General features: G+C 39.8%; 2 protein-coding genes across 3 annotated transcripts; both read left to right on the top strand.

The window, feature by feature from the left end:
- The first annotated feature begins 27,801 nt into the window (after positions 1–27,801).
- Positions 27,802–31,028, top strand: LOC133710077 (pentatricopeptide repeat-containing protein At2g18940, chloroplastic). The gene has a single exon (XM_062136054.1). The coding sequence runs from the start codon at positions 28,102–28,104 to the stop codon at positions 30,640–30,642; it is 2,541 nt and encodes an 846-aa protein (XP_061992038.1). The 5' UTR covers positions 27,802–28,101; the 3' UTR covers positions 30,643–31,028.
- A 31,186-nt stretch (positions 31,029–62,214) lies between these two features.
- LOC133713004 (adagio protein 1) lies at positions 62,215–68,144 on the top strand. Of its 2 annotated transcripts, XR_009847704.1 has the most exons (3): positions 62,215–62,703; positions 65,555–67,465; positions 67,662–68,144. XR_009847704.1 is itself a non-coding variant. In XM_062139130.1 (2 exons), exons 1-2 carry the CDS (start codon positions 62,450–62,452, stop codon positions 67,164–67,166), a joined length of 1,866 nt encoding a protein of 621 aa, XP_061995114.1. In that variant the 5' UTR covers positions 62,215–62,449; the 3' UTR covers positions 67,167–67,627. The 2 variants fall into 2 exon arrangements, 1 of the variants encoding a protein (XP_061995114.1); XM_062139130.1 differs by lacking the exon at positions 67,662–68,144 and having other exon boundaries at positions 65,555–67,627.
- The last annotated feature ends 3,945 nt before the right edge of the window (positions 68,145–72,089 follow it).

Below are 72,089 nucleotides of genomic sequence, written 5' to 3'. Positions count from 1 at the left end.
TACAAGTAAATGGGAGGTATTATTAATTAATTCGAAAATATATCTCATATTCTTTAGAGTATTTCTGTTTAGGTAGAATGATAATCTTTTCATTCTAAATTTTTTTTTTCTCTAGATGTATTGCTTTACATCTTTATAATGCAATTTTGAACCATGTATATATGTGTAAAAATTAAATAAATTCAATGCTTCATAATCAAATCCAAAATTTATTAATAAGCCAACGATAATCAAATCAAGGTCTTTGTTCAGAAATCTAATTCATCAAACCATTATTTAAATAAACTTTAAGACCAAGCAATAGTCTAATTAAAAAAATGAGGCATTATGCCTTCACAACTGTCTTTGGAAAATAAATAAAACAAATCAGTCAAAATCTAGAGCATCCATTGATTAAGCAAGTTCCTCGTTGCCATTGAAGTCTGCAATTGTGAGGTTGACGTCTGGGTCATGGCTTCCTTCTTCCATATAGTGAGTCTCTTGTTCTTTAGACTCCCTATACCTCTTGTAAGTGGCTGCTACTCTGTTGCTTGCTTTGCAGTTCTTGTACCAATGCCCAATAATTCCACACCTATAGCATGGTTCATTGCCAACTCCTTCCTTTTTGATTGGAGGGTTCTTAGGTGCCTTTTGCACCTTGTTTCCATGACCCCCACGACCATCTCTGCGCCATACATTGGGAGGGCCTCCAAGGCCCATACCACGACCCCCACGTCCCTTTCGACGTGGTGCATTATTGCCACTTGGGTAGGGATCAGCATGTCCAACCCCTTTTGCATTAGGGTTCTTATACCTTTCACTTTGCCATAATTAGCCTTGGGAATTTTCTTTGTCCCAACGGGCCTGACATTGTTGCTTAAAAGAACCTCATTATGCCTCTCAGCCACTTACAGTAGGTTGATCAGCTTACAGTGATTCTTTTGTTGTCATACTCCAGCCTATACTGGTTCGCTAGTATAAGTGCTGAAGTAGGAAAAGTGGAAAGAGTATTCTCGATCATATCATTTTCTATGAGTTCCCTTCCACAGAAATTGAGACGTGCCTTTAGACGCAACATGTCCTTGTTCATTGACCCTTTTGTAGTCAAGCAAGCGGATTTCTTTTCACTGAACGGTCAGTTCTGGGAGCAAAGTGTCATGCATTTTCCAAAATGCCCCTTAAGGGCATCCCATAGTTCTTTGCGTGTCATCAACTGAAGGTACTCCCAGCGTAGGCTAGGATCAATATGTCGCCTTAGAAACATTAAAGCACTTGCTTTCACCTTGTTAGACGGTCCATCGTCTTTGGGGTCGGTGGGAGTTACGATGGTGGCAGTGTAGTCTTTCGCCACAAAGGCGGTTTCCACATCAGAAATCCAATGATGGTACTCGAGTCCTTCTGAGTCCAAAATGTCAAATTCAGGTCGAGTTGGATTAGCCATCTACATAAACAAGAGAGAAGATATATATAAATTTACGCAGTCATTATAAAGACACCCACGTGAATTTTTTTCCAAGGATATGAATTAGGAATAATTATATAGGCATGCATAGGAATAATTATATAAGCGTAAATAAAATTCACGAAACATGCCCAAAAATTTCATAATAAAAAACATAAACAATAAATTATAGGGGCCGTGACCACTTACCCAATTTTAGTCTAAAAATTGCCCACCTGCTCCACTAAGAGTTTTTTAACCTCATTTACCCAATCTAATATCTATTGACAGTATTGCCCTCATACTCTCTCTCTCTCTCTCTCTCTCTGAACCACCTTCTGCCGGTCCTTCTCGTCCTCCACCATCGACTCGCGCCGCTCACGATTCCACGACTCCGGGGAGGGGCTGCGGTGGTGGTGGCGGCTGTGGATGTGGTCAGTGTCGGGGTTGGACCGACTGCGTTCTCTTCACATGATTCGGATCGGGTCGTGGCTGCGTCGTCTTCTCCAGCCATCGGTGGTTCCTCTTCTTCTCCGATCTGTGGTTGCGTGTTCTCTTCTTCCGATACGGCTTGGATAGTTGCTGTGTCAGATTCGGTTCGGAATGCGTTTTCTTCTCCGGATTCGGGTCGGATCAGGGATGTGTCCTCCTCTTCTTCTTCCCTCGGTGGTTGCACGGTTGTTGCCTCCTGTTCTTCTTCCATCTGTGGTGGTGTCGTTGCGGCGGTCTTGTCTTTTGCCATTGATGGTTTGCAGGGGGTTGGTTGGCGAAACTGGCCAAAGAATGAGAGAAAAAGGGGAATTGAATTTAGGGTTTTGAAATGGTGGGAAGTAGTCCTCTTTAAGTTACGTATAGGCGACAACGCACTTAGAGAGATGTATTTTTTTGGCTTTGGGTGGTTTATGCAATTCACTTGAGGGCAATAATATTATTATTAGAGGGTAATACTATGATTATTGGGGGCAATAATATAATTATGGGGAGGCAATAATATAATTATAGGGAAGGCAATAATATGATTATTGGGGGGCAATAATATGATTACTGGGTATTATTATGGGGCAATAAATTCAGACGCCGGAATCTGGTCACCAGTTCGGTAGCCGGATTCGAGATTCCGGTAACCAGTCGCCGGATTCGAGATTCCGGTAACTGGTCGCCGGATTCCGGTCACCAGTCACCGGAGCCGGCCACTGGTCACCGGAGTCCGGCAAGGTCTCCGATGACTTCTCTCTCTAAGTGAGAAAGAAGGAGAGGGCAAAAAAGTCTCAAAAATAAATAAAAAAGAATAAAAAAATAATTAATTGGGTATTAGGGAAATAATCTCTTAGACTATTTGGGTAAGTGGGCAATCTCTTAGAGTGTTTGGGCAAGTGGGGTAAATTAACTCCAAAATTGAGTAAATGATCATTTCCCCAAAAATATAAAGCATGCTTAAAGATAGTAAAAATAAATAAAATTCACATGCTTTATATAAAATAAAATTCAAGGCAGCCAAACAAAAAAAGATATATAATGAAAAAAAACATACTTGAGGTGAGGTGCAGCAAAAGAGCATGCCGGTGTTGGGTAGCGAGGAGCAGGGCATGCAAGCGGATGGGCTACGCAGCGACCGGTGGAGGCGGGATCTCTCGGTGCTCCATGGTGCAGGGCACGCTAGACTACTCTGGGCGAGTAAGCTGCGCTGCAGGTGAGCAAACTGCTGGGCAGGGGCGTTGGGCAGTGGTGCGTGCAGGCGGGGAGTGTGTTGCTGCAGCGCGCTGGGCGAGGGAGCGTGTTGCAGGTGGGTTGGGCAGGGGAGGAGGCTGCACAGGGGAGGAGACGGGGTGAGGCCCTTGTGGGCAGGCGGGGTGAGGTTCATGTGGGCTGGCGACATAAAGAAGAAAAAGTTTTTTTTTCTTCTAGGGTTTTGGGTTTTTTTTTTCTTTGTTTTTTTTTTCAAAGCTAGGGATATAGACTCGTCTTGATAACGTGTAAAAGTAAATGAGAATTGGTCTACTCATTTCATTTGATTGTCCCTTTATATAGGGAGAGAATTACAATGGAAATATCAATTACAATAATGACAGTAAATGCTGATTGAGCTGTAATCGCTAATTCCTTAATTCCCTCTTCATCAGTTACTTTGACGAAGGCACATAATGTGTTTTTCCTTTAACAGTTTTAATCATAGTTAGTAATTTTTCATATTATACGCGAATAAAGCACGTTTTAACGTTTTTTTTATTATAAAATAGAGTAATTCAACGAACTATTTGATAAAATGTCCGAATAATACAAGTATGTATTTTTTCGCATACTATAAACGTCTTGTTTATTACTAACTATGGTTTTAATCAACTATATCATGTATCTAATCGAAAAACTATATCATGTATCTAATCGAAAAAATCATATCAGTAATGTATTCAAATATCTTAATCTGTAGACTATTAAAAGAAAGTGAGTGTAGCCCATTTTTAAGGAAGTCCATTGAAAGAAAGTTCGCACACAATAGTCCACCACCTTAATTTGGGCGTAAATAACTGGGCAATTGTAAAACAAATCCTCCACAAGATATTGATTAATTCTTGATCAGAAAATGTTGACCGAGACACTTGACAATAATACAATTTTTATTTTTACAATTAAGCTTCTTATCACACTCTCGTTCCTCTATTTTTTCCGTATATACCTTCCTCAGCAAGTGCGGGACCGTTTTGGCTTTTATAAATGTAGCCGAGAGGCTTTATAGTCTTCACAAGCATTTCAAGTTCTTTCATTATTCTCAACTGTGCTGAAAGGTGAGCACTCCAATTTTCTCCAAATTTGGTTGGAAATAAATGATATAGATAAGTGTTTGTTGGTTCACTTGGTTGGTTGCTGTTACGTCTACATTAAAAAGGAATATGACGTAATACCAAAACCCCGTAAATGAAAATGAACAAGTACAAGAAAAAGAATATAAAAGCTACTACAATGTGGTTCGATCTAGCTGGTTGAACTGTTTCCATTTAGTATCATACAATACTGCTCCCAAATACATGAATTCTGGAAATGATTTTGGTACTTCATCATATTGGTATTGTATGTGTGTTGATCTCTTTCCACATGCAATCCATATATTGAATATTGTGAAATTACTTAATATGGTGTTTCATTTTATGAAGCATACGACATTTGAGACGAAGCAAAAAACGAATTATGTTGTTGTTGGAGCATTCAACTTCGTAGCAGATAAAAGCAAAAAGGTTTTTTGTTGTATTCAATTTTTTTTTCTTTTGGACGTGTTATATTCGACTTGATTGTCAAAAAAAAAAAAAAATCAAAATTTCATATTTCTTCATGAAAGTATGAAGTAAAAAAATCATTGTTGGTGACATACAAATTTCACAGAAATTTAAGAGAAATTTTTGACAAATTTTTGGTGTAAATTTTTAAATATATTTTTTATGTGTAGATATTTCAGAAATTAAGAATTTCGCGGAAATGTACGGAAAATTTCAGAAAATTTCGGGAAACTCCTGACAGAAATGATATAGCATATGGCGAGGATTCAAATTTCGGTTTCGGTACTTCAAATTTAAGGAAATTTCGGAGAAAGCTTCGATTTCGGTGGAAATTTCGGTTAAAAATAAAGAAATCACATTAATAGCATTTATAAAATAATATTTTTGAATGAAACTTTTCCATAGACTAAACTAACCTATAATAAACCTATTTACAATGTAGCCTTTTTAAAAATACACATTTATAATAAATATCACAATTTTAATATGGACAAGTAATTAACTAGTACTGTAGTAGGTTGCTAAACTAATGTTTTTATCTATGTGTAATTATAAATGTACTGTATATTGATAATGTGAATATGATTTACTTTTTTTTTTAATGGTTGGAACCCAGTGGGAGGCTTCGCCATCGCCCGTTTTCACCAATAATTAGAAAATTACACATAATACCAAAATCTCGTGAATGAAAATGAATAAGTACAACAAAAGGAACATAAAAGCTACTACGATGTGGTTCGATCTAGCTGGTTGAACTGCTTCCATTTAGTTTCATACAATATTGCTCCCAAGTACATGATGACAGGACCGGCCCCAGATTTCACCCTGAAATCCGGAGTAGTCCTGTAGGGCCCACCTTAGGCGAAATTTTATCGAAAATTCAGTAAAATTTCGTCTAAAAATGGACTACCTAACCCTGCAGAAGCAACTGAACACTATTAATTACATAAAATAATTCTCAACCCCTGGAGCCTACCTGCTCTTCTTAACCTCAACCACCCACCCACTCATATGTAACAGGGTCATAGCCCATCAGATCTCAATCATACATATACGTATCACAACGCACATCAATAATATAAAATCAAATTATCGAAACAACAATCACATCATCAACAGTGACCACCAGTACATCCCCTCTCTTCTGGTGCCATAACTTCAACAATGGCCACCAGTACATCCCTTCTCTTCTAGTGCCATAACAATAAATATGCCCACCAGTACATCCCCTCTCTCCTGGTGCCAAAAGTCAAGGCCACTAGTTCATCCCTTCTCTTCTAGTGTCTCTGCAACAACATAAATCTCCATTTCAATCAATCAAAAATATCAAGCATTTAATCCAATCATCATCCAACTCAAATAAAATATTCATCGGAAAAGCATATATTATAATTTAATACAATTCCAAGATATTAATCAAATATTCACAAAATCACTCCCATCAAAATATGTTAACAATGAATTAAGGGGGCAAATTACTATTCACACCCTGTACTTTGGGCGCGTCGACAGTTTAGTCCCTAACATTTTAATTTCAACAAGTAACTCCCCAAACATTCGAATTTCAACAATTTGGTCCACAATGACCATTTTACCCCTCACTTTCTCTTTTTTTTTTTTTTTTTTTTTAATTCTTCTCTTTTTTCCTTTTTTTTTTTGTTATTTTTTCTACTTCTCTCTCTCTCACTCTCGGCTCAGCAGTGCGATCCAAAACCCACCGCAGCCTCTCCCACCTCATCTGCATCTTCCCTCAGGACACCGCCCTCGCCGGACCCTACCTCTTCGACCTCGCCCTCGCCGGACCCTACCTCTTCGACCTCGCCACCTTGCCTGGTGCCTCAGCGACAGAGCCGGCAGCGGTGCCTCATTTTTTTCCTCTTTCTTTCCCTTTGGCCGCACTATTTTATCTCTCTCTTCCCGACCTCTCTTCTCTCCTCTTTCCTCTTTTACTGCCGGAAACACCACATTCGGCCACTACCTCACGTCACCATCACTATCAACCAAATCAAGATGGAAATCCGATCCAAGCCCAAGCTCCTCGCTGCCAAACCACGATCGGCAGCCTCCGCGTGAGGTCCTCCAGCCCACGACGCCACCTCCATTACCTTTCTCTGCTTTCAGGCCTCCATCTCGCCTCATCGTCACCGTCACTCGACTCAACAACCATCAATCAGCCAAACCCCGAAGTCGTTACACCAGCCGACGCCGAGCGATGTCGCGCACACACCGTCGCCGAAACCGAGCTTCTGCTGAGATTGATTCACCGTTCTCCGGCCAAGTCTGAGCTTAAGGATCTCCGGCCGGAACCCGAGGTCCTAGTTTGTTGTTTGCCCGTGAGGTCAAAACTCGAAACTTGATTTTTTTTTTTTCCCTTTTTTCTTTTTGGCAAGGGTTGTTGATGATATTCATCATGAAATTGAATTTCAGAACGATAATTCTAGGGTTTCATAGTGATTGATAGTCGGATTGTTTTTTAGATTGGTTTCATTTGGTTGCAGATAAGGGATTGTTGGTTCAGTGAAGAAGAAGACGCCATTGTTGGTTCAGTGAAGGTTCTGGTGTGGTTGTTGAGAGAGAGAGAGAGAGAGAAGCAGAAAAAATAACAAAAAAAAGAAAAAAAGAGAAGAATTGAAAGAAAAAAAAAAGAAGGAAAGTGAGGGGTAAAATGGTCATTTGGAACCAAATTGTGTGAGATTTGAATGTCTGGGGAGTTATTTGTTAAAATTAGGATGTTAGGGACTAAAATGTCGACGCACCCAAAGTACAGGGGGGGCCCAGTAATTTCCCCATGAATTAATTATGAAATAAAACTCCGAAACCCTAATTTAACGACTCATCGTAAACCCTTAAAATCCGAAATCACATCGGAATCGACTCAAAATTCAAGGGTTTCATAAACTCGATATTTCTAACATGCTGACGAAAAATCATAACAATCCAACGGTCAGAATGAAAATGAACAAGTACAACAAAAGGAATATAAAAGCTACTACGATGTGGTTCAATCTAGCTGGTTGAACTGCTTCCATTTAGTAGCATACAATATTGCTCCCAAGTACATGATTACAGGACCGGCCCCAGATTTTCGGGGTAGTCCTGTGGGGCCCACCTTAGGCGAAATTCTACCAAAAATTCAGCAGCATTTTCCCTAAAAATGGACTACCCAACCCTGCAGAAGCAACTGAACACTACTAATTACATAAAATAATTCTCAACCCCTGTAACCTACCTACTCTTCCTAACCTCAACCACCCACCCACTCATATGTAACAGGGGTCATCGCCCATCAGATCTCAATCATACATATATGTATCACAACGCACATCAATAATATAAAATCAAATTATCGAAACAACAATCACATCATCAACAGTGACCACCAGTACATCCCCTCTCTTCTGGTGCCATAACATCAACAATGGCCACCAGTACATCCCTTCTCTTCTGGTGCCATAACAATAACTATGCCCACCAGTACATCCCTTCTCTCCTGGTGCCAAAAGTCAAGACCACTAGTTCATCCCCTCTCTTCTAGTGTCTCTGCAACAACATAAATCTCCATTTCAATCAATCAAAAATATCAAGCATTTAATCCAATCACCATCCAACTCAAATACAAAATATTCATCGAAAAAGCATATATTATAATTTAATACAATTCCAAGATATTAATCAAATATTCAAAAAATCACTCCCATCAAAATATGTTAACAGTTAATTAATTATGAAATCAAATAAAACTACGAAACCCTAATTTAACGACTCGTCGTAGTCCCTGAAAATCCGAAATCACATCGGAATCGACTCAAAATTCAAGGGTTTCATAAACTCGATATTTCTAACATGCTCACGAAAAATCATAACAATCCAACGGTCGGATCGTTGCGAATTCATACCCAAATTTCTGAAACTTCGGAAATTCCAATCGCTCTTGAAGTTCGACGTACTCCTACCAAACTATGTCCACATGATCGTGACATCATGCTCTACATACCGGAATAAAATGGAAGGCCATAAGTGGTGGCACGTACCCCCATGGGCAGCCACTAGCAGCGGCGCGTGGAGCCCACACGCTGCCATTCCGACCACCAAATTTTGCTGCAAGGCTTATGTCCAAACGTTCACTACAACATGCACAACAACTTATTCAACTACACCTAAGATCAATTTCAAGCGAGGGGATCGATTTTTACCTCAAAAGAGTCGAAGCATTTTAGCTTGATTCTGGCGGCTTCCGGCCGAGTTAGGAGGCGAGCCCGGTGGCGCTGGGTTCGCAAGGGAAAGGGCTTTCAAGCCCAAGCGGTGGCACATCCCATAAGTGGCCGAAGTTCAGAGATCGATTCCGGCCACCACGATCGACATTGCCGGCTAAAACTCTTCGATTCTCCATCCTTCGCGCCACATGGTCCAAACGACCACTGAGAAACCAAAGAGGAGGAGGAGACAGTCATTTTCTGACCGGTAGCGAGTCCGGAGGTGACCGGACGGCGGAGAACTGACCAGATAAGGAAAACGAGTTGGCCTTGAATTTTTCAAGCTTCGATTCGTCGAAACAAGCTCGATTTGAAGTAAACCACAACTGGAAAGCGAAAGAGGAAGAGGAGGCGCCCCAGATGGCACCGGTGCGCCGGCCTGGAACAACCGGACGGTGGAGGAACCTGGTGGGTTTCCGATTCGGGTCGGGTCGACCCGGAAAACTGGTTTCTCTCTTTCTTAGAGTATACGGCCGAAGAAAAAAAGGGGTTCCCCCCTACAATTAAGGGGCACCCCAATATATATAAGATGGCTGGAAAATATCTATTTTACCCCTGAAACTCCGACGAAATTCTTCAAGTTCTACAGACTGTATCTTACTCATATGAACTCCGATTATAGCGTGCCACGTGTCCACAAATTCGGTTTGATGTCCTCTACAACTTCTGTGAAGAAATTTTTTTCAAATAACAAACAAAATAAAGAGTCAACTTTTTATGCCCCTAAAAGTACCAAAACAAAATTAAAATGAAAGTAAATTTTCGTTTACCGTCCGAATGATTGGTAAAAGGGTAAATTGAGGTACGGGACGTAACACATGAATTTTGGAAATGATTTTGGTACTTCATCACATGATTTTGGCAATCCATATATCGGATATTGTGGAATTACCCAATATGGTGTTTCATTGTATGAAGCATATGGCATTTGAGACGAAGAAAAAAGGGAATCATGTTGTGGTTGGAGCATTCAACTTTGTAGCAGATAAAATAAAAAAGTTTTTACTTGTATTCAACTTGATTGAAAAAAAAAAAATCAAAATTTCATATTTTCTCTATGAAAGAGTGAAATAAAAAATTCATTGTCGGTGAAATACAAATTTCACAGAAATTTCAGAGAAATTTCGGACAAAATTTCGGTGTGAATTTTTAAATATATTTTGTGTGTCTAGATATTTCGGAAATTAAGAATTTCGCGGAAATGTACGGAAAATTTCAGAAAATTTCGGGAAACTTCTGACGGAAATGATATAACATATGAATTTCGTTTCAGTACTTCAAAATTACGGAAATTTCGGCAGTTTCGGAGAAATTTGCAATCTTGATTACATGACAATTCACTCTTAACGGATTATGTTAATATTGAACTCAACCTCAACGGTTTACATCAATATTGAGTCATAGCTTAAGCTACGCTAAAATAACCTAGATGAAAGTCACTATAATATTAAGCTCCAAGCATCAATTAATGTGACAATACTAGAATTAAAACGTAAATAAAACCTACCAAAGCAAGTAGAAACCCTAATTTATTCAAGAACCCTATAAACTATCTATATAGAGAGGATAGTCCCCGTGTCAACCTAAAAAGCTACCATAGCTTCCAAATTTTCTAGCTACAACACTCTTATCTCCAACTTTTATTGGGCTTTGAGAACCGCTTCTTTCGAACTTTTTCTTAGCAGTAGAATTAGGTTTAACGTTCGAGGGCCTAACATCTTCAAATTTGGATTGTTTCGAGCCCCAACTGGACTGCCCACCTTTCTCTTCTTTGGGAGACACCAAAAAAGTCTGCTTGTCATGGGGAAGTTCTAGTTGCGGTTCAAAAGTCATGAGCAACAGGAATTGTGGGAGCAACCACCTATTTGGTCATCTTACTTGTGCGTTACCAGAGGTAGGGAGCACTGCATTTCACTCTTGAGATGTTGTTCACCACCGCCTCAGCTGGAATAATCTCATGTCTGGTCTTCTCAGGGGTTGGGACAATTGGATTGAGAAATCGATCAAGTTGAGCAGCCAAAGCATGTGTTGAGAGTCCAAGCTTAGAGAATAAGAGAGATGAGAGCTTCACAGCAAAAGAATTGGGACTTGCGTTTGCGCTATAAGTTTTTGCAACTGCACATTGTTGATGATAGAGCCTTGGAGGTAATAGCACTAAATCCACGTCCTAGCCTGAAATTTTATCGATAGTTAAAAGATTACAAAAGGTCGGCAGACCAAACCAAATCAAGCTTGAGAGAATAAAAACAAGCACAAGAACTTAATGATCCATCTAGAAAAATTCATCCATAACTCAAAAATAGAAGCAATTGCCCTAAGATATGACAATTCCAAGAACTCAAAAATAGGCATCAAAGAAGAAGCAAAAGCCAACCCCGTAGATTCTTTAAGTTTTACCACAAAAAGTGTCTGAAATTTAGCATAGAAAAATGACCTCCCTCATGTAACCTCTTATTCATTTCCTTCTATAAACACCACAAAAGGTTTCATGCAATAATACGCCATAATAATCTAGAAGAACCAAATGAAAAGTTGGAGCTAAGCACCAAACTCCTTTTTTCGCTAAACTCCTTTATACTAAAAAATGTGATCAATGTGAAACAGAGCAAGGTGATATTAGTTTTTTTGATAAAACAATTAGTTTTCTACTAAATCATACTAACTCGTGGTGACGGATTGATCCACATCTCCTTGTAAGGAGATTAAGAACTTAAAGGCATATTGCAATTTAAATAGAGGCAACAAAGAGAGAATAAGTTAACTAAGCGAGTGATATTAGGGTTATTTCCTCACCTCGAATGTGAAACGTCCGGAGAAAACTTATCGTACTGATCGTGGCCTTGTGGGTACATTACTTTATCCCACTCAAATGTAAAACGAAACCAGAGCATCCTATGAATTTTATCATAGCACACACAGCCAACTATAAATATTTACATTCTCATAAAGAGAATCCCACAATTTTTTCACACTTCTCAATTATCAACTCCTCCTCCTCCTCCTCCTTCTCATGGCTTCCCTTCCCATTGTTACCATCTCTTTCTCTGCTTTGTCTTGCAAAAGACCTCCAACCCCTAATTCCTTTTCCCCATTTCTCTCTAGTACACGCTTGGTAAAGGCTCCCAGCTACTCCGCTTCTTCTCTCCGCCAAAAACAGCGCGCACTTCCTATTCTCAGCCAAAAACCAGAGGATGATGTCGCTCTGAGTCGGAGCCACCGAGCGAGGCAGAGGGTGACTCGGAGGCTGGTAAGGATGTCAACAAGGCCGAGACGATCAAGGGAGAAGGTGACTCGGAGGTGAGCAAGGACGTTAACTAGACCGAGAAGAAACCGATCGACTCAAAGCCTCCAAGCAAGGCAGAGAATGACTTGGAGGTGAGCAAGGACGTCAACAAGGCCGAGACGAAAAAGGAAGAAAGTGACTCGAAGGTGAGCAAGGACGTCAATCAGGCCGAGAAGAAACTAGTCGACTCAAATCCGCCAAGCAAGGTAGAGGGTAACTCGGAGTAGAGTAAGGATGTCAACAAGACCAAGACGACCAAGGGAGAAGGTGACTCGGAGATGAGCAAGGAGGTCAACCAGGCCAAGAAGAAACTGGTAGATTCAAAGTCGTCGAGCAATACAGAAGTTGAGTCGGAGGACATTTCTGGCAGTTGCTCCTATTTTTGAATTCTTGGGATGTCTATGTACTTCTTCTATGCAGGCCAAGCACCAAAATCACGCCCAAAAGCTGGAGCTAAGAACTAAGGAAGATCATCCCAAGCTTGTCAACCTTCATGTGAAGCATCAAAATTAGCCAAGACATGAGCTGGAGCATTACCTTCTCTATATATGTGGGAACTTGAATCTATAAATTTTTGGCCACCATCATACCATTTAACCATTTAGTGTGCAATCTCTAGGGCACAAACTTTGAATTTCTAAAGTAGCATAGTACCATTGCAGAATCTGTCTTATTCTAAACCTGGTGCAAATCCCTCAACTGAGAAATATGTATAACCTCAAGAAAGGCTAGAATTTCAGCATCAAGGGCAAAAGGAACTCTTATAATGAACTTAGGAGCAATTACCTTAAGATATGACAATCCCAAGAACTCAAAAATAGGCATCAAACTAGAAGCAGAAGAAGAGGCTGTTTTTGTGAGAGAATACGAGAACTAAGTATGGAGCATGATGGAGAGAGATATATAGTGACACAAACATGTATAGTGGTTCACCTTGCCCATGAGGCAAGGCTACGTCTACTTAGAGATTCCACTAAGAGTGAGGCCAAGTGACCTTTGTAGTGATACAAGTGTGGGGATCATGGATCCCCTTTCTCTAAGAAGAGGAAGACTTCCCTTTATAGCTAAAGGAAGTCTCCTTCTATTTCATATTTCTAATGTAGGACATAATACACATATTTGCTTCTCTTGAAGCCTTTTGGAGAGTATTGGAGGGTGGCCTCCCGGCAAGATACCGGCCGACCTCCACCACAGCGGGGTAGCTCGGGTGTCGGTCTACCGGATGCATGTCGTAGGCGGGACTAACCATGTCTTGGGGCCCATCTATGAGGTCGTTGCTTATGCTTTGCGGTATGTAATATAAGTGGTATGAACAAATCCCCCAAGTCCCCGAGTAAGAGGCGCTTCTTGGTTGGAGAGTTTAAATATGATGCTGCCAAGTATGAGTGACGACCTCGTTGAACACCATACCCATAGTAGTCCCCCAACTCTGTAAGCAAGAAGGGACTCTTAGGGTCTTGTAAAGTGTTCCATGGAAGTTTGGTGCCACGGGGGGCTCATCATCGAGCTAATACCTGCGAATAAGACAAGAATGTACAAAGAGCATATGGATTGCACTAGGGCAACCTAAGTGACGATTGAGTCAAATGCATCGAGGTGCATAAATGGTTATATGAAATTCATGTTACACATTGTGTGGATGCTGGTATTGTCAGGTGTTAATATGACGTATGAGTGTGAAATGTATGTGGTTGTGATAGCATACAAAGTGCATATGATGCAAAGATGTGTGATGAGCACGATGACACTTACATAATGATACGTATATGTTGTATGCATATGATGCACATTTGTTAGGATCGGGAGTGTTATTACTCGCCGAGTCCCCCAAGTCATGTAGGTAGTAAAACGGAAGTTTGGACTTGGGTTACGCTCGAGGACGCCGATGAGGCTAAACATAGAGCTCCGGTATCGAACTACCTATTAGCCATACTAGCGAGACTATGGCGCAGCCATGATAGTCTCTTAAGCATAGGTTAGAAGAAGGAACTTTAATTTACTTAACCCGAACGTATAAGCCATAACTCGATTGTTTGGCTCATGTGTTACGGGAATGTAAGAGTTGAGTTCGCTCATGTCGAGCGGGTGATAGGTTGTGTGAGTTTTGTCCTATGGTCTTATTAATGGGATTAAATAAAAATTTAATTGTTGCGATCAACAATAGGTGAAAATTTCAATATTTTCATTAATAAACCAGAACACGAAACTCACACGTACCGTTAAGGCACAAGCGTGATGTTTGGAGTTGCCCGGAAAGCATGAGCGTGAAGCTCAATGATAGTCCCGTTCGGGTGCTACCTCCACTTGTGATAAGTGGTATGTATAAGTCCCCCAAGTGAAAAGAACGCTCGGGAGTTGAGATGACTCAAAAGCAAGGGATTGGACCTTGGCTTATATAAGGGAGCTACCCTTTAATTATCTTCTTGGGATATCTCGTTCGAGTAGAGGATTTATGAGGGCTTTGAGCCTCATTGACCCGGTGGGGTCAAAATGAGGGCTTAAGCCTCGTGAACCCAATGGGTAGAACGAGAGGTTGAGCCTTGTGTACCCGGTGAGGTAGGATGAGGGATTGAGCCTCGTGTACTCGATGGGGTAGAATGAGGGCTTAAGCCTCGTGTACCCAATGGGTTACATGAGGGCTTGAGCCTCATGTACCCGATGGGGTAGGATGAGGGATTGAGGCTCGTGTACCCAATGGGGTAGAACGAGGGCTTTAGCCTCGTAAGCCTCGCGTACCCGGTGTGGTAGGTTGAAGTTATGAGCCTCGTGTACCCGGTGGGGCAGGATGAGGGATTAATCCTCGTGTACTCGGTAGGGTAGGTTGAGGGCTTGAGCCTCGCGTACCCGATGAGATCGAATACAAGCATGTAGGCCTCCTTTACCCTGTGGCATGGCCCTGGGTAGAATGAGGGCTTGAGCCTCCTAACCCCGTTGGGGTACTCGCTCAGTTGGAGGGGGTTTATGAGATGCATGTTGCATTATTTAGTTTCACATGTATATATGTAGCGATTTTAATTGATGGGCAACTAAATAAAGCATGATATTAATACATATGCATAATTGATATGATATCGAAATTATCAAATGTCGTAGGCATACTTAGATTATAGAGTCGTTATTTGAGGCATGTAAAGCATTGCATTAGCACAAATTTAAAAGTGTAAATGAGAACTTATCTTTTGCCTATTGGAGAAGTTGAAAATTGGGATTGACTCGAATACCAAACCATGCTGGAGTTGTCCAAGCATAACGCTCCATGTAATCGACTAGTGTTCGATAGTTTGCTCGGCCTTGTATGTGCAAGAAGATGCCCGATTTAGAGTGATTTTGCTTCCTCCAAAGGCAAAACAAAATAATTGATTAGCAACTTGTTCATATGCTTTAATTGTCTATTTAAACACAATTTGATTGTGTACAGATTAATATGAGAGCATAAGTCATTAAGAGAGATAAGCTCAAATTCAATTGGATGTGTTGATAATATTTATGAATATGGTAGTATGTGGAATCAGACGTGCCCGCCATTTATCCTTTTTACTTAATAATCCAAAATTGTGCAAGTGAGGTGTCCAGTAGTCCAATTGAGAGCTTGTACATATATATGTCATATAATTAATTAGATGGGCATATGTAACCAAATGATAGATGTAGAGAGTGGCACAGAGGTACCTAAGTGAATACTCAGCAACTATGTAATTAGATAAGCATGTGGTCCCCAAGAGTCCAAGACCCACCAAATATATCTATTAATGTGAGCATGCTTATACGTGTATGACCTAGTGACAGTCCTGATCACCTGGTCAGCAACTGACCAGGGATCATTTGCTCAATCACCGTCCGATTGAAATCGGACGGTTCACAACTCTCTTCTCCTCTCTCATCACTTAGCTGTGAACCGTCCGATTGAAATCGGACGGTGATTGAGCAAAAATTCCATGGTCAGCAGCTGACCATTGGAACGGGATCGGACCTAGTGAAATGGGTTGAGCGTGTATCATGTGATCTAAGAGTCTAGTGGTATGCAGAGCTGGTATTGAGAGGAAGTAGCTAATGTGTCTAGTAAAGAGTATTGTGTCGGTGGGCACATGGGATCAAAAGACTTAACAGACTAAGAGAGTGTGCACAACAACAATTTAATCAATTATGCAATTTGTACATGACACATGCGAACACATATAAGAATCCCCAGAGACATGGTGATTATGCCTTTCTGATACATATTACATAGCCATATGTATATGTATTTAATAGGGTATAAGGACTTAGGCACTTAGCTTTGCATATGTGATAAAAGGCTTGGCCTTTTCTGCAGCGGTACCGTGTTGCAGGTCCGACATTAAAAGCAACTCGCCATCATGAGTCCATGATTAGAGGTTATCACTGAGTGCCGGAACGAGTCATAGAGAGGAGGTGCAACATTGCTGTTGCCGGGAGAAGATGATATTATAGGAGAAGTCCCCGAGAGATAGAGTCGCTGCCGGGAGATGAGTCACAGGGAGGGTGGGTCACCGAGATGGCGGTGATGATCACCGGTGGGTTGGGTGTCAAAACCTTCCCGGGTGCCCAGAGCATAACCATTCTATTCTTTTCGCCTTTTTTTTTTTTTTGATGTCCCGGAGGAGAAAGAGCCAAGGAGGTCTCCGAAGGATATGCAGGTACCCAAAGCCCGGTACGGGTCGATCTCAAACTCACCGGGATGTGAGGTTCATCAAAATGAAGAAGTCACAAGGAGTTGAATAGGTGACCAGATTTTTTTTTTGAATTGAGATGAATTGAGAGGCTTGGCTACTTGCAGCGGTGACTGAGATGTTGATAATCACCCGGAGGATTAGAAATCAAAGGTCTCAGATCGTTCTGCGAGTATCCAAGGTGTCAGACAGATTGTTCCTTGACCGGGGTAGTGATGTGTCACTCGGACGAGTCTGTAGGTGGATCCGGGGAGTCGCCGAGAGTTTGAAGATGATGTTGGTGAGGCTAGCGGGTGCTGATGAGTATCACTGAAGGTGATGATGTTGCCGGATTCCGGGTTGCGTCACCTAGACATGATGAAGCCTCCAATGTGCCGAGTGAGGAGGGCGTGCATGGGTACCGGTTGGACTCTGGTGAGCAGCCTTAGTGCATGAAGAGAGTATGGTTGATGAGTGGGTACCGGGGTAGGCTGTTGGTTACCGGGTAGTGCCGAAGATTGAGTTTGTCGGTGATGACAATCTGGGAGGAGGCACAGGTGCCTAGATAGGTTTCGGGTACCAGGCTCCCAATCATGACATGTACGAGAGCGAGAGAGAGGTAAGTCTGTTACCAGGGCTTTGTGGGACAGATGCTCAGTGTTTGACACGATGATGACCGGGCTTTGTGAATCCAGGAAGGTGAATGCCACTGAGATCCTTGGTAAGTTGCTGAGCGGGGAGGCCTGGTCCACTGATCCGGGCGGGTTGTGCAGTGGTACCCGTTTGTGACTCGTTGAAGGATCAGCCTGGCGGAGATAAGGTGGTGTGCCAGACTTGCTACCCGGGTATGTATAGGTGCAAGTGGACCTTGATTCCTAAGCAGGTAGTGATCGATGTATTGCATGGCAGCGTGATGCATGCATGGACGAGCAAGAGTTGTTGTTGGTGTCATGGTACCGCGGAGTGAGTTTACCAAAATGGGTACTGGTCAATGAGTGGAGCTGTAGGGATGTGATGCATAGAGTAGTATACATGTACCTTGGTGGGCTGATTGGTGGTACCAGTACATGACTCTTGCTCAAGGTGCGGGGTGTCCTGCCCGTACCCACTGACTCGTAGTACCCGTTGACTCATAGTACCTGCTGACTCCTCGGAGAAGAGTGAGGCTTGGGTGTAGAGTTGAGGGTTAGGGGTATGCGCATACCCGCTGGCTCATGTACCCGCTGGCTCGGACCCGAGGTTGGAGGTTCATACCCATACTCCTAGGGCCCCTCCTTCTACCGCCAATGTTTCTGTGAGAGAATACGGGAACTAAGTATGGAGCATGATGGAGAGAGAGATATAGTGACACAAGCATGTATAGTGGTTCACCTTGCCCATGAGGCAAGGCTACGTCCACTTAGAGATTCCACTAAGAGTGAGGCCAAGTGACCTTTGTAGTGATACATGTGTAGGGATCATGGATCCCCTTTGTCTAAGAAAGGGAGGACTTCCCTTTATAGCTAAAGGAAGTCTCCTTCTATTTCATATTTCCGATATGGGACATAATACACATATTTGCTTCTCTTGAAGCCTTTTGGAGAGTATGGGAGGGTGGCCTCCCGGCGAGATATTGGCCGACCTCCACCACAGCGGGGTAGCTTGGGTGTCGGTCTACTGGATGCATGTCGTAGGCGGGACTAATCATGTCGCAGGGCCCATCTATGAGGTTGTTGCTTATGCTTGGCGGTATGTGATATAAGTGGTATCAACAGAGGCAAAAGCCAACCCCGCAGATTCTTTAAGTTTTATCACAAAAAAGTGCCTGAAATTTAGCATAGAAAAACAACCCCCCTCATGCAATCTCTTATTCATTTCCTTCCATAAACACAACAAAAGGTTACATGCAATAATAAGTAGGGGTGGGCGCAGGTAAGCTCGGCTCGATTTTGGACCCAATCCGAGTCTGACTCGGACTTATCGGTTGGGCCAAAATCTGGACCGAGAACCAAAGGAGAATGGGCTGGGGCGAAAACTTCGGGTTACCGAATTTTCAGTTCAGCTCGGTTTAGAGTCAGTTTTAGATGCGCTTTTTTTTTTCAGATTTTAATGGGCTTTTTTTTTTTTTTTTTTTGCAATTGAATGTTTTTATGGGCCTTTAATTACTCTCATCTTTTTAATTCATATTCTTAACCAATTGATACAATTTATTGTTTAGCAACTAAAGCAATATATCTTATGAACATAAAACCCATTTTCTGGGCTTCAAGTTTCAAGATCAAAGCTTGAAACGCATGAAGAAGCAGCTGTAAATTTTTTTTTCCATGGCTGATATAATTATACATACTGTTAACCAAAGAAACAACACAAAAATAAATATATAATCTCAGCAAACAATCCAAAATCAAACTCTGAAGCTTAGTACTAATCTTAGCAAACATACTGATCTGGATTTGCTATAATCAAGAGTGCCAAAGTTCATAAAACAAAAAATTAATACCAACAAGAAAAATATCAAAGCTTTAAACACAGCTTCTCAATTCCCAGATTGCATCGAAAAAGAAAAAATTCAGGCTTCATCTCATCCCCTCCAGATCTATGATTTCATATCCTGCAATACATAATTCAAAAATCATAAACCATAATCATAATCATATCTTATATAAACCCAATCTGATCTCAACCTAAAATGAGAATAAAATTGAACTATTAGTCTAACACCCTACCCAAATCGAATCCAAATCGAATAGAATATTACATACAATGAAGAAGAACACCTGATGATGGAGAACACTGAGAACGGCGACCTTGCTTAGGGAACGGAGTCCGTTGATTAGCCGAGGTGGACGGATTTGATAAAGGACATAGACCGCCTCATCTATTCTCGAAGGACATGGCTTAATTTTGTTGCGGCCTAATTTGTTGCGGAAGATGTTGAGATTTAAGACAAAGAATGAGAGATGGTGAGAGAGATAAGAGTGAGGCTGTGGAGAATGAGGCTGCTATCGTTAGGGTTATAAAAATTTGTACGAGGTGATTACAATTGTGTGTGGTAAGGTGCAACATAAACAAAACTCATCTAATAAGAAAGAGACAACACTTATATATATATATATATATATAAAAATTCAGTCAATTCGGTTGATCCCGATCGGTTTGAAGTGCTAAATCGGTCCTGAACAGGAAAGATCCAGTCCGGTTCGACTGATGAGCTTTTCAGTGCTTTTTCTATCCGGTTCGGTTACTGAGCCATTTTTCCAGCCCGATTCGGCCGATTTTCGAATCCTGGTTCGGTTTATGCCCACCTCTAATAATACGCCATAATAATCTAGAAGAAGAACCAAATAAAAAGAGAAAATCAGTAGAGAAGAGTTGGTGTATGGAAACTTGTGAAGGGGGTATGACTTTGCACATTTAAAAGCACCACATCCAAACCTCATGAGCTACTACACAATCCCAAAAGGTGAAGCTAAGATTCTCTCCCAACACCACAGATGCGACATTTTAAGCAAAGTGAGACCCTCTATGTTAGAGCACATCATTAGTTAGAACTCGCCCATGCAACACCTTCCAAGAACAAAGACTCTTCCTTGGTTGGATAACCTGGTGCCAGATAAGATTCCCCCAATCCACCAAGGAAGGGAGAGGAGGAATGGACTTATAGGCAATCTTCGAGGTTAGCTCACCACATGTAGCTTCACTCTAAACCACCTGAGCACTGGTAGACACTACTAGTAGAGTATGAGTAGTTAAAGAATACGCAATGCTAGAGAAGATTTGAACAAAACTTTTCGGCAAGTCCTACTTACCACCAACAATGAAATCATTATTTTGTTTTCTAAGTGCTCCAATCCGGAATGCTTGGGAAGATTTGAACAAAACTTTCTAGCAAGTCCCACTTACCACCAACAATGAAATCATTGATTTTGTTATCTAAGTGCTCCAAGGAATAGGGGTCAATATTGAAAGCCACTCCCATAATTTTCTCCATCTAATTATCCTTCCATAACCGTATTGTCTTCTCATCGCCAATCACCCACTGCAACTTAAAAAGAAGTATACCCCAAACTTGCCTCAAGCCAAGCCATATAGAAGATATTTTTTAGTAAGTGCAAGGTTGGAGCCCAATATTAAGAAATATGCCATGAAGAAAAGCGGTAGAAGGAGAGGACTTAGAGACAACCTCTCAATCCTTCTTGAAAAGCAAAGCCTGGTTAAGAACAATAAGATTTTAAAGTTCAATTCCCCCCTCTCTTGGTAGGCAAACCTTATCCCAAGCCACTAGAGCAGCACCTTTCTTTAGAAGATCACCACTCAAAAATAATAATAATAATGAATCCAACTCTGTACTTGTTTCAGCAAAGACAGAGGTCAAGAGTAAATCTGGAAACTATAGATTAACATGCTATGTATAACATAATCAATCAATTGGAATCAATCAAGGTACCTATATATACTTGTTGGAATGATTGATATATGGTGGTGAATTATTTGATATTAGAGAATTGTGCGATGAAGCACAAAAAATGAGAGGTTGGAATATGAGTGTTTGGTAATCTGTATCTGGGTTAATAACCATGCTATACATCTGGGTAATAACCCATGGTTGTATATGGAAAACAACAAAAATCAAGAACAAGTAAAACCAAAATAATTTAGAAGAAATATTTAATAAATAAACACTTTGAGAACATATCCATGGTCAAACCATAAATTTCAATCTAGATGTTGGGGTTGAAAGAAGAAAAGGAAGAGAAAGGGGTCCAAAACTGGTAAGACGATTTCTTGAAATTTCTAGAATCAAAGACAACCTCTTAAAATTTCTAACAGAGGGGAGATTGATGAGTGTTCTACAATAAGGAGGGATGAAGATGAGAGATAAGAGATAGAACAAATGAGGACAACATGGTGTCATTATATAAATCAATAAGGATAATTTTGCTAAATTAAAATATTCATTAAACCTTTATGCATTTATGTGTTGCTTCCTTTCATAGCAACTTATAAAAGTATGTCTTAGTCTACTTATGCTTTTGGCTCTAAAAGAGCTCCAACTTATAAAAGAAGCAGCAATTTTTGAATTTACCAAACACATGGAAAGCCATTGCTTCATAATTGAGCTCCTTAAAAAAAATGTTAAGCCTTCCTAAATGCACTTTATATCTCTTTCTATTTGTTGTCATATTTAGACAAAATATTTAGTACGTATAATGGAAATGCATATTTAGTGAAATTTGACAATTCAAGTATATGTGATCCTAGCTTGTAGTTATGTGATAGGGGTGGTGCTAACACAAGAAACAATGTTCATTCTTTCATGGTTAGCCACCTGCATATAATGTTTAATCGATTAATTGACGACGAATCTCATTGGCAAAAAATCTCATTTAAAAATGTGCAACTTTGCTAATAATTCTCTCTCTCTCTGTACTCATGTTCGTCTTCCAGTTCTTTCTTTCTTCAATTAAGTAAGTGACAGAAAAACGTTACTACACTATGTTAGAGCAACTTGAACGGAAGAATGTCGATTGCGAAAGCCCAAGATCAATGCAAAAAGCGTTGGATAATGCAAACGAGGTGGCATGGTGAGCAATCTTGTCAGCCATATTGTTTGAGATGTGTTGTTGAATATAGAGGTGAATATCAAAATCTCCAAGAAAGCCCTAGCAAAGAGTAGCTAGGTCAGGAAACATCATAACAGCCAAAGAACCTAACATCCCTTTGTCCTTAAAAACACCAACAAGAAAAAGAAAAAAAAATTATAAAAAAAAGACAACAACTATAACAGAAAAATTGGCTTGAAAAATCATCTATAATAAAACAAGGACTAAAGTGTGTGTATCTCGCAGGTGGCCGGACTTATTTGAAATATATATAGTCAAGTTAAACTTTAATGAAAAAGCGATATCTTTGTTTGTATAAAATATTCAACTAGGTTATAATACAATATTTTAAATGATATATTCACTAGCAAAGTACCCTAACCTTTATAGTCTTAAGTTCAATATAGGCAGTGTGGTTTCACGTAGAGAATAAAAATGGAAGATGAAGCATTGGACTCGGTGTTGAACACTAGGTATCATTGTAGCATAGCTCTAATCGATGGGTCTAAGATGTATTCAATGGTGAAGGAGTCCCCAAACGTTGTCGAGGCTTTGACACTTGATCACATGAAGAAAGTGATGTTTTACTTGCAACATACATATCCTTGTAAACCCGAGGATATCTGCTTCACTACCCTTGTAAGGAAATTGAAAAAGATGATGCTACATGCTAAAACTATAGTTGGTCAGGCTCTACTGGCTTGTAGAGCTCGTCTTGACCATGGTGAGAAATATTTTGGTTATCTTTTGTCACTTGATGGAATGCTTCTTATTGTTGTGTGCACTTATCTAGAGGACTTTGGTCAAGGATTAATGCTGCGCTTGGATGATGTGCTGGCTCTCAACAAGAGAGGTCTTCTTGTCGACCAAGTTTTACATGCATGCGCTAACATCATCATCTTTCATAATTTACTTCCTTAATTTGTAACTCTTAATTAACTCATTATCTCTTATAAGTATTAAATCATCATCTTCCCGAAAACAAAGTTCTCGATAACTCCATAATTCAAGTATCAGTCAAAAACTAGATCCATAAATACTTATAACTCAAAATGAACTCAAGACCGATAATAACATTTGGAAAAGAAATCAATATCAAACTCCAATCAACATAGAAGATTATCACCATGTCATCGAAAACATACTATTAAGAAATTCTGATAAATCATAAATAAATCCTAAAATAAATATCAAGCCTCAAGCATTATCAATAAATCAATACGAAAATTGAATACTCGAAAATATAGTACTGCATGCATAATTAATTTAAAAGCAAATGTTCACTCACTGAATTTCGGATATGAAGGTCGTTTGACAAATTCCTCCTCGAGCTCGATCTAGATATCGTTCCGAACAAATTGATAATCATAAACAATTGATTTTGAGAACCGAAATTAAATTGACGATAACAAAACCAAAACTCCAAAACTATAATTCATCGATAGCTCGAAATCATATCCAAACAAGCTCAAATTTCATAGGTTACGCTGACTCGATAATTATAACAACCTATCGAAAAAATGGGTTGATCTAACGGTCGGATCTTCCCGAATCGAAACCCGAATTTCTAAAACTTCAGAAATTTCTATCGATCCCAAAGTTCATCTTAGGGCTACCAAACTATATCCACATGCTCGTAACAATGAGTTTTCCATGACAGACTAAAACAGAAGACCTGATGTGACCAGATGTGCCCCCACGCGCCACCACAAGCTACTGCTTATAGGCCCCATGCACCTCCACGTCTGACCCTAAATTGGGTCACAATACTTATGCCAAAAGATTCGCAACAGCAATACCAACATCTTTCATAACTACAACAAAGTTAGGTTTTAAATGATTGAGGAGGCCGGATTCACCTACAAATCTTTGGGAATCCTTATTTCTTCTAGCCGTCGAATTTTCTCACTCTGATCAAGTCAAGCTGCACCATTTGGAGGGTTTGATTTACAAGGTACAAGCTTCAAAACCCGAGTGGTCTTGTCCCAATCGGTGGGAGGAGCTGCAACTTCTGGTTGGGTCCCAGCTATAATTTCTTTTGAGTCTCCTTCCACAGCACAAATCGAGGTAAGTGAAGAGTATAGGTTCGGTCGGCGTGAAGAGGCGTGCCAAAGGCGACTGGCCCTACAGTCTGGAGTGGCCGGACTGCGAAGATATCGGCGAATTTTAGTTTCATGTCGGGTCGGTATTCGAGTCTGTCTCGAGAGAATTTGGGATTTAGGGTTTTGACATAAATGGAAACTTTCTCGAAGTTGAAGGTGAAAATTTTTTAAGTTAGTTTCCCAAAAAGGTAACTTTCATTTTTCTGATTGTAACTCTTTCATGTGAACTCTGATTTGTATGCCGCGTGTCCACTAACTCGGTTAACGTGCTCTACATCTTTCATGAAGGAAGTTTTCTCAGAAAGTGGACTAAAGAAAAAGTCATAATTAGAGCCCCTAAAAGTTCCAAATGAAGGTAAAAAATGAAGATTTTAATCGTTTACCTTAAATCTAAGCCACGTCAGGGTAGACTAACAGATGGATCTGTTAGATTAACAATGAGAGTGCATGGATGTTTTTGATGAAATTCAAATAGAATGGACTGTGAACTGATTAAACCTCAAAAGTTCAAGGTAGTAAGCAAAATTCAATACTTAAAACTACTTAGAATTAACTACTTAGTAGAAATTCAAATTTTTGTGTGCTAGATACCATACCATCTAAATTCGATAATTCATGATACAATTAATCGGATTAATCTCAAGTTACATAATTAGAAATAAATTCTAATATAAGCTAATGAGAATATCTCCAAAAACTAAATATTAAAACCAAACAATACTTATCGTTCCAGTGTAATTTAATTATTTTGTCAACCAATATTCCGATGTAAAATATGATCAGAGTTAGTGCATATAATTTTTGTCAAACCCTAATTTATATGTAGAATATGATCACTTTGATATATCACTCATATAATGCTTTGGCTAGAGATAGATCGTTGAAAGGTTCTTGAAATATTCACCTTCAGGATGACCTATATGGGGGATCTGGAGAAAGATCCCTAGTTGTATATTTACATATCTCTTAGTGCAATGGCCTCAGCCAAAGGAACAGTGGTGGAGCCAGCATTTCTGGTGGCTGCAATAAGGGGGTTCCCTCGACAGTCGTGTATTACAAAACCTCCGGCAGTAGAAGATCCATTTACAGATCCGTCAAAGTTTAACTTAACACAACAAGCAGACGGAGAGGTCCACTTAATAGTGGTAGGATGGTTTTGAAAATCTCTCCCTGCTTGTTGCAATGAGTCGGTAGTATTAGCAAAATAGCAAGCATAGTAGCAGAAGCTGCTACCACATCTCGTGGATTTATTTGTGCATTTCTAAAGACTGTCATTTCTTGCTTTCCAGATTTGCCAGCAAATTGTAAGCAATTTCTCAAATAGCTTGCTATCAAAAGGCCTTGCTAGTGTTCATGAAAAATTTTCAGATAACCATCATTCTAGTTTAGATTAGGAGACATACCTGCAAGTTTCCAAACTTCCTTAGCAAAATCACAACAGCCAAACAAATTATCTGCAGTTTCATTGTCCGCGTTGCACATGCATGGGGCAAGAGTTATCATGTATTAAGCCAAATCTGGACAGTCTGTCTCTCGTTTTTAGCCTTCCTTTAAGGAGGAGCCAGGCAAACCTTTTAATCTTTGGTGGGATATCAAGTTTCCACATTTTTACTATGAGGACAATTTGACTATGTTTTTCCTGATTGTTTATTTGCATCCAAGTGGCAGATTTTATAGTAAAAAACCCGTTTGAAGAGGGTACCCAAATGAATTCATCTTCCTGTTCAGTAGTAGTTATTGGAACTCCAATTATTTGATTGACAATATTTGGATCAAGAAGCTGGGAGAGTTTACCTCTATTCCAGGATTTATGGCTCATGTAATCCTCAACTGTTTCGTTCCAATTGATGAGGTGCTTCTTATCCTCAGCCACATAAACATGCAGTGGGTGATCAAAAATCCAATTAAAGGTTCAGAAGTTAATTGATTTACCATTTCCTAGGATCCACCTGATTCCTTTCATAATCAAGTCTCTGGCATCCAGAATTCCTTTCCAGGCAAAGGAGTGAGACTGTTTTTTCCTTGCCTGGAAAAAGGATGTGTACGTGTCTCAAGTATTTCAGTCTCATAATCTGCGACCACCAATTATCTTTGTTAGTAATGATTTTCCAAGCTAGTTTAGCAATAGCAGCATTATTGTATAAGGCAGAGGGTCTTATGCCTAAACCTCCTAGAGATTTAGGTATTAGTAATATTGTGTAATGAACCCGATCTCCAAGACGATCACTTGCACATCCATTTTGTGTCACTATATGCTTAATTCAAAACTAATTACTACATTTGACATGAACTTGGTTAAAGACTTAGTTAGTAATATTGTTTAGTAATATGTTTGATACCTTAATCGATCATCTTTAAAAACTTAGTTAAAGACTTAAGGACCATAGGGATCTTGAAAATGTAACTTCCTTACGATATCTTGTCAATACAACTCAAAGTTTCCTCAAAGTAACCCTAATCAAATGGGACCTTAATTCTCGAAGTCTATTTTAAGTCATATTTGAATAACACCAATCACTCGACAACGGAGTGACGGAGTGCCAAAAGGTCCAATAATCATGTGTTACAACATTAATTGTGTTTGATTAATTCACATTTATGGATTCTAACTTATCGAGAATGCCCGTACTACATACAATCTACTAAGGTATTTCATAGGCTTATCAATACCAATGAACTTCCTTGAAGCCATCGTAAGGTTTCATGGTTAAAAGACGGACATTTTACTTGCCCTTAATATCTATAGTAGGGTATTAGGAAAAAGAAAATCCAATTAGTATGGCTTATGGGTTTGGCTCTGTTAAATTTGACAGTCCAAGTCAATCTGTCATTTACACGTCAGATATAGCTTGTATGGGTTGGAGTGGTTTCATATGTGTTCTCTTACCGTTGAAGGTCTCCACGTGGATTTGACTATTCCGCTGGAGAAGCTCTTAGAGCCTGTTTGTGAACACTCCACCTCGTCATTGTCCTCGTTTTCTCTCTATATGCTCCTCCGCATAGTTACTGTCATTGCCAGATTCTCTCTATTTATTTTATTTTTATTATATCAACAACTAAAAATTAAAATAACTAGTCTTCCGTGAGTTTTATTCACGACCTCCTACTTATACATGAGAGACTTACGTCACTAGACTGAAACTGAAATTCTCTTATTAAAATAATGACAGGACCATGATTTTTTAATTTTTCATAATGGAGAGCAAGGGAGGTGAATTTGTCGATGAAAAACACTTCCTAAATTTGTTGAAAAACCTCTGTTTTTAAAAACCCAATCCTTTTGCCCATACCATCTTCAATAGAGACCAGTCATCTCCCCCAATCCCACCCCTCTCTCTCTGTTTTAGATGATCAATCTAACCCAATACCATCTTCAATAAAGACCAATCATCTATCAGTCTTTTATCTAATCCCCAGTATCAGAATGCTCTCCTCATCTCTGTCTGTCATCCAAATCCAATCTTCTATGCTCCTTTGCTCACTCCTCTAGCTTCAGCAAAACCCAGAAACACAATTCTCTGTACAATGGAAGGTACCCTCTTCCCAAGTAGACCAGTCCTTCCTATTCAAACCAGCAGACCAATACAACCAAGCCCTCCTGTGAAATTCAATGCAACCACTTTGCCACCCCTTCCCCAAACCCCATCTTCATTTCCTATTGACTCTCTTCTCCAGCACCTTCTCAACATCTCTTCACCTCCCAACACTCCCCACAACCTTAAACCCTTAAACCCACCACACCAAACCAATGCCATTTTCCCTTCTCTTCAAATTTCAGTGGATTCGACTCCGAAACAGCACCAATTGAAGAAACCCACCTCGGTTTTAGTCCACGACTTTGAGGACAAGGCCAAACCAGAAGATGGGCTTATCGACTTCTTGACAGTAAAGGGTAAGATGATGTTCAATTCCATTGTAGAGTCGCCTTTGCATTGTGTGAATGAATTATGTGATTCTGCTAAGTTTGAGTTGCTTGAAGTTGATTTGATTAGTCTGTTGAAGGCATTAGACCTTTCTGGCAATTGGGAAAGAGCCCTTTTGTTGTTTGAATGGATTATGCTGAACTTACATTCTGAAAGTTTGAAATTGGATAAGCAGATCATTGAACTAATGGTTAGAATTTTGGGTAGAGAGTCACAGCATACTATTGCATCCAAGCTGTTTGATGTAATTCCCATAGAGGAGTACTCGCTGGATGTTCGAGCTTATACCACTGTCATTCATGCATATTCTCGCACTGGCAAGTACGAACGAGCAATTGACTTGTTTGAGAAATTGATGGAGATGGGTCTGTCGCCAACTTTAGTTACTTACAATGTCATGCTTGATGTTTATGGGAAGAAGGGTCGATCTTGGAATAAAATTTTAGGCCTCTTGGATGAGATGAAGAGCAAAGGATTTGAATTTGATGATTTTACTTGTAGTACAGTGATATCTGCTTGTGGAAGAGAGGGTTTGTTGGATGAGGCAAAAGAGTTCTTTGCCGGATTGAAGTCACAAGGGTATGTACCAGGAACAGTTACCTATAATTCTTTGCTACAAGTTTTCGGCAAGGCGGGGGTGTTCATGGAGGCATTGAGCATATTGAAAGAAATGGAGGATAACAACTGCCCACCTGATGCTGTTACTTACAATGAGCTTGTGGCAGCTTATGTGAGGGCAGGATTCGCCGAGGAGGGTGCATCTGTGTTAAAAACAATGACCCAAAAAGGAACTATGCCAAACGCTGTTACATACACTACCGTGATAAATGCATATGGAAGAGCAGGAAAGGAGGAAGAAGCTCTAAGGTTGTTCAACCAAATGAAGGAGACTGGCTGTGTTCCTAATGTTTGTACCTACAATGCTGTCCTTGCAATGCTTGGAAAGAAGGCACGGCCAGAGGACATGATAAAAATACTTTGTGATATGAAGTCGAGTGGATGTGCCCCTAACCGGATTACATGGAATACAATGCTTGCCATGTGTGGTGATAAGGGCAAGCACAAGTATGTGAATCAGGTGCTTCGAGAAATGAAGAATTGTGGTTTTGAGCCTGACAGAGACACCTTCAATACCTTGATCAGTGCATATGGACGGTGTGGGTCAGATATAGATGCTGCACAGATGCACGATGAGATGATTAGAGCTGGATTTACCCCATGCATTACAACTTACAATGCACTTCTAAATGCTCTGGCTCGGCGAGGGGACTGGAAAGCAGCTGAATCTGTTATTCTAGACATGAAGAATAAGGGTTTTAAGCCTAATGAAACCTCATATTCATTGATGATCAACTGCCATGCAAAGGGAGGGAATGTGAGGGGGATAGAGAGAATTGAGAAAGAAATCTATGAGGGTCATATTTTTCCTAGCTGGATTCTTTTGAGAACACTTGTTCTTGCAAACTTCAAGTGTAGAGCACTAAGGGGTATGGAGAGGGCATTCCAGCAATTGCAGATTAAAGGATATAAACCTGATTTGGTCCTGTTCAATTCTATGCTTTCCATTTATGCTCGAAAGAACATGTATGACCGGGCTAATGACATGCTGCACATGATTCGTGAAAACGACCTTCAGCCAGATCTTGTAACCTACAATAGCTTGATGGACATGTATGCCAGAAAGGGAGAGTGTTGGAAAGCAGAAGAAATTCTCCTGTCCTTACAAAAATCTGGTGGGAAACCGGACCTTGTCTCTTATAACACTGTCATCAAAGGATTTTGCAGGCAAGGGCACATGCAAGAGGCTATAAGAATTCTCTCTGAGATGACAGCAAGAGGGATTCGACCGTGTATTTTTACCTACAATACTTTTGTCACTGGCTATTCAGGGCGAGGAATGTTCTCAGAAGTAGATGAAGTGATTAGCTATATGACTCAGAACAATTGCAAACCTAATGAGTTAACCTACAAGATTGTGGTGGATGGTTATTGTAAAGCAAGGAAGTTTGAAGAAGCTATGGACTTTCTGTCAAAGATTAAGGAGATTGATAATTCTTTTGATGATGAATATGTGGAAAGACTCTCTTCTCGCATTAGGGGCAATTGGGAAGCATTGGAGAACTTAAGTAGTCCAAGTTACTGATCACAGTACAGGGCATTGGCATTCATCTTTCATACATCAAAGTACTACCCAAGTTTTTTGGAAACACCCGAGTCTGTAGGGTTTGAAAATGAAGATACTTGTGAAAATTTGTAACTATGTTGTTCCCTACAGGGGGCGGGGTAAAGAATGCTTTGCATTACAGTGTCAGAACTGTGAGCAGGTAACTGTAATTTTCCCTCAGGAGTCTGAAATCCAAGGCTGTATTAGCTGCTTAGAGAGTTTTTCTGTAAACTATTTTTGCATACTTAATAGGAAAAGCTGCCTTCTTTGCTTTGTACATAATTTCTATTTATTTTACAACAGGATCAATAAATCTTTGTAACATATCTTGCTTCCACTGTTTTCCATAACCACTTTTGGAATCATGATTCTCTTGATCTCTTTCTTTATTATGTGTATGTCAACACGAACTGCTTTCTCTATGTTCTTATATGTCTTGGTGAAGAAGAACTGTGTTGCCTAGAGTGGGATTTACTGATTTAGTCATTTGGTTATTTCATATATGTAGGGTTTTAAACCTTGCAAAATAGTCTAAAAAACAAGTGTTTTCATTTCAATTCAGTCGTATAAGATTCCTGAAAATTAGGATTTACATGCAGAAAACTTTGGTACTTGTTGATTTCTGGGATCTGAGGATTTATGAGAGCTGATGTTGTTCATATATATTTACATGCCTGTTTAATCTGAGTTTTGACAAAAGATAGAGAGCACATTTCCACTAATTCTTGCTACTAAAGGGCAGAACATTATGAAATGTTTCTGATAGACCTCATCAGCTCTTCCCACGTGCAATCACACCCAACAATACTGACATGAGAATCAGAACATAAAAAAGATAATAAAAAAAAGTGCCTGTGACCTTAGTAGTTCTAACAAAAGTTGAACAGCATTTTAAGAGTATTCAAGGACATGTTTGGACGTATCGGAAAAGAAAGTCTTTTACTAAACAGAGTTTACGTTGAATGTGCTTTCTGTACTCTCAAGAGTTTGGGCAATAAATTTCATTACTCTCTCACTATTTTTTTTTTTTTTTTGGTTACAAAAAGTTTAGGTAAAAGGGAGTCTTCCCTACATTGCCAGGGTCAGGGCAAACCTACGACCTCAACCCAACAGGACTTACGAAACTGGCCAGTGTCCCAGCCCAGCCCATTGATATGGAATTATGCAGGACATTTTCTAGATTGCCCACCAAATGAGAAATTATTGGTAGCGGGGATCGAACTTGTGTGGGTTTACACCTCAAGTCCGCCCTTGCCAACTGAACTAACTCTCATTGGTCTCTCTCTATTTTGCAATCCACACTCCTTCTCTCTGTTAGTTGAACAAAAATATAAAATTTAAGATACTAAAAAAACAAAATATGAAGTGTGGATTGTAAAATAGGGAGTATGAATTTCACTCCCCTAAATTATAAGCATCATCTTCATTTATTTAATGGATTTCTTTCACTAATTTGTCTTATTTTTATTCTTTCAAAAAATTAGGACGTCTTCGATTTTAGCGTGTCGCGTGTCCACAGACTCGATTTAACGTGCTCTACATCTTTCACGAAAGAAGTTTCTTCAAAAAGTGAATTCTAGAAAAAGTCAAACTTGGAGCCCTTAAGGGCATCTTTAGCAATGTTAGTCACTTTTTAGTCAAATTTTAGCCAAAGTAGCTAAAATGGTATTTTGGCTAGCCACTTTTAAAACTCATCTGCATCAGTTCTCTCTGTTTTAGCTAGTTTTAAATTTATATTATTTTTTGAATGAAGATTAAATAGTTAAAAATGTATATATAAATTACATAAAATATCTCAAAATGAACGTTTTAAATTAAAGAGAGTCTCATCTCGCTCTCTATGAGCATCTTTAGCATGCTCTATTTTGGCTCCGTAACTATTTTAGAGAACATGTTTAACTTTTTATCTATTTTAGCAGCTGCACCAGACTCCTAAGTGGCTCTCTATTATAACTTTTAGCTATCTCGCTCATAAAATGATGAAATATAGAGACCGAGATGAGGCTCTCTATAATTTAAAACATTCATTTTGAGTTATTTTTATGTAATTTATATATACACTTAAACTATTTGATCTTCATTTAAAAAATAATATAACTTCAAAATTAGTTAAAATATAGCGCTCTACAGTCGTATGTCTAAAGTGACTAGCCAAAATGACTTTTTAGCTATTTTGGCTAAAATTTGATTCAAAAATGGCTCACATTGCTCAATATTTAGTAGTGAGATAGCTAAAAGTTATAACAGAGAGCCACTTCGGAGTCTGGTGCAGCTGCTAAAATAAATAAAAAACTAAAAGTTATAACATGTTGTCACATCCATTATATTTTAAATATGCTAAAAATATAATGGATGTGACAACATGTGGTTGGCTATTTCGTGGCAATATGAGTTAATTATTTTAAAAATAAGTGAGATCATCCGTAAATTGAATGCTTGAGCTATTAGAGAATAAAGAGAGTTTCGATTGATTATGATCCACGGGGAGAATAAAGTGAATCTACACTTGAATTTGTATAAAATCTAGCATTTTCTGTGGATACCGAGTGTCATCAAGGCCAACCAAAGACTGAGGGTGAGAGCAACGCAAAGCAAATATCGAGTAGGGCAAGGGCAAGTGCAAGTAAATATCAAGCTATGAGATGGTAAAGCAAATGTTTGAGCAAGGCTAAATAAACACCCATTGCCAGAGTAAGACCAAGTAAGTGTTTGAGAATGGCCAAACAAACACCAAGTGCCAACAAGGTTAAGCAAAGGATTAAATACTGCTTACTCCCTATACTTATAGGGTTTCATCGTTTCAGTCCCTGACCTTCGAATTTCACCTAAAAAGTCCCTGAACTCTCAATTTCCTCCAAATTCGTCCCTGCCGTCAAGCCTCCGTCCAAGACTCCGTTATCTCGCTGACGTGGCGGTCATTTCCATGCTAAAAGTCTATTATACCCTCACTTACTCTTTTTTTTAATTAATTTTTTTCTCTCTCTCTTTTTTGTTTGTTTTTTTTTTTACCTCTTCTTCTTCCACATCTCTCCTCTCCTCTCCTCTCCTCCCCTCTGTTTATCTCAGTCTATTATCCGGAAGCTCTCATCCTCCGGCATCTTTCTCGCTGGATCGAGAATGTGCATACCCATGACCAGAATCATCCGAAAATTACCATAACAACAAACAAACCACTGATCAACTCCAATCAACACCATTGGGATCAGAGATAATATCATAAATCCAACCTAATCACAGATTCACTACTCAGTTCAATTATTGATTAAACCAAAACAGATCATAATCTCAACAAATCAAGAATCAGTTAAACTTGATAATTCAACAATTCATATACAATTCCACATTCACGCACAGCAAAATTCACAACCAGAACCCTTTTTTTGGCAAATCTAGTTACAAAAAAAAAAAAAAAAAAAAAAGCCGAGATCTAACCCAATCAGACGGGGAACTAAGCAACACCAAGCCTCAATTACTACCGGACCCATCTTCTTCAAAGAAGATTTAAACATCGACTGCATTTATTTCATACAAAACACATCAACCCCTCTCAAGCAGATTTGAACTTCTAAAACATGAACATAGAATAGAGAAATCCAAGTAAAAGAGATACCATCATAGGTAGTGCCACACTGCAAGCAAACTTTGCCCGCCTCCTTGACATCATCATCGAAACAAGCCCTGCAAAAATTTAAAGGGACCCAAGTGAGCGATCTCTCTGAATTTAGAGACTCAGAAACACCAAAATGGCCCAAGTGAGCAAAATCTGTAGCAAATGGAGCTCAAAGCATCAATCTTTTACCCAATGTCTCCAAACCAGTGGTTGATCCGTACTCGATCAGAACCGTACCAGACCAGTCGCCGAGCTGCAAACTCGATGCTCAAAGACCACACCACGTCTTCTCCTGTCGTCATTCCTCTATGCAGACCACCGGCGCTCTGACCATCGATGTTCGACCCAAATTCCCACCGTACCAGATCGGACCCGACTTTTCCTGCTCCTGTACTGACCCGCCAGATTGAATCTTCTGACGTCGACAACTGCTGACATCGTTTCACACAGGAAAACCAAGAGCCGGCGAAAGATGAAGAAGTAGAAGATGGAGAAGAAGACAGCAAGGGATTCATTTTAAAGTTGCCGATTGAATCCCATCGACGGCCTTGTCGAGCAGGCGGCCTTGTCGTCGTCTTTGAGAAGCTGAAGCTGAGACTCCAAAGCCTTCTTCTTGAACTCGATGCCGCCGATTTTCAGCCGAGTGAAGAGGTCCCGGATAAAGAGGCTGAGATTCTCTTTATCCGAGCCTGAACCCAGATGCGACAAAACAATGGAGGGACGCGGCGGATCTGAGCAGCCGTTGACCTTGGAGGGATTGGTGTTGTCTTTGACCTTGAAGAGGACGATGTGCTCGACGACGGGGAATGACGACATGGTGATTGTGGCGAATGTGGGGATGCGGGTTTTGGGGAAAGAGAGGTGGTGGTGGTGTTTGGGAGGTGAGAGAGAGCGAGAGAATGGAAGAGGGAGTGGCCTTGAGACACAGAGTCGCCGTCATGTCTAGAGAGAGAAATGAAATCAGGGGTTTTGAGTAGGTGAGGAAGAAGAGAAATGAAATCTGGGTGATGGAGGGCACCTCCGATACTAGATTGGGGCTCTGTTAGAAGAGGATGTAAAAAAAAATTTTAAGTGAGGGTAAAATAGACATTTTGGCATAAAATGGGTGCCACGTCAGCAAATTAACGGGTAATTTGGACAGAGCTTGACGGCAGGGACGAATTGGGAGGAAATTGAGAGTTCAGGAACTTTTTAGGTGAAATTCGAAGGTCAGGGACTGAAACGATGAAACCCTATAAGTATAGGGAGTAAACAGTAATTAACTCTTAAGCAAATGTGAGAGCAAGGTCAAGCAAACACCAATTGAATTTAATTAAGGACGTTAGACAAATGTCCTAAAAAACTTTAGATGACATTTTGAAAAATTTGCCTCGATCAAGGAGTCATTTTAAGTAGTTTTCAAGGATGTCGAAAAAAAAAATGTCCTCATAATTAGAGAAAATGTTCTCTAATGTCTATGAGGACACTAGAAAAACGTTTTTGTAATTGAAAGCAGTGTATTTTGATATCTAGTAGAACACTATAAAAGCATTGGGTTATTATCACAAATGGTTGAACTATACCTCAATCTTATCGATGGTACCTGAACTTTAATTTTGATCACAGCCAGTACCCGAACTTTTCGATTTCATTTTAAGTGGTACCTAGAGCCACCTCCGGTCACTATTCCGACTAAAAACGGCATGGGAGGCAATCATAGTGATGATTTTTGATGATTTCAAGGGTTGCAATCATATATAGTGATGATTTTTTGGTAATAGACTTGCCTTGAACTCGTTTCTTTTTTTTATTTATTTTTAGATTTGGCTTTTTTGGCCGGAATAGTTACCGAGGGTGGCCTTAGGTACCATTTAAAATGAAATCGAAAAGTTCGGGTACTGGTTGTGATCAAAATTGAAGTTCAGGTACCATCGATAAAATAGAAGATAAGTTCAGGTACCATTTGTGATAATAACCCAAAAGCATTTTTACAACTCAAAACATAGGTGCAAAAGTAATAAAATCTACGCATAACAACATATTTTAATAGAACACCATGCTTTTTGTAACATCATAAACGAGAGGTGTCTATTTATAGTCGTATGATTGTCTGATAATTTAGACTAAGGTTTATAAAAAGACACAATACTAGCAATGGTATAGAAAAAGAAGATTCATGAATGAGATTGAGATTTTTTTCTTAGAAATTATAGGAGTTTCTTAATCGGATATGCAAATTGTAATATTGTATTTATTAATATTTTATTTAACAATCTATTTATACTATAATCAGTGTTTTCAAATACGTTTAGGGGTTGCGCTCTGGGCGCGCATCGGTCTGAGGCGGACTTAAATTTCCTCTAAGTAACCAAAAGAGCTGTTGACCTCGAAAAATCCAGCTAGTTGGCCCAATTTATGTTTCGAACCCAATAAGAAAGACAGGAAAGTTACATCCTAATTATCATGTCAAACACGTGGACCTAAGCCACATTCATGCATTTGAGGCTTACAACAATAAGCGTGGTGTGCAAGGTTACGGAAAAGTATGACGTCTATAGTGAGCTTTAGACATGGTGTTAATTTTGGAGTTGTAACCAAATTTTTTTTTTTTGGGTCAAATAGAGAAATTCATTAAAGAGGACAAAGTCCAAAAGTACAACCAGACTAAACAAAAAACAAGATAAGGGACAGAAACAAAGAAAGCAAAACAAAAACAAGCAGCAGCAGCTGGATAAACTTCAACTCAGTCTGGGGGGCGTGGTTGATCATCTCGACGAAGAGCTGACACCAAAGAGGTTGGGGGGGGGGGGGGGGAGTAATTCATCCACTCTTGGGATAGAAGCCTCTATTTTGCTAGCTTGGCCGCAGCATCCGCTGAACGGTTAGCTTCACGGGGAGTCCAAGTACAGATGAAGTTATTGAAATGAGATTTAAACCTGAGAATGTCTTCCATAAAAGGGTTTAGTCTCCAACTCTCACCACATTCTTGATTGTTAACGAACTCCATCAAATCCTTACAATCACATTCACAAACAATATTTAATTTGTTCAAACTTGCTGCCAGGAAACACCCTTGAATTAAAGCCATAGCCTCTGACTCAATGGCTGAATTGTAGGGGTTAAAATAGCTGCCCCCAGCAAGGAAACGCCCACTGTGATCTCTTAATATTGCACCAGTGCCTCCATTCTTTGTCAGGGGATCCCAAGCTCCGTCTGAGTTGATCTTGATAAAGTTCTCAGGTGGAGGCTTCCAAGTAGTAATGCTGCTACTTGTCAAAGGAGTTGAGGTTAGCGAATCATTCACCATCTTAACATTTGCCCATTCCAAAGAACTGAAATTGGCATTTGAGATGACTATATCCGGGTATACAAAGCCATTCTTGTAGATAGCAGCACATCTCATTTTCCAAATTTCAAAGAGAATGAATCCCAATAGCTCGAAGAAGACTGAAGGATCATCGACCAGCTTTGAACCTTCCTCAATGGTTCTTAGAAGCCAACAATCAAGAGTAGAGATTTTCTCAAGTCTTGGACGATAACCGAGTGGGCTGCCGAACCAAACCCGTTTAGTCCAAGGGCAAAGAAGAAGGCAATGCTAAATTGTTTTAGGGTATTGACCACAGAGGCTACAAAGAGGAGATGGAATGACTTTCTTTTTGAACAGATTACTGAAGCAGGGGAGTGCATTAGAAATAGCTCTCCAGAGGAAGTTTGAGATTTTTGGGAGTAGACCAGAGTTCCAAATCACTTTCCAAACTTTACTATCAATTTGGTGAGAGGAAGAGGGCTTACCGATTTCGGGAACTACAAGCTTGGAAGTTAAGTAGTGGTAGCAAGATTTCACCTTATATTTACCCACTTTCTCTCTTGGCCAGATAAGAGAATCATCTTTGTTGAGATCACCCAAAGGAATTGACTTGATTGATTTAGCATCCTCAATAGACAGGAAAGGTTCAATGTGGTCAATCATCCAGCAATGGTTAGTTGGATCAATAAGTTCCTGAACAACAAGGGGGGTGAACCGGTTCCGGGTGTCGATAGGTATGATAAGGCCCCCATTAGTGTTGGGTACCCAACGGTCAGTCCAAACATCAACTGATCTTCCGTTGTTGATTTGCCAGAAAGCATGATTAGAAATCGTGTCCCTACCGGCAATTAAGCTGTTCCATCCCCATGAAGGACGCCTACCATTTTTGGCACTCAAGAAAGAGGAGTTTGGAAAGTACCTTCCTTTTAACACTTTCACCCACAAGGCATTGGGGTTTTTTAGGATGCGCCAGCATTGCTTGGCGAGCAGAGCCTTGTTGAAAGTGTTGAACTCTCTGAAACCAATTTCACCCTTAGATTTTGCTTCACACAACTTAGGCTAAGCATTCCAGTGAATTTTTGACTTGGTATCAATATATCCCCACCAAAAGTTAGCAAGATCAGAGTTTATGGCTTTACAGAGAGTTTTAGGGAGCAGGAATATGGACATGGGAAAGGTTGGAACAGCTGAGGCAACTGGTTTTAGCTAAACTTCTCGACCCGCTTGGTAAAGAAAATATGGTTTCCAACCTTTGATCTTACTTGCAATGCGATCTCGGATGTAAGTAAGCGTTTCTCTTTTGGTTTTCCCCCAATGACAAGGCAGACCAAGATATACACCTGGTTTCTCAGCAATAGGGATTTGAAGAATACTTGCTAGGTCAATTTTGATATTCTAGGGGGTACCAGCTGAAAAGAGGACTGAAGACTTGTTGAGATTGATTGACTGACCCGAAGCTAGGCAATACTGAGATAGAACAGAAATGAGAGTTGTGCAGTTTTGCTTATTGGCTTTGGTGAAGAAGAGAGCATCGTCAGCGAAAAAAAGATGAGTCAAGCAAGGCCCGTCATTGCAAATATTGATTCCTTGAAGAGAGTTAGCTGAAACTGCACTAGCAATATTGATAGATAGGACTTCACAAACAACCACGAAGAGGTAAGGGGAAAATGGGTCCTCTTGCCTAAGTCCCCTTGATGGTTTGAAAGAGGTACCTGCAGCTCCGTTGACCAAGACAGAGAAGGAAACAGAGGAAACACATCCCATAACAAGTTTAACCCAAAGATTATCAAACCCCATCTTCTTCAAATTAGCTTCAAGGAAGTCTTATTTCACTCGGTCGTAGGCCTTGTTCATGTCAAGTTTTAGAGCTAGCTCATAATCAAGAGCAGATTTCAAGCACTTTAAATGATGATAGACTTCATGAGCTATGATCAGATTATCCTGGATTTGTCTTCCAGGAATGAAAGCATTCTGCTCCTCAGAAATAATCTTTGGAATAATGGCCTTGAGCCTATTTGCAAGAAGCTTGGATATAATCTTGAAAGAATTGTTGCATAGGCTAATAGGTCGAAACTGATCAACAGACTCCAGAGTAGGGACTTTGGGAATGAGAACGATATTGGTTGTGTTGATAGGCTCAATCGAGAACTCATCTTTGTAAAAGCACTACACCATAGAATTGATGGTGTCACAGACCACCTCCCAATATTTATTATAAAACGACCCTGGAAAGCCATCGGGGCCATGAGCCTTGAAAGAACCTAATTGTTTGATGGCTCTAGTGACTTCATCCACCGTGAAGGGTTTAGAGAGCTCCCGGTTTTGAGATGCTGAAATTATTTGAGGAACACAGTTTAAAGCACCGCTCAAATCCCTTGGAGAAGAAGCTTGAAATAGAGTGCTGAAATAGTCTTTAAAAGCAGCTCGAATACTGGCCTCATCAGAGATCCAAGAGTCATTACTTAAGTGAAGAGTGGAATTCTGTTAACTTGTCTTTTGTGTAAAGCGGTCATGTGGAAGAACCTGGAGTTCCTATCACCCTTTCGCAACCAGTTTACTCTTTAGCGTTGATGCCAGAAGCTTTCTTCAAGAGTCCAAACTCTTTCCAACTCCATAATGATGTCACTTTCCTTGTTTCGATCAATAGGGGAGACTCCTTGAATCAAAACCAGCTCACGGTTGAGAGACTCAATTAGAGTCCTGTTGTTTGGAAATTTTCTCTTACTCCACTCCTTGAGTCTCACTTGACAGGCCATTAGTTTGGAGTTAAGAAGCTTGTAGGCATTCACATCATTACCGACACTCCAAGCATTTCTTATTATCTCTTCACACTCTTGATCAACAGCCCAAGCTGCTTCAAATTTAAAAGACTTCATAGCTTGGGGGACATGCGGTTTGAGAGAAACAAGAAGGGGGTAGTGATCCGAACCGATACGAGCTAAATGAATAATTCTTGCATCTGGCAAGGCTTGGAGCCAATCGGAATTTCCCAAGGCTCGATCAAGACGCTCCATAATTAGGCCATCATTTCTCTTGTTTTCCCAAGTGAATTTGGGGCCACAAAACCCAAGATCAAAGAAGGAATTGGAGTTCATGAAATCCTGTAGGAACCTACGTCTATTCCAGTGAAGAGGGATACCCCCTTCTTTTTCGTCATTCGAGAGCAGCTCATTTAGATCACCGATACAAATCCATGGGCGAGAAGGGACAACCTGTAGGTTAGCAACAGAGCTCTAAAAGACGGGCTTATCACTGGCATAAGGAGGGCCATAGAACCAGGAAGCTTGAAAACAAAAATTTTCATGAACTAGAGCAATTAAAGTATCAAAAACAGAACGACTTTTCGAGATAAAATCCACCTGAACATCTGGCCGCCACCAAAGAGCCAGGCCACCAGCGGCCCCAATAGGGGGAAAGGTTTTTCCTTTGTAGTAGCCGAACCGTCGTCGGAGGATATTAACTCGATGATCAGACTGCTTGGTTTCAGATAAGAAAACTACAGATGGAGAATGGGACTTTAAGATGTCCCCCAATTTTTGGACTGTCAAGGCCTTCCCCAAACCTTGACAGTTCCAAGCGAGAAGTGTACTCATTGGGGACTTGTGACTGTAGGCCAGTCACCACTGCCCTGGAGAGAGGATTACCCTTCCAGATTTCCATCATGTGATAAGGTTCCCATACTGAACTCCGAGGAATCTTCCAAAATTTCAACAGTAATCTCCTTAAACTGGCCAAAAATTGAGACTGGGGTCAGGAAAGTGACCAACCTTTCTCTTCCTTGAAGCTCGCTGGTACCAAGATGAGCTGACGCTACGGTTGTTTGACCGTTCTCTCGTCGTTCTGTATGTCCTGTTCCTATGCCCAAAATTTATGTTTCTTTCGAGACCACCACCACCCACAACTGGTTGAGCAACAAAGGATTGGCCATAATCCTCATGAATAGGATTAGAGATAAGTCTGGCTTTTTGGTGGCGGGGAGAGAGGTTGAAATTGGTTTGCGAAATGGGTCTCTTGGTGTGAAGGGAGGAAGTGGGTTTCAGTTGTGCAGAGAAGGAGTGGAAAGCTTGGGGGTTTTTTTTTTTAAAAGGAGACAGAAAAACTTGAGGGGTCACTAGGGCTAGAGTCGAACTAGGTGTAGTTAGAAGTGGTTCTTTCTCCATAGAGAGAAAGGTTTTGACTTGAAGATGTTTTGGTACCGACATGGCATTTGAGCAGACAATGGTCAGATTTGGGTTAGGGGGTATGGAGCTTTTTGGGTCAGAGGTGGGCTTAAGTTCGAGTAGACAAAGTCTCTACACTGGAAGAGCAAAAGTTCTTGGGCCTGTAGGGGTGTGGTTTTGGTGGTGGGTTTTTCCTTTTATAACACTTAAGAGGAGCGGGCCTAGAGTTCTTTTTGGCCCAACTAACATGGGTTCGGGTAGTAGTAATGGCTACCTTCATCCAGCTAGGGCTTGGGAAAGCAGTCACCTTAGGATTCTCAGAATGATCACGGGGAGAGAAGAGAGGTGAGACATTGGTCAAAGTGTTAAGGCATAGAACGGTAGGGTTGTCAGCATGCTCATTCAAATTTGAACTTTTACCTGGTTGGTCACGATCAAAGGGCACAACAGGCGAGGATTGATGCATTGACAGAGACGACATTGTGGACTGGTCATTATCAAATGAGGATCTTGAAGAGCGGGTTGCCATACCCGTGAATTTCCTGGAACTAGGGCGGTGGCGGTGCTTTCTCGTGGGCATCCCAAAGTTGAACGGAGGTGGAGTTTGCTAGATTTTCTGTTTCGTCCAAGAGCCATACCAGATGTTTTCCGGTCTCTCTTGGCCTGGTTGAAGTACCTGAAAATTTCTGCAGTCGTCAAGAAGATGTCCCAGTCTTCCACACTTGACACGGAGATAGCCACGAAGAGAGGCATCGACATCACCATTTTCCTCAACTTCTAAAACATCCCCAATCTCAGAGCCAATGAGACGAGCATTCTCATCATTCATTTTTTCATACGTGAGACCAGAGATCTGGACCCAGAATGAAATAAGATGTAACGGAGCATCATTGATGGACCAGGTAGGAAGCCATCTGATAACATTGAAGAGGTGGTTTTCTATGTTCCATGGGCCACCCTCGATAATCTTCATTGAAGCTTCAGCGCTAACCTTAATGGAGAAAAGATTCCCCCTGAGATGAGCAATTTGAAGCGGTCCAAGGTCCTTCCAAGCTAACCTAATAGCACCTTTAATGCCACCAATGTTGGGCATAACATCAACAATGAGAGCTCCCATGAGAGACACCGTGTCATGGACCTCATCAATATGACAAGTGTTTTCCAGTCGTGCTGCAAGATGGTCATGTGAAACCATTGCAAACAGAGGGGGACCAACCAGACAAAACTGAGAGGGAATCAAAAGCTGGGACACTTGTAGGGGAAAGGGAGACCAGAGAGATGTACTAGAATGCTGGAGAACAACTTGGAGGAGCTACTACCACGTGGGTAGAGAAAAAACAAGTTCCAACCAAAAAGTGGAAAGGCTACCACAACAGGGTAGAGGGGAAGTACTGAAATACATAAACTAGTGTCGTTGACCAGAAGGAATCAATTAGACACTACACCAATTTTTCAATCAGACGACAGTTTTTCACTGTCGTCTGATTATATACTTTGCTGTTGTCTATCTCAATGGGTCTGATATATGGATAAGAGAATACCAAAAAACTGTCGTCTAATAAAGTTTTCTACAACAGCAGTTACTACCTAGTCTGTTGTCTGAATACCACAAAGAACAACAGAGTTGGTACCTTCACTCTTGTGCAAAGCAATTTCAGTTGGCAGATCCTAGAAGGATGGGACGTGTAAAGAACAGTTGGAGAACATTTTTTTGTAAAAAAACTGTTGTCTGAAGGACGCTTGGAGTTCAACAAAGTAATTGAATACTATTGACTGACTTTGAACCAGACAACAGAAAAGTTGTTAAAGCCATTGTGTGTTATTGCATCCTAAAACAAAATATGTTTAATAACTATTGTAGATAGATGATTCAGACAACAGTTTTTTCTTTCTTTTTCTTCATGTTCATTTGTTAGACAATGGTTTATTGTTGGTGTTGAATTGTCTGAGATAGAAGAGAAGACATACATTCTGTACAATTGAACAACACATCCTTGATTCCAAAAACCATTTCATTCCATAAGCAATATTCATCCCAACATTTACAAGGAATTAACACTGCCTAGGTGCCTATAAATACTTAAATCCAAACAATATAAACTTGTCCATAAAACGTGTCCATTGCACATTAACCATGCCTATAACTAAAGCAAATGTGATAGTGATCCCTTTCCGGCATCCTAAAGTGTCCTAGAACAGAAATTTTCCTTGCTGAGATGCTGCATATAATTAACAGGGAACAAAGGCTCAGGGCCTGCTTTGTTTACTTTAGATTATTCACTGAGCATGTCTACCATTCTAGGAGTAAGTGGAATCCACAGGTGCTCTCCATAACCTACATCCATAAGTAGAAGTAAATATATGCAACTGATGACCTAGAAACTGGAAATTAGTAAACTGTAGGCTGCTGTTTAAAGAAGATCCAAGAGACAAAACATGAACAACTTGGGCTTAAAATTATATAAGTTACCAAAATGGGATATAAGATGTTAAAGAAGTCTGATAGGAGATTTCAGCTATGCATTTCAACAAACACCTTAGGCATAAGAAACCCAGTGTTCTATTTTCCAAGAAACAAAGATAGTTTAACACCCAGTATTGCTGTGTTCAGAAATTCCTGTAGCAGACCTGCAACTTTGAAAAATCATAAGTAATTCTAGAAAAATCATTTTTAGGAGATTCCAATTCTGAAACAATCCTTAAGATGTCTACTGCAATCTGTAAGAATATAATAACTTCAAATTCCCAACTGAACTGTACAGTTTTCAGTAAAAGTTCAACTGGGTCAGAAACTCGGAAACACAAATTCACATTTGCAGAACCTCTTTTCTACCTTGAGTTTTAACCAATATATGAATCCTAAATAGAAGAGCTAAAACTTAACAGAAACAAACCAAAGAACCTATATCTTTAGACTCCAAGAAAATTGCATTAATGTTTTGTTAATATAATGATCATGTCGAGCATATTTTCTATGCTTTTAGAATATATACATCAAACTGCAAACATGATAGTTAATTAGTATGAGTATGCACCTATTTTACGTAGTTAAGTTGTTTAAATGCTGATGAGAAAGAGGCAGAAACAACTACGAGAATGGTTGCAAGAATGAATCAAATAGTACCTACTCTACTTGATAGTGACGAAAAACAAAAACAAATGCTGAATGGGAAAACAAAATTTTGGAGTCAGATAATCACCTTAGAGAGAGTGGTTGCTTATGCGAGACCATAGTCTGTATTCTAGAAGAGGCATCAAGATATTGCTGCTCTTCATACTTCCACACAATCAATTATCTTTCCTCATTATCTATAGATGCCAATAGTTAACAAAACATAAAATCCATACTCACTTGTCTTCAAGTCTTTGGTGTAGCTGCCAATGGACCTAGCAAAAACATGTTACCAAAATAGATGCTATTCAATTCCAAAACTGCCAAATTTCATTATTTAGAATCAAAAGTCAAAACAGATACAGACATACAGTAACCAAACTAATATAGCAACTTTTAGCTAGACAGAAAAAATTTGGTTTGCAAGTCCAATAAGCTACAGACCAGAGTTCCAAAGCTTCACAACAATTGATAAGTGGCTCACAAGTTTAGTCTACAGCAAAAGCTTTTCAAAATCTCAATTAAATTGGATTCTTACTCGTGTCCTTAACCTGTTGGCACATCTGGAAAGCTCGCTGGTCGATGGTCTATAATTTGAAGGGAGAAAAGCCTTCGGATCTGCTATCAACTCTTGTAAAAATTTCTTCCTCAGCTTCTGAATTTTCTGCATGGGATAGAAGCAAAAATCAGAGAATTAGAGACCAATGTCAATAGACAAGATGCAGCTTTCACTAAAATTTTGAGCTCTCCTCCCTCAGGTTTCATAAAATTAAATTCAGACAAAAAAAAAAAAACCTAATATAGCAACTTTTAGTACATAGCAAATTAGCAAATTAGCAATTCAGATTACCCATTACTCCCTTAGTACACAGCAACTTCTTCTTTGTGTTTTAATGTTCGACTATCCAAATACCCATTAGTAATTCAGATTACACATTACTCCATTAGTACACATCAACTTCTTCTTCAACCTAGTAATTCAGAATTTCAGATTACCAAACTAATTGTCAGTAAATTTCTAAATTGGATCAACAAGGGTGACCTGCATAAATTTCTAAATGACAATATGCATATGATAACATAAGGATATTCAACCAAAGAGATTTGTGCCTTGGCCAAGCGATATATTATGGGAAGAGATTGTGGAAGGTAAATAATTAAAGATGATAGCTTTATAATGTATATAGAGACAAAATACATAGAACTGAACTCCTTAGAACAGTGTTATGTAAAATGGGTATAGTGGAATGCCACAATGCAATACATGTTAGTTTAATCACCAAACAACCATTACCAATATACACTAAGCTGCAAATTTCATATTATTTTGAGCAGTACTTACATGGGAACATTCATAATCAAGTAGGCAACTAAACCAGGAAAAAGACATAAAAAATAGCCATTATTCGTAACATAGAGCATGAAACTTGTAAAATCGTGTTGTAGCACCTCTTTTATAACACATAGTATAATACTTAGAAAAGTCTAATCAACTATAGTCCTTGAAATTCATACCAACCTGCATAGAAGGATTCCCTGAGCTCCCTCACCACCTCATTATTCATCACAGCATCCCAAACTGCTCTATCAGATGACAATATATGAAACCACTATTCTCTACACACACAAAATACCCTTTATGACATAATCATACGAAAATGCAAGTGAGATTCGACAACCACGCAAAGATACTAGTATCTTGAATCATTTGTGCAATTAAAATTCAAAAACACAAAAACCAATATGTCGAGTGTGTTGCAAAATAAGGGTCAACAAGAGATAGGGACCTGAACAAATGACTCATTCTGTAATAAACTGAAAGCCTCATCCCTGAGGCTGGGAATTACAAAGGTAAACAGAAGGCTCCATCCAATCTGATTCTGTCCCAAATGAAGATACTCGTTGCACCGAACCAGAAGCACTCAAAATCTAATCAACTACATCCTTGTCCAAGTACTCTGAACCAAATTTATAACAGATAAACTGGGGTTGATGAGTTGGACTGAACACCCTATTAATGTGAAAGCATATCAATTTAACACCGTCTCATGAATGATGACAGTTATAGCATGAAATGCAATGTCAATATAAACCAAACTGTGCATAATTCAAAAACCAACGATCATAACCAAGTCACAAAAAACACATATGACCAACTAACTAATTTATATAGGGTATGTAGAAAATCATATATATGTTACAAAAGTACTAATCAATTAGCCAACTTTTGTGATCATAGTATCATGCATACAACATTTTGGTCCATATAAATGAATATAAAGAAAGAGAGAATGAGTCGTTATATTGTCGAAGAGCAGAAACAGCGTTGTGAACTTCATCTCCAGAAGGAACAGGTCCAAGAACAAAGTCATCAAGAAACCCATGAGCTTTCTCAACATCTTCACTCTCGTCCACATAAACCCAATCGAAATCATCAAACTGAGGTGAAGTGGGCCAGTTTGACCCGCCGGAACTAACAAAAACATGCACCAAGATTCACAATCAAACACAAAGTTTCAAAATTGACGAACGCGAACCGAAACCCAATTTCCCAAAAGATGAAACAAACAGTCCCAAAGCCAAAAATTTCCATACCGCGGAAGTAAAATCGGTGTCACATAGGCCCTTCTTCCTCCTGAAGAGGTGCAAAAACGAATCAGCCAACCGACTCTTCTTCTAGGTATTGTTGAACCCGCCCAAATCCTCGATATCGGGTTGGGAGCAACCCGAAAGCCTCCTCTTGGAAACGAGGGTGTTGGAGTGAGTTGACTTGAAGTTGGAAGGAAACGCTCTCACTGTGGAAGGGATTAAAGAGCGAGCGGAGAGCAAGGCAGCATCGAGTAGAGAAACAAGCATAAACAAGAGAGAGAGAGAGAGAGAGAGAGAGAGAGAGAAAGTGGATCTGGAAGACTCTTTCCTCCATCATCGATCTCCGACCACCAAGGTGGACTCACCGCAGCCACCATCTTCTTCGCCTTCGTACGACGAGTCAACGGCAGACTGCACGTCCTCCGGCCACAACGAGAAGCAAGTCACATAGTTCCGTGCAGTCCACCTTCGAGATGAGTCACAAAGAAAATGGGCCAATGGGTGAGGTAGAGAGAGAGAGGCTTTCGGGGAAGAGAGAAGACCGGAGGATGGGGGGAAGACAGAGAGAGAGAGAGATAAGGTTTCGGGGAAGAGCAGAGAAAATGGGTCAGTGGGTGAGGTAGGGTGGGAAACTGACTAAGTCCAACTTTGTTCCCCGCTTATACGAAATGTTTTAAACTTGGTCTCTCCGCCATTTTGAAAATTTTCAAACTCAGACAACAGCAATTTCAGTATATTGTCTGAAAGAGAGTTGCACAATAGACAATTGAAAAACTGTTGTGTGAATCAAAACAATCAGACGACATCTTTTTCAACCATTGTATTAATGGTAATTGCACAACAGAGAAGTAATAACTGTTGTCTGATTAAAAACAATCAGACAACATCTTTTATCAACCATTGTATAAATGAACCTTGGACAACATCACGTAATAACTGTTGTCTGAATTGACTCATTCAGACAACATCAAAAAAATCAACCATTGTCTGAAATGCTTTTGCACAAGAGCCAAGAAAAAACTGTTGTTGGATTCGAAAACTTAGACGACAGAATATTTCTTGCTGTCGTCTGATTATTTTAGACAACAGTTAAAATGTTTGCTGTCGTCTGATATGTGTTGTCTAATTCCGAAATTGGTGTAGTGAGAGCACCAAAAAGAAAACAGGGAGTGGAGGGTGATGAAACTGTCCCATAGCGGCTAATGTCTAAAGGATAAACTGAATTAAGAACATGGATAATGAAAAAAGTGTACTGGGGTTGAGTAGAGAAGTAAGAGACTTCATCTTGTTGTGCCTCTCAATGGGGAGCAAGATTAGGAAGTGATTATCTAAAGGGTGAGAGGTAGGTGTTTCAACAGGAAGGTAGAAAATTCTAGTGAGAAGGAGGAGACTCTCTCTCTCTAGACATTTCTCAAAATTCCGGGATCCCCTACATTAAAACAGATTTGTGACCAAAATTTAAGTCAACAGTTCAATTCTAAATATGGGCAAGGTGAAGAAGAGAGATAACATAATTCAACCCAATATCCCATAACTAAACTATTCCGTGGATAGGAGGGATAAAGCCAACCCTAACAAAGAACCCAAAGCCCATTCACACCATCTTCTCACCCAAATGAGAAACTCACTGCCATTCAGAATTGTTTCTGGTATTAGGGCTAGTTTGGGATTGCTGTGACTTTTAAAAAAAACTGCTGCTGCTGTGTTGTGAGAATAATCAGCTGTGAATTAAAACAGTTTCGTGTTTGGTAAATAATATTTTTAAAAGTGTTGTCAATACATAAAACAACTGCAGAGCGTGTTTTGATCCACAACAGCTTCTAAAAGCAACCTCTGGGCTACTTCTAAAATCTGCTGCCAATGACCTATAACTTTCAATTAAAGCTGCTTTTTATTATTTACCAAACATAATAAAATCTAAAATTTTGATCAAAAGCTGATTTTTTTTAAAAGCGAAGCAATCCCAAACGGGGCCTTAGTGTTTCACTATTTCTGGCATGAACTCAGAATCTGTGAAAAAGTCTTATGACCCATATCCTTAACAACTCTATCCCAATCTTTAATTGCCTTGAGAATCTATATATGATGTTTGAACATAGCACCAGGATTCTTGGAATTACAATTACAGTAGCATGTGTCCTAGAACATCAATCCCAGCAGCAGAATTTCAGCAGAGGAATCTTGGAACAACAACATAGCAGCAAGATTCGCGGGATTAGGATCACAGGCTAGCTCAGGCATAAGCAGCATACCTAATGCTAAGTCATGCTTCCTTTATCCTATAAATTGAGGGTTTTTACTACTGTAATCGACATTCGGAAACAACCTAAAAACAAACACACAAATCAAGGAATAATCCCAAGAAATTCCCCAATACCTATCCCAAAACTCATTTCCAATCCTAAAAGCCATCAACCACTATTCGAATCTAAACCTTCTTGGTTTGTGTAAATCTCTCATCTTCACTACAAATCATATTTTTCTCGCTCCCACACTACTCAATCTTGCCAAGCCTTTACTAAAGTTGCACATTTGATTTTAGTGTTGTGAACATGGAAGGAGCTATTGGGAGGGACACAACATCACGCTTCTTAGGGTTTTTAGTCCTTCAAAGTTTGCTAGGCCTAGTCTTTGCTAACTCAGACAACAGGGACAAGATTTTAGGCTCAGCCATGATGATTCCATTGCCGTACAACTCCGACCAAAAGTGCCCCGACAAAGGGCGACGTGCTGGAAAAGCGAACATCTCAAGTGAGAGACATTGTTTTCTGGTGAAAGGTCATGACTATAGTATTAATAGTTGGAGATGTATTTGGTGAATCTTTTATCATAACTCTATAATAGTGTTGATCCTGAGGGATGCAGTTTGAGACGGCTGTATCAGGCTACCGATCTCCAGTCGGCCTCAGATAGTTTGACATTCATATATCTTGAATACTATTTAGAGCTAAATTCATTATACCTCCTTAAACTATACACCTAAAATTGTTTGTGCCCCCGAACTTCTAATTTGATCACTTATGCCCTTATACTCTCCAATATGATCAATCACAACCATTAGTAAACTAGTTCATTAATTTCTTCATAAATTAGTGAAGATGCAAGTCCCCTCAAAGTCAATTTTTAGCCTTGGCCGTGTAATTGGTGTGATTATTGCATGATTGAAAGCAAAAACTAGTTTGAGTGTTCAATAATATTATAGGAAGAAAATTGATGGATTAGTTAGGATTGGCTATAACCAATCAAATTGGAGAGTCCATGAGCACATGCAATCAAATTAGAAGTTCAACGGCACAAATAATTTTATGTATAAAGTTGAGGAAGGTAAAATGATTTTAGCTCTAGTATTTATATATATTGTGCCAACAAAATACCAACAGGTACATGTGGTGTATTAGTTTTTTTTTTTCTTCCTATAATTTAAGGGCAAAATTAGTTCTTCTTCTGTTTATTCATTTGAAGATGACAAAATTTTATTCATCATTCAAAACAACAATGTCAAATTTTTTATTTTTATACTTTTCTTTTATCGTTTTAGATCTAGGAAATGAATTCTATATATAATTAAAAATAGGGAAAATGTCCATTTACCCAAATTTGAGCTACACTAACCCTATTTATCCAAACATTTTTTTAAATTCCCACTTACCCAACAAATTACATATTTTTTGCCCTAATACCCAATTAAGTTATTTTTTTATATTAATTTTTGTTTATTCTTGGAACAATTTTGTCCTCTCTCCCTTTGTCACTTAGAGAGAGAGAGACTCTTCACTGGAATCCAGTCGCCGGACTCTAGTCATATTTTTCTAGCTCCCACACTACTCAATTTCGCCAAGCCTTTACTAAAGTTGCACATTTGATTTTAGTGTTGTGAACATGGAAGGAGCTGTTGGGAGGGACACAACATCACGCTTCCTAGGGTTTTTAGTCCTTCAAAGTTTGCTAGGTCTAGTCTTTGCTAACTCATTTTCATTGTTTTCTATTAATAATTGTAGCTGATGACAATTTTGAAATTTAAAGAAAAAATTTGGTTATAGGTTAAACAGAGTGTTTAGTAGGGTGGATATAGCCGCACCAAGAAAAAATTTATAAATGATAATTACTAGTTTTCAGATGAGACCACATTTGTAACCATTCAATTGGTGCAACGTGTAGTTACAACTCCGATCACGATTGTTTGCTTCTTTAAAACGAAAGACGTTTCTCTCTTGTTCTACGAGTCTTTCCCCATATATGACCCAAATAACCCAAAGGGAAGACCCGCCCGACCCGACCCGAGAGTAGTGGGAGGTAATTAAACGAAAGTCTCGACCATCCGTTGGGCTTGAGCTAACTTGCCAAACACTGCCTACCACTCGCCGACCAGAAAAAGCCTTGAGCTAACACCCACTGCCCACCACTCGTTTCTTCGCCTGATCTCTTTCGATTCCGTTTTTCCCTTTTCATGGGGTGAATCACAAGCAATCGTCTCATATCTTCATTCCAGTAACCAATTGCCCCCCAATAAAAATTTATTGGGGGTTAATAAAAGTTTTCGGCGACCTCTTTGCAAATTTCCTGCAACCTCTAGACCGGTGACCGGAGTCTGACGTCTTATTTTATTGCCTCCCAATAAACTTTATTGCCTCTAATAATACCCAATAAATATTTTATTGCCCAGAATAAACTTTATAAAAATTTATTGGGGGTTAATAAAAGTTTCCGGCGACCTCTTTTCGAACTTCCTGCAACCTCCGGACTGGTGTCCGGAGTCTGGCGTCCTATTTTATTTCCCCTAATAATATCTAATAAACATTTTATTGCCCCGAATAAACTTTATAAAAATTTATTGGGGGGTAATAAAAGTCTCCACCGACCTCTTTGGAAACCTCCAGCGACCGATGATAGGATTTCGGCCGCCGATGAGCGGATTCTGCGACCGGTGACAGGATTTCGGCCGCCGATGAGCGGATTCTGCGACCGGTGACAGGATTTCGGCGACCGGAATCCGACGAGGTTTTCAATGACTTTTTAATTATTTAAAGGACAAACTTGTGTTTTTACATTTAAATTGGGTAAGTGGGCACACAAATCTTTTAGTGGAGTAAGTGGGCATTTATTGGGCCAAAATTAGGTAAATGGTCAAGAGCCCTTAAGAATAAAAAAAAAAAAAAAAAAAAAAAAAAGGGTGGGGCTATTTTCACCCCACCAAATGCTTTGTTCACCTTACAATTAAATTTTTATCTTGAAACTTTCAATTTCACCCTAAAAAAATTTAGATAAAAAAAAAAAAAGATATCACCATTGAAAATGTGAAACTGGAAGAAGAAAAAAAAAATGCACCATCGTGCGGCAATCCCATGCCTTCTAGTTTCTTTTTACCCTTTCGATTTATTTCCTCTTCTCTATCTTCTCCCTTCATCAGCTATTGTGACGTAGAACAAAATAATACTAACCAACAATTCTTTTCATTTGTTGCTATAGTATGAAAATTTTGTCTAACTAATTATTTGGTAAGCTAGCGATGAAGAAGCTGAGATGGTTTTTTTTTTTTTTTGATCAAATGGGAATTCATTCATCATCAATAAATAACTACATCAAGGAGTATATAGTGGCCTCACTAAACCCTACAACAAAGCATAGGGAAGAGTACCACACTCCATTTCAAAGACTCAATGACTTAGATCATTAACTAGAACTGGACTTAACCAATCTGGAATCATTCTCCACCAATAAGTAGGGAAAGACATAGAAAGGCCAGCTCTTGCCACACAATGGGCAGCCTTATTACACTCTCTGGGTACATAACCCCAGCTACAAGACTGAAAGTGACTCAAGAGTACCTTTGCTTCATCTACTAATGCTCTATCCGGACTGAAATCCTCCTATGATGAGTTAACAGCCGTGAAGATGTTCTGGGCATCACCTTCAATCTCCAGGTGTGAAAACCCCACTTGAAGACAAAAATGTAACCCATTGATTAAGGCTAAAAACTCACATGTTTGCGGGCTCAGAAATCCTCTCCCAGGTACAGCAAGAACACCAACGCATGCCCCATCCTCATCTCTGCAAACTGTGCCGGTTCCAAATACACCCTGGTCAATCTTCAGTGCACCATCAATATTTAGTTTAATTGTTCCCGGCCGTGGACACCTCCATGAACACTCTTGTTGCCCATGTGAAGACCCACCATGATGTAACGGCTGAGATGATAATTTTTTGTTTTTTGTTTTGTTTTGTTTTGTTTTTTGGGTATAGATTACAGAAAGCTGAGATGATAAAATGGATGTCTGTTGGTAAAGTTTTATTTATCGATAAAATTGATTTTGTTCAAGTAAAACCCTAATTTGTGTTTGGCCCAAACTCTAGATTACTTGACCTAGTGGTAATAGGGTTTAATTAGAAGAATCTAGAGATTATCTTTCCTTGTATGATTCAGACTCTATACATTGTAATCCTTTATATAAAGAGGCCCATATTATGAATGAGAATACACAACGATTTCCTCTCAATTTCAGTTTCTCTACAACATGTTATCAGCACGAAGCCCTAACCCTGAAACAAATAGCCAAACCCTAAATCCGAATACAAAACCTTGAAACCCTTTTGGCCCCCGCCACACATCTTAAAGCCCTCCTTCCCAGGAGTCCAGAACCGGCGGCACCACCCCAAGAACCGGCCGGAAACTTACTGAACCGGCCACCGGAAGCTCCAAACAACCCGTAGCAAATATTTCACCAATTTAACACCTTTCGGAATTCCAATTGCTACCAAATTTTTCCAGCAGTAGCACCTCAAACCCAGAAATCCAGAACCAGAAGAAATTCCCTGAAAACCGGCTAAAACATGCTAAACTGGCCGACTGAAAGTCCGGCAGAAAAACCGGCAGAAGAAAAGAAAAGAAAAAAAAAAAAAGGAAGAGGCAGCCGAAGCCGAGCCCAAGCCGCAGCCCAAGCCACGGCCCACTGACGCAAGCCACATCAGCAGCACAGTCAACAAGCGGTCAGCAGCCACGTCAGCACCGGTCAACTCTGGTCAACGCCGGTTGACCGTTTCCGGTCAACTTTCCGGCCACTATTCCGGCTGCCGCCGGCGACTTTTCCGGTAGTTTTCCCGTGACTTCCAGCCACTTTTCCGACGACTTTTTCCGGTCAAGATTTCCGGCAATTTTTCAAGGTAAACTTTTCTAAAAGTTCCCGTTTTTGAAGTTTTTATTGTTTTTCTCTTCTTTTTCTCGGGGACTTGTAACCTCCCTTCTTCTACCCTCCTTTCTTTATCATAGGGGAGACTTAATTAAGCCGAACTGTGGGGGTTCGTGCTCACTCCAAGATTAGAGCTTGTAGGGTCTTCCAAACTTAGAGTTTGTTGAGAAGTTATGATCGACCACAAACACATCATTGTTTCGATCTAATCCAACCCCTCTTGGAATCGAATTTCTTGGAAGCGACTACGCTAAGAAATTTTATATGTGTTCGTGGTAGCCTTTTACGCTTCGAAACTAACCCTTTTTCTTGTTCTCTTTCAGGAAGAGTAACCTGAACAAATTGGACTTTGCTCCATTGGGAACAGCTGGCTCTGGATATCACAGGTGGGTTCGTGATGTCCGCCAGCATCTCAAGGCCGATGGAATCCTAGATATGATTCTCGAGTTTAGCCAGGACGTGTTAACTGTTGAGCAAGCTCAAGCTTTGGAAGCAAATAGAGCAGCCTTAGAGGCAAATAAGGCGAAAGCCATCATCCTAATGACTCGTCATATGGATGATTCGCTCCAGTACGAGTGTATGAATGAAGAAGACCCCAGAAGGCTGTGGGTCTCACTTGAAGAAAGATTTGGCAACGTCCGTGACTCCTTGCTTCCTGACCTAGAAGTGAGATGGCATAGCCTCCGCTTCTGTGATTTCAAGTCAGTTCTTGACTACAACTCGGAAGCACTTCGCATAAATCCTTAATGGAATTCTGTGGTAAAGAGATCACAAATGCGATGTTGATTGAGAAGACTCTCTACCTTCCCCGTCTCTGCATTGATGGTTGCTAAGAACTATCGAATTGATGTTACTACAGGACGGATAACAAGGTTTCATGAGCTCATTGGAGCTATGAATGTCGCTGAAAAGCTGATAGCTAAATTTATAAGCTATTGATTTTCCTTATTCACACTTAAGATTGTCAATTGTAGCAAGGGTAAACAAGGTTCTTTCCCGCAGAGGACTAAGGTTATAACTACTCAAAACAATGTCACAAAAGTGACCACTGTTCCTAGCGAACAGCAGTCGAAAACCTAATTAAAAACCTAATCTAAGCTACTCAGAAAATTACGAAAATTTACAGAGATATACTAGACACACAGGGAGTCTTGCACACAAAATTTGGTATTATTCGGATTTGATTTACTATTCTGAACAAATACGAAAATATAGAGTACAGAATCTGAAAATAACAAAAACTGGTTTTAAGATGATTTGAAAACAATATGATGAAGATAGTTAGGGAAGATGCATCCACCCTGGACAATCACACACAAGATAATTTGTTCAATCCTAATTCAATTATCTAGATGAAGATGCTCAGGTTGGCTCGGTACCAAGCAACACAACCTATTACCCTTTCTTACTTCGTACGCTAGGCAGGAAGTGCTCTACACCTAGACTATTCCCAAGCAATGCAACCTAAAGGTACGCTTATTAGATTAAACATGCAGTTATCATTAAGGTCTAAAAGAGTTTGAGATATCACTAGGCATCGCAATAAACTTAGCGCCTTGCTAAACCTAGGACTTAGTTTACTTGATAGTGAAAACTAACAATTGCTTCTCTAGAAGGTTTGAGGAATCCAACTATTGATCCAGGCATCAAACAATCAAAGCATTAGAATCCAAACATGCATACTAAGCGTGCACTCAAAGCATACAAGCAAGCATTCATCATTGGAAAAGTAGTACACAAAAGTCTCGTCTTGGATTAAAAGAAAATAACATCAAAGGTCAAATCATCTTGTAGTTCATGTCTAGGGGCTTCAAGCAGCCCCTAACTAATAAAAACTAGTTAAACATAGAAGAAACAAAACAAACTAAAGAAGGGGAGGAAGAGAGAGAGAGAGCTGCTGCAGATTGATCTCCTCTTATATGCTTAGAGGTTAGGAAATCCAAAACATAAAAGAATTAGGGTTCACGTGCTTAGGTGGAGTTTTCCTATTGGCTCTTGAACTTGATGACTCATTCATTACAACCATTTATATCATGCCATTTGTCTATATTAAGCTGAAATATGAAGCACAAACTCGTCCTCGGGCTTCTCGGTGTGATTTGGGCCTCGAAACATAAATTCCCGTCCAACCTCAGATTCACGCGCAGCCTGACCTTCTTGTACTAAATCGGCCATAACTTCTTCTAGAAAAATGATATTGATGAGCCGTAAAAAATTCGGAAACTAGACATCCGAGGCTATCCATAAATATAAAGATCATCCTCTGGATCGTTCTGAGATAGTCTCAGTGCTCTGTCGAAGTTAACTGATCTGCACAGGCAGATTTCCTGATTTTGCTTTTCAATCCCTCTTTTACTTCTTTTCTCGTTCTTTACACCAAGATACCTATAAAACAAATAAACAAAGTAAATAACGAGAAAATACACTAAACTAACAAAGAAAGTATAGAGATTAATGCTATTAATATCGCATAATTATGCTCCTATCAAAAGCATGACAACATCCTTGTGAAGAACTATAATTCGAGATCCGTGGAAATAGAGCATATTCCGGAATCCAATTATAGTCGCGCGCCTAAGAGAAGGTGCCAAGAGCAAAACCCTAACATTAGGGATACTTCTGGACTTTCTGGTCCATATAATCGCTCTACTTGGGAAGGTAATCGCCAAAATAGGTGAACACGGAACCGAAGAGGTCAACGTGGAAAGAGAGAGGGAGGCAACGCCTCTGGCCATGTTGGTGGCGCCACCAACACTAAGAGCCATCTAAATGACGCTTTCAAAGCGCCTCAATCAATGGAGTTTGAGCAAAGAGATGTATGTTCTCGATGTGGAGTGTCTGATCATTGGGCACACATTTGTAGAGCTCGTGAAGAACTTGTCACCGCCTACAAAGCATATTGTGAGGCAAGAGAAGCTCACTATGTGGAACAAGAAGATCAAGACGATGATCTAGAGTGAAGGGTTGAAGACTACAAATCTGGCTGGGATCAATAGATCGCCAATTCTGTTTAAGTTTTTATTTTCCAAGAGATGTAATAGGCAATTGCCATATACTTTGTAGTAAATGCCATTGGTTTAGTTTTTCTTCACATAGGCTCATCCAAAATGAGTGTGATGTCTAGGAAGGTTTTGAGATAAGTGGTACTTAAGCGAGCTTTGCTCCATCGACATCTCTCTACTCACCTGGTCATATTTATTTTGGAGTTACCGAAAGAAGTCAAACGACTACCTTTGTTTTGCATTCGCTAGCATTTGGGTTAGATTCTCCTAATGGTTAAGAGACAATGATGTACTCCGTTGGCTTATGAATAAAATTTCGAGTTCTTTTCATTATGACTCAATTTTGATTCTGAGCATATTACTCTGTGACTACGATGGCTGGGCCATCAGTATTAATTCAAGGACATGGAATAGCCCAAGTTCCCCTTTCCAAAAGGCACCTTGATTACTGTCGCAAAAACTCTCTACGCTCTTAGGGCAAATCGCACCTATGAGTAGCCAACAGATTTCATGCGAAAATGCATGTAGAGAACGGAAATGAGTTCCTTTGAAATACCTCTAATGATTGCGAACAAATGCGCATCTTAGAGAAGTTTATGTGTCTCTCTAGTGGACTCTATGTCACTATTCGAGCTATTAATCCAATAAAAGTTATGAGAGAAGATCTCTTTGATTTAGACACATATTGGCTTTGTCACGACAAGATAGATCATCCTAGTCATGATATGATGCTCTGTATACTAAAGACTTCACACGGACATCCATTCTTCAGAGTGAAAAGAAGCAATAATCAAAAATTGATTCCAGGACTAAGTAAGACAGCAACCACCGCAGCATCTGGCGCTGCACCTGTCTTGGGACGCCATAGGGCCGCCCAAGTCCCTCGTGATGACGCCATAAATGGCACCAACCATGAGCATGACACCATAGTTGTTCCTCCCAATGGCCATGACGCCATACATGCTAATTCCCATGGCTCCAATGCCATGTTGGGAGATGTAGTCACACATTTTGCTTCTAATAGCGCTACAGACGCTTAGCCCCAACCGAAATCCTCATTGGTTGATTCTAAGACCTCTCGCTCGTTTTACAAAGCCCGTTCCTTAGGGAGGTTAGGACTGAGACCCTCCTATGCAAATGATATGAAAATACTCATTTTGTCCTTACATAGAATCCCCATGGATTCTATGGACTGATTCAACCAACTTGTGGACGTTTAAATATCTCATGATGTTGGTTGACACGCAAACACGCTGGTCACGTGTTGTGCCATTGTCCACTTGTAATGCTGCTTATACTACACCCCTAGCACATATCATATGACAACGGGCTCACTCCCCGAATCATCTTATTCAGTCAATTGGATTTGACTATGCTAGTGAGTTTACATCAAAGACTCTCGATGGTTATTGCATCGGGACTGATGTTGGACATCATATTCCCATGCACACACCCAAATGGTCTCACGGAAACGACTACAATGGTAGTCCGGACATTGGTAATGCGCACAAATCTCCTTATATCCACTTGGGGTGATGCAATATCGCATGCAGCTATGCTAATTCATCTACGACCCACTGCCACTCAATCTACCTCTGCGTTACAGCTAGTGACTGGGTACAAGAATCGTACTTACGCATATTTGAGTGTGGCATTTATGTGCCAATTGCGCTGCCACAACGCTCTATGATGGGTCCGTATAGACGAATGTGCAACTACGTTGGATTTGAGACTCCAACAATTGTCCGCCACTTAATGCCCTTGCAAGGCGATCTCCATACCGCTAGATTTGCGGGTTGTCATTTTGATGAGACAGTCTTCCCGTCGTTAGGGGGAGATAAGAACACAGATGTTCAGCAGGAACGATAGGAATTGTAGTGGTCTGTCCCCACTATGTCTCATCTCGATCCCTACTAAAGTGACGAGATCACACATCTGCTGCAAATATGCCTGCAAGGATGTACGTCCCTACGAGAGGACGTAGCGCCACTCTACACAGAGGTAGGCATGGCGCCAACGCCAAAGAGAGTGGCACTCTGGTGTTACAGGCCATGGCCCTAGCTAGGATGCATGGGAGGCCCGTGGGTTCGAATGATACTTTGGCACACTCCAATCCTTTGATCATCGACACTCAAAATCCGTCTCATGAGTATCTTCCGGGTTATGGTTATCGTTGGGGGACGCCTCAATGTCAGAACCTATTCCTGAGAATATAGAGCTCTATGAAACTTACACTAGTGTACATGAGACGTGGGATAGAAACTCCATCATAATTGATGATGTAGTTGCGCATTTCGTTGCGTATGAGTTTGTTGAGTCAGATGATATCGAACCACGCTTCGTTGATGAATGAATGCCAACGTAGAGAGATTTGGCCTAAATGGAAAGATGCGATCCAAGTTAAGTTGGATTCTCTAACGAAGAGGAAGGTTTTTGAGCCAGTGATGTCAACACCTCCTAACATAAAACATATTGACTAATGGGTCTTCGTTAGAATGCGTGATGAGAAAAAGATATGGTAATCTCGCCTTATGGCTCAAGGCTTCTCACAAAACGCCCTAGAATCGACTGCGATGAGACATATTCTCTCGTAATGGATGTCATTACACTCCACTACCTTGTCAGTTTGGTAGTTTCCAAATAACTGAACATGCAGCTTACAAATGTGGTCACTACGTATCTCTATGGGGATCTAGATATGAAATACATGAAGGTTCATGGTGAACTTCATTTAACCAAGTCAAGTGGCTCTAGATCACGGAGCGCGTTTACAATAAGATTGAAACGCTCACTAAAGTGACTACTTGATTGGGAAGGGATATGCCCACGCGTTTCTATAACAAGTTTCGGATTCTATTGTGGTTCATGATCTTCGTTGGAAGCCCTTAAAGAGTTAAGGGAAACCACTGAACACTTGAAATCCGAGTTTGAGATGAAGGATTTTGGGAGAACACGATTATGTCTCGGTTTGGAACTTGAGCATAGTGTTGAGAGATGCTTAGGCGTTTTGACAAGGTCAAGCCTTCAAGCACCCCCCCCATGATCGTCCGTAGTCTTGATCCTGAAAAGGATCCTCTTTGTCCGAAGGATGATGGCGAAGATGTGCTAGAGGCGGAAATGCCCTACATAAGTACAATAGGCGCATTATTGTACTTAGCTCAATGCACAAGACCGGACATCTCATTTGCAGTGAACTTGTTAGCTAATGTATAGCTTTGCGCCAACGCGATGCCATTGGATTGGTGTAATAGATATCTTTCGATACTTGAGATGTATGATTGATATGGGCTTGTTCTATCCCTACAGAGAGACGATGGATTCGGACCCATCACACACCAAGAACGCCGCCAACACTGGCCTGCGTCCACTATCCCCATCCCAAAACGACATGTGTTTTGGAAGGTTTTGTTGATGTTGGGTATCTCTCTGACTCACACAAAGGTCATTCCCAAAATGGTTAAGTGTTCACCATGGGTAAAGACCGTGATATCTTGGAGGTCTACAGAATAGACCCTAGTTGCTATATCTTCGAACAATGCAGAGATTATTACTCTTCACGAAGTGGTTCGTGAATGTTTATGGATTGGATCCATAACTATGCATGTTCGAACAATTGTGGTTTGAAGTCTACCACAGATGAGCCTACGAGCATTTAGGATAATGCTGCTTGTTTTGAACAAATGAAGCAATGTTACATCAAAAGCGACAACACTAAGGATAATCAGCAACAACAAACTCTTCTCAAGATCAAAGTGAACTAGGTTCAATCTGAGGACAGTGTGGCAGACTTGCTCACTAAGTCATTGCCTAAATTCCACTTTCGAGGAACATGTTGGTAGCATCGTTTACGGAAGTTATCCGAACTTCCATGACCGTTGTCATCAGGGGGAGATGCAGACATCATGGGGAGATGTTTACATGTATGGTCTCGAAACGTGAAGGGTGTGTTGTGCTCTTTTTCCCCTTCGACCAAGGTTATTTTTGTCTCACTGGGTTTTTGTTACTCGACAAGGTTTTTAATGAGGCAACGAGAGAAGCACCGCGTTTGGGTAACACAAGGGGGAGTGTTCAAGTAAAACCCTAATTTGTGTTTGACCCAAACTCTAGGTTACTTGACCTAGTGGTAATAAGGTTTAATTAGAAGAATCTAGAGATTATATTTCCTTGTATGATTCAGACTCTATGCATTGTAATCCTCTATATAAAGAGGCCCCTATTATCAATGAGAATACACAGCGATTTCCTCTCAATTTCAGTTTCTCTACAACAGATTTCTCATTTTCATTGTTTTCTGTTAATAATTGTAGCTAATGACAATTTTGAAATTTAAAGAAAAAATTTAGTTATAAGATAAACAGAGTGTTTAGTAGGGTAGATATAGCCGCACAAAAAAAAAAAACAATTTATAAATGATAATTACTAGTTTTCAGATGAGATCACATTTGTAACCCTTCAATCGGTGCAACGTGTAGTTACAAGTTACAACTCCGATCACGATTGTTTGCTTCTATAAAACGAAAGACGATTCTCTCTTGTTCTACGAGTCTCACGGGCCGTCATTTCCCCACATATATATAACCCAAATAGCCCAGGAAGACCCCCGCCCGACCCGAGAGTAGTGGGAGGTAATTAAACGAAAGTCTCTAGTCTCAACCATCCGTTAGGCTTGAGCTAACTTTGCCAAACACTCGCCGACCAGAAAAAGCCTTGAGGAGCTAACACCCACTGCCCACCACTCGTTTCTTTCGCCTGATCTCTTTCGATTCCGTTTTTCCCCTTTTTCATGGGGTGAATCGCAAGCAATCGTCTCATATCTTCCATTCCAGTAACCAAGTGAACAGTAATGGAGTGGGACAGCGATTCGGATCTGAGCGCCGAGGAGGAGGAGGAGGAGGAGGTCAGCTCTTCCATGTTCGACGACGACGACGCCGCCGGCCCCGGTCCGCTTCCCTTCCCCGTCGAGAATTTGCTTCAAACGGCGCCGTGCGGGATTGTTGTTACCGACGCCATCGACCCTGATCATCCTATCATCTACGTCAACACCGTCTTTGAGATGGTCACCGGATACCGAGCCGAGGAGGTCCTCGGTCGCAACTGGTCTGTTTCTCTCTCTAATTCGCCTTTCCTTTGCTTTTTAGGGTTTCAATTTTGGGGAATTCCTTTTGTTTTTATTTCTTCTAGGACTTTTTCCTGAGGATGGTGATGAATTTTGTCTATGATTTTCGGAAATGCGTTGTTTTTGTTGCCGAAAATGTTAGAGGAGCTGCGTAATTGGTTTTATGGCTTGGTTAGATTTTGGTGTAGGCACTTGTAATTTTGCTTGGCATTTGGGAGCTTGTAAGTTTGTGAGTACCAATTTGCCTCTGTCTAGGGTTTTTGTTTGCGCTTTTCAATTGGACGCAAGCTAATTGAATTGGAGTTGCAAGTAATTAGTTTGTTGATTTTATAGTCGGATTGGTAGCCCACCAAGGCATATTGTGTTTAGTACAGAAAAGAAAAAATTTGACTTAGGGGAGGATATACTAGTGAATATAGGTGAAATATAATGGTTTATTGATATAGGATATGATAAATAGCAATACAATGAATTGTGTGTACTTACTGTAGGACCAGTACAAAGTTGTAGACTATAGTTTATCGAGGCGAATAATATGAGGTTCTAGCTATGAACTTATGTTATCATGAAAAATGATATAGTTCAGGGACGATTTGAGGCAAACATCAGGTTATAGTTAAGAAGATATGTGATGCGACAAGGTTCATCTCCTTGATGCTTAGTTGTGCATATACTGTTCCTCTGATTTTGGTGGAGAATTTTTATGATTGCTGGGAAGACGAAAAGGGAAAAAAAATGAGATGGACAAGTAGTCCATCAAGGATAATGGGATATAGTCTAAGTGAGTGTGTTGGGTATTTCTAGGCACAGTCAATGTCTTTAATATCGAAGCTGTAGAAAACACTTGAGAGAATTCCTTAACGTTCGCACTAAGCAAGTTTACTAACTTTGAGTGAGTGTAGCTAGGTTCAAGCAAGCATTCCAAGCTCTGCCGGACTGATTTACTTTATACAGAGAGAGGAAAAACAGCCATTCAAGCTCCTTTTGAATCAGATACTGGATAGGCCAGGCTAGGTGTAGCCCACTCTCTCTACTGTTTTGCTGAACTTGTCAACCCTTTGGAAATTTTTGAGAATGATAGATTATGGGATAACACTCTCTAAGGCTGAAAGGGATGGCATGAGTTAAGCATCTGACTCTAGGTGACTGTACTTTCATAATCATTTTCCTAATAATGTTCTAGAAACATCAGAAATGCTTTTCAATGGTATGAGTTTTGTGTCTGAGTTTTAGAAATTGGATCAACATTTTGGTTTGTATAATGTCATGACTTGCACCATTTTTGAAAAGTGCTGACGTCTTTTGTATAATGTCAAATAAGATTTCTGACATTGCTATACATATCCAACTTGATTTAAATGAAGTATCCTAAGGGTTTCAACAAATTGGATAATGTAGAAGGTAAGAAAAGCATAGGGTAATGCATGGTTTTGAGTTTCATTTTCCTATAACATGATATTTAGTTCCATCTAGAGTTACACCTGAGAAAACAGACCATACAATGAGCAGATTTGCATCAATCAAGAACTGAATAATTGTAGAACATGTAATAAAAAAGGAAATACAGAAAAGGCCAAACGAGGAGAGCCTGTTATAAAAAGGGGCCTATGTTTTCCTCAAGAAAAAGTCAGGACAGTGACATTCACAGAATATTAGTATCGTTTGCAAAATGTTATCGTCTCTCTCGTAGGTAAGATAACAATGTAAGATCTTGATAAGTTTTGGGTTTCCTATCCATTGTTTGTCTTTTTGATAATTGGAGTGTTTCAAGACTCTTTACAAAAGTAGAAATTGTTACTGTCATGGCTTTTTCCAAAAAATTAATTGGCTTTTGCGGCTACAGTCAGTGGCCTTTATGGAAAAGAAAATATGTATCCACAGCTCTTTTGTGTAATAGAAGTCCTGTTGGCCTTCTTTATTATTGGCCCTAGAAAATATGTAAATTTGATCTCGTGTATCACCTGGTGTTGGTGCTTTGATAGAATGTTATAGAAACCATGTCAGACATTGTGTTAGGGTCTCATATGGTATTGATCTACCTAATAGTGTGGTATTTGAGATCTTTCATAAGGTGTTATAGTTAGTCACTCTTACCACAGTTTCCTGGCCAATGCTGAGCTTCTTATGTGTGTGAACTTGGAATGATGTTGATATTAGGAACTAAGAAAGACATTTCTTCCCTTGCGATTCCTAGAATTTATTCTTTTCTAGCCTTAAGGATCAGACTGTGTTCCAATGTTCATCCTCTGTGGGGAGAAAAGGTCATTGATGCTATTATCACGTGGAAGATCCACCTCAGTGAAAAAATGCGAAACAAAAGATTGAGGCTTCATATTCCTTAGTACTTCTGACAGTGATAAACTTTGTGACTGTAGAAATATATAACCTATAGAATTTATCCTTTTCATTATATAGTATTGTAAAAAATATACACAAGGCTGATAGTTGGGTCAAAATTGCAGTCTGTAAGCAGGAAGCCTGTAACAGGAAATTTTCTTACACAGTTATAAAGTTGTCAACTGTAAATTTGTCAGTTTTGTGGAGGTCACTTAAAATTTTAGTGTGTATTTTATTCGTTTATGAAAATAAAGTTATCTTTTATATTGTGATTAAACTTGACCTCATAAAGGGCTTTGAAGCATAAGTGGAATGTGAGTTCTTTTGCTTCCTGTTTCAGACTGTATAATGATAAATATCTGGAGACATTGCAAGTCGATTTTTTTTTTTAGCGGCTCTGTATTTGTTGGAATAGAATGCTTGTATAACAAAATAATGCATTCATATCTGCCGCCCTTACTTATTTCGTTCTGATGTTGTGTATATTTGTCACAGCCGATTTTTGCAATATAGAGGCCCATTTGCCAAAAGAAGGCATCCACTAGTGGATTCTGCAGTAGTTTCAGAAATCAAAAGATGTCTGGAGGAGGGCATTGAATTCCAAGGAGAGTTGTTAAACTTTAGGAAAGATGGATCTCCAATGATGAATAGGTTGCGGCTGACACCTATATATGGGGATGATGATGTGATAAGCCATGTCATTGGAATTCAGTTCTTCACGGAGGTAGATATTGATCTAGGTCCAGTGCCTGGTACCACAATCAAGGAGTCTGCAAAATCTTCTGATCGGTTTCATGCTTGTCTTTCCGCTTTTCGTCCTGGATTGCCTCTGGGGGAGCGTAATATCTGTCGTGGAGTTTGTGGGATATTGCAATTGAGTGATGAGGTTATTGCTCTCAAGATATTATCTAACTTGACGCCTAGAGACATTGCATCTGTTGGGTCAGTCTGTAGGCGACTCTATGAGCTTACGAAGAATGAGGACCTTTGGAGAGTGGTCTGCCAGAATGCATGGGGTAGTGAAACAACCCGTGTTTTACAGGCTGTGCCAGGTGCAAAGAGGCTAGGTTGGGGTAGGCTGGCACGTGAACTGACCACTCTTGAAGCAGCGACGTGGAGAAAGGTCACCGTTGGAGGTGCTGTGGAACCCTCACGCTGTAACTTTAGTGCTTGTGCAGTTGGTAATCGTGTAGTTCTTTTCGGTGGTGAAGGGGTTAATATGCAACCAATGAATGACACTTTCGTATTGGATCTGAATGCCAATAACCCAGAGTGGCAGCATGTCCAAGTGAGCTCCCCTCCTCCTGGTCGTTGGGGCCATACACTTTCTTGTGTGAATGGGTCACATTTGGTGGTATTTGGAGGCTGTGGCAGGCAGGGTTTGCTAAATGATGTTTTTGTGCTGGATTTGGATGCAAAACCTCCAACTTGGCGTGAAATATCTGGGTTGGCTCCTCCTCTTCCAAGATCATGGCACAGTTCCTGCACTCTTGATGGCACCAAGTTGATAGTTTCAGGTGGTTGTGCAGACTCCGGAGTCCTTCTCAGTGATACCTTTTTGCTTGATCTCTCGATGGAAAGACCTGTCTGGAGAGAGATACCAGTAGCATGGAAGCCCCCTTCCAGATTAGGTCACACCCTGTCTGTATATGGTGGTAGGAAGATTTTGATGTTTGGGGGCCTTGCCAAGAGTGGGCCACTTCGGTTTCGTTCGAGTGATGTTTTTACAATGGACCTGAGTGAGGACGAACCATGCTGGAGGTGTGTCACTGGAGGTGGAGTGCCCGGTTCTGGAAATCCAGGAGGAATGGCTCCTCCTCCTAGACTTGATCATGTCGCTGTGAGCCTCCCAGGTGGGAGAATCTTGATCTTTGGTGGGTCTGTTGCTGGTCTTCACTCTGCCTCCCAACTTTATCTTCTGGATCCAACTGATGAGAAACCTACATGGAGAATATTAAATGTACCGGGGCGGCCCCCAAGATTCGCCTGGGGACACAGCACGTGTGTTGTTGGAGGGACAAGGGCAATTGTCCTTGGTGGTCAAACTGGAGAAGAGTGGATGTTAAGTGAGCTTCATGAGCTTTCACTAGCAAACTCTGTAATCTGATTGACAGTATATGGTAATATGGTGTAACCAAAGGGCGCAGAAGCTTTCAACTGCAACATTTCAGATAATTTGGAGGAATCAGTCAGGCAGAAGTTGCTATTTCAGTCACTAATCACTCTTGACAATTGTTACATTAGTCGGGACTTCTTTAGGTTCTGAAAGTTTCTTATATGGATTTGTTCTGGCTTGGGGTGACATTTCAGTTATTTCCAAGAGCGACCCTGAAACAATGTTTGTTTTTTGTGAGGTTTGTGTGAGACTGCCCTTCAGTACGGACAATGAATAATCTTCCTTGTCAGGTTAGTAGTATATAATGGACAGGTAGGTTTATATATGTAGGCTTAGTTTATTATTATGCCTGTGTTATCTGAATTCAGGTTCTGTAATTTGAACCAAACATGAAGGTGATGCTTGTTAATAGTAACGTATTGCTAGTTAGATATGTAATGAATATTTCTCCAGCTCTCCTTTACTCATTTAAAATATGTCATCCAGCTGAAAAGATATACAAGGAAAGATTGTGAGGCAGATTTCTGAAGAAGCCAGCACCCTAACTCTGTAGAACGTGGCGGTGTTGTTTTTGCGTCCAGATTAAGTTCCTTTTTCTGGCCGAGATGGTTTCTTCACTTTCTTGAGACTTGACAATTTTTCAGCCTTGGAAGGATGTGGCTTCTTTTGCTGCCCTGATCTTTGCCTTTAGTTTCTTTTCAGTTATGCATTTGTTTCCTCTTAACACGGCCGGAGATACATGCTCTTTAGTTTCCCTTCAATTACGCATTCTGCTGTCTCCACTTATCACAGCCAGATACAGTTGTTACAGTTATGCTTCCTTCGATTTCTTATTTTACAATTTGCACTTTACACAGCCGTATACATCTGTTATGGTTATAAAATTGAATATAGCTGTTTTCCTGTTGTTCAGCATTTGTATGCACTCTCGCTTAGTCAGTGAAATGGAGTCATTATCAGTTCCTGTAATGCTAATTATATATTGGGATAAGTTTTGCATGTGTTGGTTGCGGAATCGAGTTAACTTTTGGTCTGCTCTATGCCCATTGACAGTCTGTGAGTCATTATCAGTTCCTATAATGCTAGTGATTTACGAGGATAAGTTTTGCATGAGTTTTGGTTGTGGAATTGAGTTAATTTCTGGTCTGCTTTATACCCATTCGCGTAGTCTCTGACAGTCTCACAGTCTCTGTAGAGCTAAAGATAGATTGGGATAAGTTTTGCATCTTTTTTGGTTGCGGAATCAAGTTAATTTTTGGTCTGCTCTATGGGCATCTCAGTATAGTTCTGTGTTCTTTGATTCTGCAGTCTATATTTCTTTGATAGTCTTGTGTTTTCTTTGGCTCTTTGAATAAGTCGTAGTATATCCTTAGATTCTCAGAAAACGATGTATCTGTCATTCCTTTAGGATTTGTATTGTCATCCCACTCGTATTTTCCTTGCAATTATGTCATTGAGAATTCCTTTTTTTTTTTTTTGGGAACAATGATTCAGACTCTAGTTTAATTATAGGAGTTGAGTTGGTAAGTTCTTTGAATGCCACTAGATTGAGTCTCGTCTTGCCAGGGTTTTGGTGCTGTAGTTTGGCGTTTTTTGATTCGTCAGTCTGACATTCTTTGGTTGTTTTTTGTTGTCAATATCAATAGTCCTAGTATGGTTAGACTGTCCCGCCTACCTTTAATACTCTGGTTTCTGGTTAGTTTCACATCAGCAGTATTGCTGTGCTTTATGTTTAGTTTGCTTTTGTTCGATGTTCTGGAAAATATTAGTCTTAGGTTCTTCATGGAGCCATAGATCTCATGTATGGAGTAAATGTGGTTAATTGGTGAGATTACTTCACCTCTCTGTTTCTGGTCGAGCTATTAAGTTTTGAAGAACAAGAACAAGAACAGGAAAAAGTTATTCCTCCATACTAATTGAGGGCAAACCACAAACCGCAATCTGGTCCGTCTACTTGCTGGTGAACAACAGATTCCTTGCATATAGTGAGAGTAAATTGGCACGTTAGAGCAAGTCACCCCTCTAAGCTTATCACTGACTATTCAACAAGAAATGTGATCCTCCTTGGCGTATTCGAGTTTTGAGAGATATCCAAGCTATAGCACAAAAGTTCGAGAATATCTCTTTCAAGCATATTTTCCGTGAAGCGAACTTCGTGGCCGACGCGATCACCTCCCTTGGCCATGTCAATCAACATCTCCGGATTTACGGGAATAGGCTCCCATTTCCTGCTCTCTCTGCTTTTAATTTAGATCAGTTTGGTTGTGGTGGTGTTATAGGTTTTTCATTGTAATTGTTCATTTTTTTTCTCAAAAAAGAAAAGAAAAAAAAAAGCAAGTCCACCCGTTAAGTTATTGGTTTAGAACATTGCTCACTTATTTTTTGACGTAAAATAGTAATGATGAAGATTTCGGAAAGCCTAAAGCAATGTTAATTTTGGGTAAAAAGAAATACTAAGATTTTTTTTTTCACTAATCAAGCACTGACACTTTTGTTGTTCATATAAATCACTGATAATTTTTTTTTAAAAATAAAACAAAAACAATCACCGACTACTTTCAACAGACATGATCACTTAAAACACTATTTATCATACCATTTTTGTCTATGTAATCTTATATGATATTTTAGATAAGATTATGAAGCTTGTGGTTGTGTCACGTGTCATTATAACCTTATCATGTTTTGTATGAAAAATGTCAATAAATAGGCTTCCTTATTCAACTTCATTCACAGACAACCTTATCTTATAAATTTTCATCTTTCTCATCTCCTAATCAAGTAATCATTACACATTTCTTCTCCTGGAATCATTCAATGAAGATGTTGAATAAGATTCAAAAGTCTTATGATGAAGAGGTGATGGTCACTAACGCCATTGTGCTCAGAGCAGTTATTGAATATCAGTTAACAAACGAGTCTCGAATTCGAGATTTTCATCTAGGTTGTGCACCAAACACGGAGTGTGTTTGGATGAGGGAAAAAAAATGATGAAATTTAATTGAAAGTGAGGATTTCATAATTCATAAAAATCAATTCCCTCATTTGATATTATCAGTTTGGAAATTTTAAATTTCTTTTTGAAAAAAAAACGAAGGAATTCATTATTTAAATTCCACACTTCAATTTCCACCAAAATATGTGTCATTTACGAATTCTGTGCAGTATTCAATTTTCATTTCCAAAAACAAGGCTTTTTTTTCTATTTTATTTTTTATCTATCTTAATTTTTTTTAATTTATTACACATTTCAAATCCTAAATAGATACAACCAAACAATATAAATTGCAATTAATTGAATTTTAGATTGATGGAGTTAAAGATTCCATCAATAAATTCATACGGATTTCATGATTTTCTCTTCCAAACGCACCAGGAGAGATTAAGGGAAGACTAGAGCAAAAACATGATGTAGGACTAATTTATCTAATGTCTGGTGTCCATCAATGTATAGTTTCGGACACGCTACAATATGAGTTATGTTGTTTTAAGGGTAAAATCCTCATACAGTACTTAAACTATCACGAAATGCACTTTTTGGTACCTACAAATTTTTAGGGAGCTTGATGGTACTTGTATTATCCCTCCATTAACCCTTTTAGTATTTCCATCAATTAAGGGGATACTTGTACTATAATAGCAAGGACCGCTCACCAGTGGGACAACAATCAAGGGACAAAACGATAACATCCATTCGATTTTAAATGAATGGATCAAACGATACAATAGCAGAACCATTAAAAACCAAACACTCCCGTTACACATTACCTAATCTCGTTTCCTTGGTCACAGAACCAAACACTCACGCCTGGATTTTTTCATCTTCTTCCTCCCTCATCTAAATCCATCATATGGCATCTGAGATCACTCAAAGCCTCCCTTACATCTGATTGAATTTTAAGGCATAGTATCCCAACATTTTACAATTTATAAGGTATAGATTTATTCCACACGTATTTAGCTAGGCTCCAAAATTGGGTTTTCTTTCTTTGGGATTTTGAGAGAAATCAGATCGAGTCCATTTCTTGAGCTATGTAATCAACATAGTGTGCTTGCTTGACAAGAGAGACCAAAGATTAAACCAATCCACAAGCCCTGTACCTTAATTAAATAAACAAAAAGCACCCCCAAAAAATGAATTGAACTGGGAAGCAAAAAAAGAATGAAACTTTACTTCGATTAAAAGATTGAATAAAAGATTCTGGCATATATAGCTTTAGTTCGATCATGTAAGATCAAATATGGACATAACACATATCATCATAAAGTAATTGATGATTAGCTTAATATCAATCCTAGTTTAACATGGATACAAACAGTGAATCAATACTAGTGACTTAATGAAGTAGTGTATCAATTCATTAAGGATAGTAATTCATTGCTTAGTCGACAAGAAAGGCTATAAGTTGTGATACATTAGGAATCTAATAGTGAAACCTAAACCGACAAGGAATGCTTTAATGGGAAGCTTCTTGAGGTTTAAGTCTCATATATATACAGATGAATTGGTCCCTGATTACTACCACGACTATTGCATATTGTTCTGTCCATTGAGAAGCAAGTTGGTAAGTAACAGAAGACCATATTCAGTGATCGTGTTTAGCAGCTGCATAAGATGGAATCCATGACAGTGATTGCTGAAGGTAAGCCTTAATCCTATTATGATTGTTGTGCATATGTTGTGAGCATGTAACTATGGTTTTACAATTGGTATCAGAGCATAGGCTCACAAATATGAAAAATCGTTTTAGGGTTTTGCAAAACAAACATAAATTTTTTTAAGGGTTTTTGCTTTACGGGTCAAGTAACTGATCAGATTATTGACCAAGTCACTGGTCATGTAACTGATCAGGTACCTGACCAAGTAAGTAATTGACCAGGTAACTGACCAAGTAACTGGTCAGGTACCTGATC

The sequence above is a fragment of the Rosa rugosa genome, chromosome 5, assembly GCF_958449725.1.
Source record: "Rosa rugosa chromosome 5, drRosRugo1.1, whole genome shotgun sequence".
Taxonomy (NCBI): domain Eukaryota; kingdom Viridiplantae; phylum Streptophyta; class Magnoliopsida; order Rosales; family Rosaceae; genus Rosa; species Rosa rugosa.
This window is presented reverse-complemented; position numbering and strand designations above follow the sequence as displayed.

Excerpts from the sequence above, each read along its gene's own strand:
- LOC133710077 (XM_062136054.1), top strand. The coding sequence starts at position 28,102 with ATGGAAGGTACCCTCTTCCCAAGTAGACCAGTCCTTCCTATTCAAACC.
- LOC133713004 (XM_062139130.1), top strand. The coding sequence starts at position 62,450 with ATGGAGTGGGACAGCGATTCGGATCTGAGCGCCGAGGAGGAGGAGGAG. Across the intron at positions 62,704-65,554 it reads GAGGTCCTCGGTCGCAACTG|CCGATTTTTGCAATATAGAG; the intron begins GTCTGTTTCTCT and ends TATTTGTCACAG.